This window comes from Centruroides sculpturatus, unplaced genomic scaffold (genome assembly GCF_000671375.1).
Source record: "Centruroides sculpturatus isolate CEXI.00-Female unplaced genomic scaffold, Cexi_2.0 scaffold436, whole genome shotgun sequence".
Classification (NCBI taxonomy): domain Eukaryota; kingdom Metazoa; phylum Arthropoda; class Arachnida; order Scorpiones; family Buthidae; genus Centruroides; species Centruroides sculpturatus.
The window spans coordinates 468,885-529,832 of NW_019384550.1; the positions used below are offsets into that span (position 1 = coordinate 468,885).

General features: G+C 30.9%; 1 protein-coding gene across 1 annotated transcript; it reads left to right on the top strand.

Annotated features, from left to right (window-relative positions):
* The first annotated feature begins 34,554 nt into the window (after nucleotides 1-34,554).
* LOC111623637 (transcription factor Sox-17-alpha-like) lies at nucleotides 34,555-51,960 on the top strand. The gene is made up of 2 exons (XM_023366300.1): nucleotides 34,555-34,960; nucleotides 50,545-51,960. Exons 1-2 carry the CDS (start codon nucleotides 34,657-34,659, stop codon nucleotides 51,648-51,650), a joined length of 1,410 nt encoding a protein of 469 aa, XP_023222068.1. The 5' UTR covers nucleotides 34,555-34,656; the 3' UTR covers nucleotides 51,651-51,960.
* Nucleotides 51,961-60,948: the final 8,988 nt, after the last annotated feature.

The following is a 60,948-nucleotide window of genomic DNA, read 5'->3' on the forward strand; positions in this document are numbered from 1 at the left end:
ATTCTTATCTACCTGCCATCTTTTGGCGCAAACCTAGCTTACAATCAGACACGTGAAATAAGAATTCGATAGAAAAATTTCCAACACCGAATCCTCTTTATCAAAGACTAAATAGTCAATCAATGTCGGATGATTCTCATCAAGAATGTTCCTAAAATCCCTTTGAATATATATACTTTTAATAATTAACTAATTTATATTAATAATAATCGATTAAAGGATCGTTTTTAAAAGCAATTTTTAAACCATTTCCATTATATTTGGCACAGAAATCCAAGTTGAACACGCGCTTACAATAGTACAAGGTTACAGCCATTATAGTAAGTCTGTACTGAAAAAACATGTTTTATTTTGATTTAATTTACAACTAATTTGTCTATAATTTAAAATTTCGTGAGTTAATTAATTAAAAATTAAGTTAAGGCCGCATACAATATGTTACTGAGCTTCGTTATTCTAAGAAAAGGCACTTTAAAGTACAGTTTCTTAGAATAATCAGAGGAATGATATTCTATCAAGCCTGGGTAATTTAGTATAAATCTGGTAAGTTATAACACACTTATCACTATCATTATTACTACTTTTTAAAGCATTTAATCAATTTTACGATAAGTTCTGTTGAAATTTATAATGATGTAACGATTACGAAGGTAAAAAAAATATAGACTGTATATATAGGCCTATATATATATATTTAATAAACTAAACTTCAAAATTACACAAGATAATTCCTTGTTTATTAACCAGTTTCGATGTATAACATATTTAATGTATGACCTTTATCGTCTCTCATCCGTAATATAACTAATTTTTTTTTTAAATTATTAATTTGCATATGAATTTTAAATATATAAATATATATATTAAGTATTTTACTATACAAATTTTAATAAAGTAAGCTTGTTTATATATTAAGTTGGGACGGTAGCTTAATTAAACGTCATCATTTGTTAATGGGCGAGTAATCTTTAGGTGTAAACAAGAGAATTTGTAAAGCAGGAAGTGGTGTCATTTGTATACGGACAACCCTAGTGTTGTATTGTCATTCAGATTGGTAGAATGGTGCGGACTTGTTCTCCAAGGTAATATCTCATTAAGGTCAAGCGTTGCGGATGAGTGATTTGTAGATGAGATCTGATGAAATTGTCGTTCAATTCCGGTCACGAGATATGCGAAACACCTCATTCAGAGTCGATCTGCTATCGAATTTATCTTAAGTATTATATCCTAAATGTATGCAAGGAAGATCACCCTTTTATACGAGTGGAGAATTATATACTTTTCAATTATAATATCGGAAAGAAACGTAATTAAGTTTAATATATGAAGTATATTCTAACATAATTTGTTAGGACTTTTAACTATTTTATTGTTGGAAATCTAAAAAGAAACATTATTAACGAGACAATTTTTAAAGGCACAACCCTTAAACTTCCCTCCTTTATCAATAGACGAAGAAATCATTGAAGAGAGTTGTAAATTCGTGCAGAGGAATATAAAAAATTGTACATTAAATGCATTGAGATACACTCTTAGCCTAAATCTTTTGTGATGGTTCTTATGGACTTTCACAAGAGTGTCTTTTGACCCGCTTTTAAGTTCACCTCCACCTCCCTTAGAACGGATCAGCAGTGACCCGCATCCCTCATCTTCCACACCTGGTTACTTTCTGTCACACCTCGAACCCCACCCCAAGTGACACTTTATGACCCACAGAAATAGGTGCCAAAATTGTTTTTCTTTCCACTGAAATTCAATAAGCCGCAGAATTTACTCCCTTTTTTCTTTCATGTCAATAAATTTAAATGATTTACTCCGGAGCATTTCAAAGCTTCTCTGTGCTAAATCAGGCATAAAAATTGTAAGAAATAACAATTTAATAAACGATTGGCAGATCTTTTAAATAAAAATCTTACATTTTAAGATTTTAAGGATGGAAAATTTACATTTTCCTTGAAATTTTCTTCATTTTTCTGTCTAGATTTTGATGAGTAAAACTGTAAAACATTGGAGTTCTGTACGACTTCTTTGCTGCTTTAATTAAAATACAATATATAATTGATAAAATTGATAAATCAGCAAGAAAATAGTCTAAAATATAATTAAAAAAACGGCGAAAAAATAAAGAAATTCGAGTAATTTGAGATCAAATTGAACGTGTAATCTTCTATAAAAAGTAAACTCTGACCACGGATGTTATACGAGGATATTGTTAACAAATTAAAAGTCAAATAATTGCTGATTAATTAGAGATAATAGGAAGATTAAGAAAAAAAGTAGAAAAAAGCAAAAATTCCCACTCATCTGCAAACGTTGTAAACATTCAACCAAGCAATAAATTGTTAAAGAATTACGCCTTTACAACTCTTTATTGTTTAAGAGGTGTAAATGAAGTGTTATGTTAAGCCTGGCTGACCATTCCAAATGATTGTCAGAGGAAAACATTTGGAAATTGGCAAAAGAACAGGATATTTACAATGGCTATTTTTCCAGTAAGCAGTGGTGTATGACGCGCTAAATAAGATAAAAGTTAATATCTTCTCGCTTTCTTTAAATTATATAAAATAAAAATAGATTTATATATAAAAAAATATATTTTCTTTTGGACTATACATATAATTGAGTCCATCTTCATTTGTCCCTTCACACAGAAGGGACAAATATATATAATTGCCTCTGGAAAGCAGAGGCAATTATATGTATAGTCGAAAAGGAAATATATTTTTCTCTATGTGAATTCGTCCTGGCAAATTTTTTAACAGTTAGATTTCATTTAATCCAAATTTTAACAGCATTAAAACAATTAAATGAAGTGACAGAGAATTCTAGTGTAAAAAGTTAAACAGATTCCTTGAGAAATATGCACGACTCTTTCAATTCTAATCATTAGTTTAAGAATATTATTAACAATTCTGATTTCAACAGCATCAACATAACGAAGTTTTTCTAAATTAAAACTAATTAAAATTATTTACGGACAACAATGTCACAGGAACGATTAACAAATCTGACATTTTTATCTATTGAGCACGAAATATGTGAAAAATTANATGACGTATAACACTTCCGTTATTTTAAGCCAAATTTTTTTTTTATATTTATATTTAATAGAAAACGACAGTAAACGTGTTTAAGCGCGCGACACTACGCGAGGCGAAGCGCCGAGCTTATAACGTAACTTTAGCAAATTTATAGAGAAGAATCTAATATGAATTTCATAAAAATCTATAGAAAAAGATATTTATCATTATGACACGAGGAGAAGTTAAAAGATGTTTTTCGTCTCTCGCATGCAACAAACGTGACAACATAAAATATTTCAATGTAATCGAATATACTTGGAAGACATTCGATGCGGCGCGTGTAAATTTATCACCCCTTTATTTATTTATTTTTTATATTAATAAAGTCTTCGATTTTAATATTATTAATGCCGATTTATATAAGGCACATTGTAAGTACTTCTATTTACTTGAGAGATTAAATATATTACATTTCAGATACTTTAAAGGCGGAGGAAATGAAGTGTCGGTAGGTTGAATAAAATCATGTAGAATATCTTTACCATGATTTACAGTTGAAAAATCGACTTTATGTCTAGTAGAAGGAGTGTTTTAGATTGATTTAAGTCAGTGTCGAGCTCGACTCGCCCCTTTTTTTTTCTAATGATATTCATGTTGGAGACAGTCCAGTTGCGAACTTCCTCCCCACACGAACGACCCGAGGACACGCTGTTTGTCACTTGTATTGTTTCTGTCATTGCATGAATGCTAGAATTTTATGCTCTAGCATGAACTTGTTCTCCAATTGTAGTTTTTTGTGCTTTTCGAACTAATTCGTTGGGTAGCGAATTAAATTGTCATTAATATCGCTGCCAAACTACACTCACCTATCATACACCACTCCATTATATAGGCATTGATCTAATACAGGTTTTTACATTGTTTTATGTATTAAAAAAATATATTATTATTATTATTATTATTCTATTCAATTATATGTTTATGACTCACACGTAAACAGGAAACGGCGCGTGGTATATATTTAAATAGATTTAAAAAGGGGATAATGAATGACACTACATCTATATACTTAAAAAAAAAAAATTATTTTCCTTAAAATATTTATACATTAAACATCATTATAATTAATATTTAAGATTATTTTTCCTTTAAATTTAAATATAATTTAATTAAATCGACGTAAATTGCTACTCGAAATGAGAAAATGATTGCTAGAAACCATCGATTTGTAGGGGTGTAATGGCAAATTAATATCTTAGATTTAGTTTTCCTGTGTATAAAGTCTGCTTCTATTGAAAAATATCTGTTGGTAGACGGGGAGAATGGATAGAAATCACTAGTTTTGCTGACAGGATCTGTGTTATTTGTATCGATCGTCATTTAGCTAAGCTAATGGCTCAGAAAATGAAGACATTGGCGTTTACGAAAGTCAATTCAATAGCTGAAGGCCAGAAGGTCATCATTATAGACTTCGCAATAATGAGTAGTTAGAGAATATTTCTTTGTGCTGTCCTACTTGTTAAAAAGTAATTTATTTTCCGGCAAGTCCTGCTGGACCAGCTTACATTAGGAGAGCTGGACAGTTTGTCAAGGATGGGAAAACATACGATGTGGAACATTTAGAATTGTATTTACAAGGATATTTTAATACGTTTCTTTAAATATACCGTTTTATACAGATTAATTATTAATATTTCAACAGAACGGGATTCAAATTTTATAGATTTATACGTATCTAACCTATAGGAGCACCCCTTTCAACAGTTCTTCGTTATCCACCTTACAAACCTTATAGGTTTTTTTTTAAATAAATTAAAACCATTTTCGTGGTATTCTAGAACAGAAATATGCTACAGAATATGGTCTGTAATACCAGAGAGAGTGACCGAGTTCTTAAAATTGTATAGAAAAAAGTTAACGCGGTTACGATCTCGGTGATTAATGTTTACAGATTAAGAACTTTAAACGGGTTAATTTAACCTGGATTAACATTAATAGGGTTTACAATAGAATTTATCTATAAAATCAACAGAATTTATCTAATAAAATCTATCTAATGACTAAGTTCGAGTAAGAATAGCTGAACAGAGACTACGTGTGTGGAATTTTATGGATTCGCACCTTCATCCTTCTTTTATTTTATTAATTATTAAATAATCGAAGCAATAAAGTAATAAATTTTGATATAAATTATAATATATATACATTATCCTAGGCGTTAATGTAAAATTTAAACACGTTTTGCTGTAAATCAGAATTAACTGCACTGATTCATATAGACAATATGTGATGAGATTGCATGGAAATAATTACATTGTATTGTTTTACTCCACTATTCTGACCTAATTTTAATTATTAATTTTTAATTAAATATGAAATCAAGAAGCGGAATTTATTATTTAAATTGATTAAATTTATTTTTCTTTATTTTCCTCTCATAAATTCATTTAAATATTTTTTTTATATATATATAATTATTTTTTAAGGCGGAAATTAGGAAATTCTTAGAAAATTAATCCATGAATTGGGCGGAAAACAATTGGCTAAATTTTTATAATTTTTCATCTTAATATCATTTGGGGCTATCGGTTCATGTCTTTTCGTTAATTAACAATGAGTTTACGTGTAAAAATATTAATTAAACGTATTAAAATTATACAATTTTAATACTTTTAAATAGTATTAAGTGCCACCGTCTCTATAAAATAGCCTATATAAATATGTTGTTTTGCAACGAATGAATTTGCATCCAAAGTAGATTGGACACGTTTTTATAGTCGCTAATGGTCTTGTCCTTCTGGTACCCTATCTTACTTAGTCTGTTGTTTAATCTGAGATTTACTTCTAAAGATAAAAATGAAATTTTCTCTAGCGAATACTTAACACTCTTATCCTTAAGTAGGTCGTGCTGTGCCTACGTAGAAGTCAAAAATAAGAACACTTTTGAGTCGAAATTAAAATTGAAAACGTATTTTTTAAGATTGTTTCATGCCCTTGCAATCTCATAGTTTTAGTTAGGAATGAAAGACAAGAAAAAAGAAAAAGGAAATTTAATTAATAATAAATTAATTGTATAAGTTCATCGTCATTTTTCTCTCCACATTGAAATTACAAGTAGAAAAAAATAAGCTTAGAGCCCTTTAGAAGTCCAGGAGCTTAAGAAAAATACTTTACGCTTACGTCCGTAGAGGGCTATTGACCGAAAAACTACCACACTTGGTCAAGAAACGATCGTGACTAGTCACTTTCTAACGTGACTGGGTCACGTTTACCAAATTACATCCTAACATTTTTTGTTTTTCTTCTTCTTATAAATCCGTAACAAACACTTAATTATGTTTTCTAACGAAGACAAACATTTAGCTTAGATTTATACGCTTTAATTTAGTTTAACAAAAGTGCTTATGGATCCATTTAAATTTTTTTTAAAGCCTGTTCCGAAGGAGGGTCGAACCTAATGACTAAACAGTCTTCGGGGTCGACCACCAGGGGCGCTCTTATCGGCACGTCAACGTCTGATGTGACAAGGAACAAATCACGATAGGATTTCCACTTGGTAGATTTTTATTAATTGTCAAATTATTACTGGTCATTTTAAGCTGTAATGTCAATTATATGTATGACTTTTTAAATATTTTTTTTAACAATTTAAAACGGCCAACACCCTTGCCTTATTACTAAGATCACGTGTTTTGTTATGTAAACAATATTCGCGCTTAAGTAAATTTTAAAATAATAATATTATAATAATAATTATGGCAAAAGGAACGCCCAAACACGACACGACCTCTCTGTCTCTCTCTCTTTCTCTCTCTCCATCCTTTTCTAAGTATACAGGACCATTTTTTTGACTTCCCTTTGTGCAATTTAATGTCTCATAAGATGGCTCGACATGCAATTTCCGCTAATTATTCCTCCTGCATATAATACCATATAATCAACCTGAGGTTACATAAAGAATCATTTGTGAGGCTAATTTTAAATATACATTTCCCTTTGACGAACTTCCGCCATGTTTGAGTGGTAAAATTTCGTAAAAATTTACAAATTTCGGTATTATTTTTGCTTAATTATCGAAATTATTCTCTGTCGAGACGATGAACCGTGTGCTTGATTACAAGCTTAAAACAGTAAAAAAATTCAAGTGTATTACTTATAAAGTAAGGAATAAAAGATAGAAAAAGGTACGAGTGAGTCTTGAGAAATTCCTCTATGGATAAGGAATAAATTATAGAAAAATAAACGAAGACAAATGTATCTACAAACGATGTATTCTGTACCTAGCTCGAGTATGTAGAAATGTTGTTGTTACCCAAGAGCGAGTCCATTTGTTAACAATTTTGACAGTATAACAAACACTCTCCGAGCCACCTGTTTGCATTTGTTTTTTCAAAAAAATATTTGTTACATCTTTTAAAAAATTGAACTGTAGTGTTATTTATTTGATAAAAATTCAATTTTTTCCTTCCCTTTTTTTATTTTATAGTTTAAAGTACAATATTTTCTAAACTAATTGCGAAACATTCGTCAAAAATCCTGACAAGATACGGTATGTATATAACTGATATCGTTGGTGAGATCGAACATATCCAGATGATTTTAATAAGATAAAATCATTTTATCATTTTACAGTTGTACAGATTGTGAAATTTTCCTTATAAAGATTATTGTATAATATAAATAACTAATGTTATGGTACAAGATTTTTCGTTTTTTTTTTACAAAGGATATGATTGATTTCGTCATAATACAATTGAAGTGACAATATAATATATATATATATAAAATAAGGGAATATACCCCTTTATAATTTACTTTATGGAATTTACAGACATCACTACAACCCATTATGTCTAATATTATCGATGACACGAGAGTAGGAAATCGAAATAATAGTATTTAAACTGAAAGATTAAATACTTGAAGCACGTTGCAGACTTTCAGGAGGAATTTCTTTTTTTTAAAAAAACCTTTTAATTCAGAAAAAAAATTATTTAAAAATTATCTAAGTATTATAAATTAAAAATTTTGTATATTTTTTAAATCTCTACAATGTATTTTTAATGGTTAAAAATGAAAAGTATTGTTACTCATTATCCAATGGGATGATGTAACCCATGGGCATTCGTGATTCTATTATTTGCAACGATCGTTTACCTCTGTTAGAGTGTGTTTACATACTTAAACGCTTTTGATATACATTTTTAAATAAAATATACGAGATATTTTTTTTAATATTTAGCTTTTAGGTGAAGGAAAAATGTTACCAGGAAGTGCTCGAGATCTTATAAGTAGAATCTTTTTAGATAATGACCATTTGGAGATGTAATTATTAGATCTTTATGATTTATGACGTTTCGTGATATAAACACACTATTATATAATGTAAGTAAGGAAAAAATGTTTACGTATGTTCGACGAATTCTTCTACAACAAAACGTAATAAAATTACACAGATAATTCTAAGGAAAATCCCGTATAAAATTTTAAGAACGTATACGGTAAATAAAAAAAAATTATTTTGTGCGGTTTACGTAGAGATTTCTCCTCCGTTAATGCTATTGAAATGACGTCAGAGACTCCCACACCCGTATCTGACGTCGGATTAAACAATTACTCTTGGAAAAGACAAATTGCTTATGGATGTAAGCGCTTGAATTATTCCTTTCAGTTTGAAGTTTCGAGGTTCTAAAAGAAAATGTTAAACAATTTAAAAATTAATAAATGTGTAGTTTGTTATCAGAGTGCGCTCGGTGCTCAATTTCCAGCATTTATTCATATCAAAACGTGACCCGAACACCCACATAGAATGCGAACGAGATTTGAAGTCAGTTAACAAGACAAATACCTGACTATGTTGAACGAAAGCGATATAGTCATAGTAATTTCTCATTTCTGACACGTGGGGGAAATCTGCCGAGTGCTAAGTGTTCTCCACCATCGGATCTTAGTTTATAGAAGAGGGGAGCCTACGTTTTGACCCGAATGTGTCAAGCAATCAGAGGTCGCGGAAGTGATGGAGCCGGCGATACTGTCCGCCATCACTAATTGTAGTCGTAGAAAACACGGGAGGAAAGCAAAGTGATTAATTGTTCCAACCCTTTTAGATTGTGTAATTAAAGCATTTTAATTTTTATTTATTATTATTTTTTATTTATTTATTTTTTTCTCGTTGCAAAGCGATCCGAGTAATCAAAGAACTCGTGATGCCACAACCGATCCAATTACTGGTCGTGACTAACGGAATGAAACTATTTTCAAAATTTTTAACCTGAAAATAAGCACCAAATTGACTAATGTGAAGAAAGGGAGGGAAGGAACGGTGCAAAGTTCCCTTCCCCCCTTTTAACCAAATGACGAGGTCAAAGTGCAATCTCTTTAATTTTTCATTGATTGCCGACTAAAGTACAGACGGACGTAACCTGTCTGAGTTTCTCATATCAATTTCAGTCTTAGCATGTCGTTTGGTTAGAAACAAGATCTAATTGAAGGAAGTGAGCACCGATGAAATTTTAGAAGAACAGTTTAAAGTTTAAAGCCAGAGGAAGTTATTTTAGAATGAAAAACGAGCATAAGAATCCAAGATTTCTGTCAGAGCGTTGTCAAAATACTACAAACAACACACCGTATCGGAACTACTACATCGAAACGGGACACGTTTCCACACCCTTCCCCTTTAAAAAAAAATCCTCCACACAGATTTAAGAAATAAACGTATCCAGAATTAATTTAAACACGAAAAAAGTTGTTATAGATTCTCGAGATGTTTAAGTCACTCTGTCGTACTCTTAACAAAAGTATTCGATCTTACAATGCATTCCACGCCACTAAGTCGACGAAACAATAAAAACAAGCTTTCTTCTAGCTACTCGTTGAGGCAGAGTGCCAACAAAAAAGTAGGAATCACATACCGCATCCTAAAGAGCAAAAGGGAGATTTATGATGCGCAGCTGACTTTATATACTGTTGTTTCCAGTAGCAACTTCGAATTTTTCGGTATAAGTTCACAAGAAGATTGTATTTTTTTTAAAATAATTTTTTCTCTCTCGTGTGTGTGTGTCTGTCTGTTCTTTATTTTTTTTTTTCCAACTGGAAGTGGGACGTGTGATTCCGTTTAGTCACGATTTGTGTCAGACTCGCGATAGGCGGCAGTCAGGGCGGAGTTGGGAAGGACCGGAAGTAGAGCAACTTTATACAGATTATTTCTTACCTAGATTAAGGTGTGCGTATGTTTTCGACTTATGTTACATCGCATTTTGTACTAGTTTATTGATAAATGTGTAATATTTCGGAGTGAAAAAAACAAATCTAATTTTTCCTTCTTTATTAATTTACAATTTAATATTTAAATTAGATATAATCCAGTTTAATGTGTAACACCTGTATTAAAGTAGAGTAGACTTAAGTGTTTCGGTATTGAATAGATAAAAATTGAAGTAATTTAAACATAGATTTTCAAATATTTTTCTTATCTTTATTGCGATATAAAAACAAATGATGACAGAATGACAGACCGTAAATGACAGCAAAGTCGATGTAGATTTTATAAACGATAATAAGAACAAACTAACCTAAATTTTAAGGTTATTTTTTTATATTTAAAAATATCCTTACACTATACGTCACTATATAAGTGACTTATAGCTTCTTAGTGTATATTTATACGTATATATAAACTCTTAATTTATTTTTATAGCTAAGAAATATGTAAATTAAAAGATATTTTATAATGATATATATATATATATATTTCCCTCTTTTATCAACTTAAAAATGTAGATAGTGGGTGTGTAGAATGCGAGACAGGTAAGATCCGAGATGATGTTGGAAATGATGGATGAGTCGTACTTTCGCCAAATCGCTGTCTATTAAATCATTTTTACCTATTAAATGACCCGATACATTATCCAAACCCTCTGTTTAGATATAATTAGTAAAATGTCCAATTTATGTATATAACAATGTGACGTAACCTAATAAATAGTCAAGAAGAAACGTGATGTGCCTTTAACTAAACTTTAAATATTAAAATAGGGAGCAGGATTTTTATTAAAATTCAATTTTATTTTTATTTTCTGTTTTGATTTTTAAGCTAATTGAATAACAAATTTATTATATGGCCTTAAGATAATTTTTTTTCCCATTATTTTAAAACGAAACTTACTTTGATCTAACGTTGCGAGTCGTGAAAAATTTGTATTTTCATTTATCATTATCACCCCAATGGCAAGAGGGAAGCAGATGACATCTTTCAGATACTTCTACAGTGTTTATCTATAAGCATGTGTAGCATAATATTATCTTTCTGACAGGCGAGTTTAGAAAAAAAAAAAAATTTTAAAACTCTAGTAGACAGTAAGCTGAAGCATCGGTCCTTCACCCCATTTGGCCACACGACTATAGAACGAGGAACAAACGTTGTGGAGGTAATCCCGATACTATCCTAGAATGGGGTCAAGATTAATTAATAGTTCATTAACCACTAATAAAAATCCACAAATGGAGACGAGAGTTAGTCGATAAATGTCTTTCGAGTCGTTTCTTCATCACAGTTTGAATAATTTTTTATGGATAATGGTTTAACCTCTAGAGATTTCTTTTTTGTAAAATATTTTAATGGTGTTTTAAAGTTTCCCCCTCCCCAAAGAAATACTTTCTCCGATACAGTATAGTATGCAGGTACTGTACAATATGAATAGAGCGATAACATCGGGTCATTAGAAAAGCACTCTAACACCTAGACTGCTAAGGTCAGAGAAATTATTCTTGTGGAACTAATGGATCAGAAAAAATAAGATGCCATAAGCTTTCTCCATAACTTAAACGAACTCTGAGAATCATCAGAGAGCATCCATTGTTCCTGGATCATTATCAAAGTTTTTACGTTTTCTCTAATTAAATATATAATTTTTAATCGAATTTTCTAATTTAATTCAATGTTACTCGATTAAATTAATTACTAATAGACTCTATTTTGATTTAAAAATTCGAGTAATTGATTAATGAAGGAGAAGATCATCGATCGCATCATCATCATCATCATCATCCGGATTCTTTTCAGAAATGTTTAATTATTACCTCGTTAATGTCTTCACTAGTCGTGATGATAGAGGTAAGGGTGTATCAATATATATATATATATATATTTTGGCATAAAACAACGTGATAACTCGAAAAAAATCTTCATATCACGAATGGCAAATGTTAAATAATGCTTTTGTAATCATAAATCAAAGTTAACCTCATTACTATGATATATTTCGTAAAGAAGCGAGGAAGGTACAAGCTTTATGACATCACAACAACGCTTCCTTCCTATAAAAATATTTGTCAAAAAATAAAGTTGAAAGATCTTGTCGAAAATAACTAGTTTCGTTCGGACATAGAACAGCTTTCGTCTCTTTTATATATACTAAGCTTCATGTAGTAGTCGTTGCACGTTTTACGAGTGGAAGGTCAAAGGTTAATAAGTTAGTCATCTAGAATCGGTGGCCAGTTCAATACCTTCTGTTCCCTCATTCACGTGACGTGTCCCTAAAACGTTCATTGGCCGTTCGATTGCGGAAGTCAAATTATTATATCACGTTGATGTTTGGCGTGAGAAGGGCAGAGCTGTGAGTGCTCACGCGAATCTCGACAACCTCTAATTGTCCCTGATAGCGCCACAATTGAAAGAATCGTGAGCAATTATCACTCCGAGCACATTCGTGTTCTATAAGAGCCTCCGGCTTCTTATACACCCCGCGGATATTTGATTGAATTTGTCACCAAGGTGGGGCCGATTTGGTATGCACCTGCTTCCCCCTTACTAAATTCACCAACGTGTCCAGTTTTTATAATCGTTCTCGAGTCGGTTTTAAGCTCTTGATTGATTACCACATTAATTTAATTAGCGAATTTACTACGCTTCGTCGGGGGGAGGGGGGTTAGATAACGTCAACGTTCACACTCCTTACTCCAGGCTAGATAAATATAAATTTAATGGAAAATTTATGAATTAGAACACGTTTCGAGTGAGACTTTTATCTTTTATTTCTCATCCACTAAAATGGACGAAAAAATATTTAATTTTAAGTTAACCACGTTTAGATGCCGGCTGCTTAAGATGCATCTAATTTGTATTCAGCAGCTCTGGAGGCAATAGTTACGCGAAGAAATGATGAGTAAAATGGCGCAGTACAAGCAGTTAAATATCTATAATACAGACCTGCCAGAGTGCTGACATGTTGAATGTTCAGTCTGATGGAACTACCTAGTGGTTAGCTGCAAAGTAACAAGGTGCAGTTGACATGTCTGACAACATTGCTCCCAGCTAGAGTGAAACTTCAACTCTTCCTAAGAGTTATAAACACAAATACATGTTATATTACTTCATATTAACGTATAAATAATATTCTTTCATTTATTTTTAAACATATAAAAGTATATATAACTCCTATATTAATCTTAGCTTCCATGTAAAGGATGACGTTTAAAAGAATATATATTCTTTTAAACAATTAAATTATACTTTTTAATTAGTTTTAATCGTTTTAAATAACGATAAATCATGTAAATTTTGTAGTAAATTAAAATGTTTTATGTTTTTTTTAAGTTATAAAACCTGTTATTTTATACAAACAAAAAGTACATTTCCGGTTAATTTGCACGACTTTATATATGATAAATAAAGACGTACAATTTAACCAACATTCAGATTTTTACCCCTCACGGTTCACGTTATGAGTTGATGTCGTGATTAAACTACTAACTCACTCCTTCATCAAGATGGCTACTACGAAATTGGAAAAGTACACCTTTCAGTCACGATACCATTTTTCAGCATCAACATATTTTCTAAGCTGTGTAGAAATTAATGGGATGATACGAAGAGAGAAAAGTAGAAAAATACGAAATATTAATTCACCCTCTTAATAATAATTAATAATAACTTTTACACACGACTCCCCTCCCTCCCTCCCTCTATATGTTAGGATTTAAAATTTAAGAATTGTTACGTAGTTTTTCGTCCGTATCCGAGCCAATTACGTACGACATTTTTCGATTCTTCGAAAGAAATGAGTGTCATGCAATCAGTATCGACATTATTCATAGGCACCCATCCACAGCTCGAAGAGGGAGGATGGATGAGGTGCAACACAGATCCCGGACATGTTAAAACACTGTCTAGAATTAATGAAGTGCACAGAGGTCAGTGCGGATAGCGGGGGTTTGTGTCAGTGACCCGTGGGTCATTTGTTTTATTTGCGGTGCTGAAAAGCTCTTATCCTCTCTATCTGTAACCATCTTCGGATTCACTTATCATTTATGAAGAGAATTAGTGATGGAAGATGCAAATTAAAAACGTAATAAATACGTTTCCCCCCCTTTTTTTTTATCTCTCAGACATACAGGACGTACTCATTAGAAGTGTATACTCATCTACCTACTCGTGTTGCAAAAAAATATTCTTTGTAGCAGTTTATGTGGGTGTAATGTAAATATATATATATATATTTTTAATGAAAAATGTTGAAGAATCTTCCAAAATCGCCTCATAACACCANCGTAAAAAGTAAATAATAAAGATATATTAACGAGTTTTTTGCGTGTTAAAAGAATTCTGACGCGTCGCTTCGAGTCGCGTGTAATCGCGCGCTTCGAATATAAGCCGTATGTATTATTACATTAATTAAGTCACGAGTAAATACTCTAATTATTTTCGAATGACGTATAACACTTCCGTTATTTTAAGCCAAATTTTTTTTTTATATTTATATTTAATAGAAAACGACAGTAAACGTGTTTAAGCGCGCGACACTACGCGAGGCGAAGCGCCGAGCTTATAACGTAACTTTAGCAAATTTATAGAGAAGAATCTAATATGAATTTCATAAAAATCTATAGAAAAAGATATTTATCATTATGACACGAGGAGAAGTTAAAAGATGTTTTTCGTCTCTCGCATGCAACAAACGTGACAACATAAAATATTTCAATGTAATCGAATATACTTGGAAGACATTCGATGCGGCGCGTGTAAATTTATCACCCCTTTATTTATTTATTTTTTATATTAATAAAGTCTTCGATTTTAATATTATTAATGCCGATTTATATAAGGCACATTGTAAGTACTTCTATTTACTTGAGAGATTAAATATATTACATTTCAGATACTTTAAAGGCGGAGGAAATGAAGTGTCGGTAGGTTGAATAAAATCATGTAGAATATCTTTACCATGATTTACAGTTGAAAAATCGACTTTATGTCTAGTAGAAGGAGTGTTTTAGATTGATTTAAGTCAGTGTCGAGCTCGACTCGCCCCTTTTTTTTTCTAATGATATTCATGTTGGAGACAGTCCAGTTGCGAACTTCCTCCCCACACGAACGACCCGAGGACACGCTGTTTGTCACTTGTATTGTTTCTGTCATTGCATGAATGCTAGAATTTTATGCTCTAGCATGAACTTGTTCTCCAATTGTAGTTTTTTGTGCTTTTCGAACTAATTCGTTGGGTAGCGAATTAAATTGTCATTAATATCGCTGCCAAACTACACTCACCTATCATACACCACTCCATTATATAGGCATTGATCTAATACAGGTTTTTACATTGTTTTATGTATTAAAAAAATATATTATTATTATTATTATTATTCTATTCAATTATATGTTTATGACTCACACGTAAACAGGAAACGGCGCGTGGTATATATTTAAATAGATTTAAAAAGGGGATAATGAATGACACTACATCTATATACTTAAAAAAAAAAAATTATTTTCCTTAAAATATTTATACATTAAACATCATTATAATTAATATTTAAGATTATTTTTCCTTTAAATTTAAATATAATTTAATTAAATCGACGTAAATTGCTACTCGAAATGAGAAAATGATTGCTAGAAACCATCGATTTGTAGGGGTGTAATGGCAAATTAATATCTTAGATTTAGTTTTCCTGTGTATAAAGTCTGCTTCTATTGAAAAATATCTGTTGGTAGACGGGGAGAATGGATAGAAATCACTAGTTTTGCTGACAGGATCTGTGTTATTTGTATCGATCGTCATTTAGCTAAGCTAATGGCTCAGAAAATGAAGACATTGGCGTTTACGAAAGTCAATTCAATAGCTGAAGGCCAGAAGGTCATCATTATAGACTTCGCAATAATGAGTAGTTAGAGAATATTTCTTTGTGCTGTCCTACTTGTTAAAAAGTAATTTATTTTCCGGCAAGTCCTGCTGGACCAGCTTACATTAGGAGAGCTGGACAGTTTGTCAAGGATGGGAAAACATACGATGTGGAACATTTAGAATTGTATTTACAAGGATATTTTAATACGTTTCTTTAAATATACCGTTTTATACAGATTAATTATTAATATTTCAACAGAACGGGATTCAAATTTTATAGATTTATACGTATCTAACCTATAGGAGCACCCCTTTCAACAGTTCTTCGTTATCCACCTTACAAACCTTATAGGTTTTTTTTTAAATAAATTAAAACCATTTTCGTGGTATTCTAGAACAGAAATATGCTACAGAATATGGTCTGTAATACCAGAGAGAGTGACCGAGTTCTTAAAATTGTATAGAAAAAAGTTAACGCGGTTACGATCTCGGTGATTAATGTTTACAGATTAAGAACTTTAAACGGGTTAATTTAACCTGGATTAACATTAATAGGGTTTACAATAGAATTTATCTATAAAATCAACAGAATTTATCTAATAAAATCTATCTAATGACTAAGTTCGAGTAAGAATAGCTGAACAGAGACTACGTGTGTGGAATTTTATGGATTCGCACCTTCATCCTTCTTTTATTTTATTAATTATTAAATAATTGAAGCAATAAAGTAATAAGAGTAAAACTGTAAAACATTGGAGTTCTGTACGACTTCTTTGCTGCTTTAATTAAAATACAATATATAATTGATAAAATTGATAAATCAGCAAGAAAATAGTCTAAAATATAATTAAAAAAACGGCGAAAAAATAAAGAAATTCGAGTAATTTGAGATCAAATTGAACGTGTAATCTTCTATAAAAAGTAAACTCTGACCACGGATGTTATACGAGGATATTGTTAACAAATTAAAAGTCAAATAATTGCTGATTAATTAGAGATAATAGGAAGATTAAGAAAAAAAGTAGAAAAAAGCAAAAATTCCCACTCATCTGCAAACGTTGTAAACATTCAACCAAGCAATAAATTGTTAAAGAATTACGCCTTTACAACTCTTTATTGTTTAAGAGGTGTAAATGAAGTGTTATGTTAAGCCTGGCTGACCATTCCAAATGATTGTCAGAGGAAAACATTTGGAAATTGGCAAAAGAACAGGATATTTACAATGGCTATTTTTCCAGTAAGCAGTGGTGTATGACGCGCTAAATAAGATAAAAGTTAATATCTTCTCGCTTTCTTTAAATTATATAAAATAAAAATAGATTTATATATAAAAAAATATATTTTCTTTTGGACTATACATATAATTGAGTCCATCTTCATTTGTCCCTTCACACAGAAGGGACAAATATATATAATTGCCTCTGGAAAGCAGAGGCAATTATATGTATAGTCGAAAAGGAAATATATTTTTCTCTATGTGAATTCGTCCTGGCAAATTTTTTAACAGTTAGATTTCATTTAATCCAAATTTTAACAGCATTAAAACAATTAAATGAAGTGACAGAGAATTCTAGTGTAAAAAGTTAAACAGATTCCTTGAGAAATATGCACGACTCTTTCAATTCTAATCATTAGTTTAAGAATATTATTAACAATTCTGATTTCAACAGCATCAACATAACGAAGTTTTTCTAAATTAAAACTAATTAAAATTATTTACGGACAACAATGTCACAGGAACGATTAACAAATCTGACATTTTTATCTATTGAGCACGAAATATGTGAAAAATTAAATTGCGATGATTTNTATAAAATAAGGGAATATACCCCTTTATAATTTACTTTATGGAATTTACAGACATCACTACAACCCATTATGTCTAATATTATCGATGACACGAGAGTAGGAAATCGAAATAATAGTATTTAAACTGAAAGATTAAATACTTGAAGCACGTTGCAGACTTTCAGGAGGAATTTCTTTTTTTTAAAAAAACCTTTTAATTCAGAAAAAAAATTATTTAAAAATTATCTAAGTATTATAAATTAAAAATTTTGTATATTTTTTAAATCTCTACAATGTATTTTTAATGGTTAAAAATGAAAAGTATTGTTACTCATTATCCAATGGGATGATGTAACCCATGGGCATTCGTGATTCTATTATTTGCAACGATCGTTTACCTCTGTTAGAGTGTGTTTACATACTTAAACGCTTTTGATATACATTTTTAAATAAAATATACGAGATATTTTTTTTAATATTTAGCTTTTAGGTGAAGGAAAAATGTTACCAGGAAGTGCTCGAGATCTTATAAGTAGAATCTTTTTAGATAATGACCATTTGGAGATGTAATTATTAGATCTTTATGATTTATGACGTTTCGTGATATAAACACACTATTATATAATGTAAGTAAGGAAAAAATGTTTACGTATGTTCGACGAATTCTTCTACAACAAAACGTAATAAAATTACACAGATAATTCTAAGGAAAATCCCGTATAAAATTTTAAGAACGTATACGGTAAATAAAAAAAAATTATTTTGTGCGGTTTACGTAGAGATTTCTCCTCCGTTAATGCTATTGAAATGACGTCAGAGACTCCCACACCCGTATCTGACGTCGGATTAAACAATTACTCTTGGAAAAGACAAATTGCTTATGGATGTAAGCGCTTGAATTATTCCTTTCAGTTTGAAGTTTCGAGGTTCTAAAAGAAAATGTTAAACAATTTAAAAATTAATAAATGTGTAGTTTGTTATCAGAGTGCGCTCGGTGCTCAATTTCCAGCATTTATTCATATCAAAACGTGACCCGAACACCCACATAGAATGCGAACGAGATTTGAAGTCAGTTAACAAGACAAATACCTGACTATGTTGAACGAAAGCGATATAGTCATAGTAATTTCTCATTTCTGACACGTGGGGGAAATCTGCCGAGTGCTAAGTGTTCTCCACCATCGGATCTTAGTTTATAGAAGAGGGGAGCCTACGTTTTGACCCGAATGTGTCAAGCAATCAGAGGTCGCGGAAGTGATGGAGCCGGCGATACTGTCCGCCATCACTAATTGTAGTCGTAGAAAACACGGGAGGAAAGCAAAGTGATTAATTGTTCCAACCCTTTTAGATTGTGTAATTAAAGCATTTTAATTTTTATTTATTATTATTTTTTATTTATTTATTTTTTTCTCGTTGCAAAGCGATCCGAGTAATCAAAGAACTCGTGATGCCACAACCGATCCAATTACTGGTCGTGACTAACGGAATGAAACTATTTTCAAAATTTCTAACCTGAAAATAAGCACCAAATTGACTAATGTGAAGAAAGGGAGGGAAGGAACGGTGCAAAGTTCCCTTCCCCCCTTTTAACCAAATGACGAGGTCAAAGTGCAATCTCTTTAATTTTTCATTGATTGCCGACTAAAGTACAGACGGACGTAACCTGTCTGAGTTTCTCATATCAATTTCAGTCTTAGCATGTCGTTTGGTTAGAAACAAGATCTAATTGAAGGAAGTGAGCACCGATGAAATTTTAGAAGAACAGTTTAAAGTTTAAAGCCAGAGGAAGTTATTTTAGAATGAAAAACGAGCATAAGAATCCAAGATTTCTGTCAGAGCGTTGTCAAAATACTACAAACAACACACCGTATCGGAACTACTACATCGAAACGGGACACGTTTCCACACCCTTCCCCTTTAAAAAAAAATCCTCCACACAGATTTAAGAAATAAACGTATCCAGAATTAATTTAAACACGAAAAAAGTTGTTATAGATTCTCGAGATGTTTAAGTCACTCTGTCGTACTCTTAACAAAAGTATTCGATCTTACAATGCATTCCACGCCACTAAGTCGACGAAACAATAAAAACAAGCTTTCTTCTAGCTACTCGTTGAGGCAGAGTGCCAACAAAAAAGTAGGAATCACATACCGCATCCTAAAGAGCAAAAGGGAGATTTATGATGCGCAGCTGACTTTATATACTGTTGTTTCCAGTAGCAACTTCGAATTTTTCGGTATAAGTTCACAAGAAGATTGTATTTTTTTTAAAATAATTTTTTCTCTCTCGTGTGTGTGTGTCTGTCTGTTCTTTATTTTTTTTTTTCCAACTGGAAGTGGGACGTGTGATTCCGTTTAGTCACGATTTGTGTCAGACTCGCGATAGGCGGCAGTCAGGGCGGAGTTGGGAAGGACCGGAAGTAGAGCAACTTTATACAGATTATTTCTTACCTAGATTAAGGTGTGCGTATGTTTTCGACTTATGTTACATCGCATTTTGTACTAGTTTATTGATAAATGTGTAATATTTCGGAGTGAAAAAAACAAATCTAATTTTTCCTTCTTTATTAATTTACAATTTAATATTTAAATTAGATATAATCCAGTTTAATGTGTAACACCTGTATTAAAGTAGAGTAGACTTAAGTGTTTCGGTATTGAATAGATAAAAATTGAAGTAATTTAAACATAGATTTTCAAATATTTTTCTTATCTTTATTGCGATATAAAAACAAATGATGACAGAATGACAGACCGTAAATGACAGCAAAGTCGATGTAGATTTTATAAACGATAATAAGAACAAACTAACCTAAATTTTAAGGTTATTTTTTTATATTTAAAAATATCCTTACACTATACGTCACTATATAAGTGACTTATAGCTTCTTAGTGTATATTTATACGTATATATAAACTCTTAATTTATTTTTATAGCTAAGAAATATGTAAATTAAAGATATTTTATAATGATATATATATATATATTTCCCTCTTTTATCAACTTAAAAATGTAGATAGTGGGTGTGTAGAATGCGAGACAGGTAAGATCCGAGATGATGTTGGAAATGATGGATGAGTCGTACTTTCGCCAAATCGCTGTCTATTAAATCATTTTTACCTATTAAATGACCCGATACATTATCCAAACCCTCTGTTTAGATATAATTAGTAAAATGTCCAATTTATGTATATAACAATGTGACGTAACCTAATAAATAGTCAAGAAGAAACGTGATGTGCCTTTAACTAAACTTTAAATATTAAAATAGGGAGCAGGATTTTTATTAAAATTCAATTTTATTTTTATTTTCTGTTTTGATTTTTAAGCTAATTGAATAACAAATTTATTATATGGCCTTAAGATAATTTTTTTTCCCATTATTTTAAAACGAAACTTACTTTGATCTAACGTTGCGAGTCGTGAAAAATTTGTATTTTCATTTATCATTATCACCCCAATGGCAAGAGGGAAGCAGATGACATCTTTCAGATACTTCTACAGTGTTTATCTATAAGCATGTGTAGCATAATATTATCTTTCTGACAGGCGAGTTTAGAAAAAAAAAAAAATTTTAAAACTCTAGTAGACAGTAAGCTGAAGCATCGGTCCTTCACCCCATTTGGCCACACGACTATAGAACGAGGAACAAACGTTGTGGAGGTAATCCCGATACTATCCTAGAATGGGGTCAAGATTAATTAATAGTTCATTAACCACTAATAAAAATCCACAAATGGAGACGAGAGTTAGTCGATAAATGTCTTTCGAGTCGTTTCTTCATCACAGTTTGAATAATTTTTTATGGATAATGGTTTAACCTCTAGAGATTTCTTTTTTGTAAAATATTTTAATGGTGTTTTAAAGTTTCCCCCTCCCCAAAGAAATACTTTCTCCGATACAGTATAGTATGCAGGTACTGTACAATATGAATAGAGCGATAACATCGGGTCATTAGAAAAGCACTCTAACACCTAGACTGCTAAGGTCAGAGAAATTATTCTTGTGGAACTAATGGATCAGAAAAAATAAGATGCCATAAGCTTTCTCCATAACTTAAACGAACTCTGAGAATCATCAGAGAGCATCCATTGTTCCTGGATCATTATCAAAGTTTTTACGTTTTCTCTAATTAAATATATAATTTTTAATCGAATTTTCTAGTTTAATTCAATGTTACTCGATTAAATTAATTACTAATAGACTCTATTTTGATTTAAAAATTCGAGTAATTGATTAATGAAGGAGAAGATCATCGATCGCATCATCATCATCATCATCATCCGGATTCTTTTCAGAAATGTTTAATTATTACCTCGTTAATGTCTTCACTAGTCGTGATGATAGAGGTAAGGGTGTATCAATATATATATATATATATATTTTGGCATAAAACAACGTGATAACTCGAAAAAAATCTTCATATCACGAATGGCAAATGTTAAATAATGCTTTTGTAATCATAAATCAAAGTTAACCTCATTACTATGATATATTTCGTAAAGAAGCGAGGAAGGTACAAGCTTTATGACATCACAACAACGCTTCCTTCCTATAAAAATATTTGTCAAAAAATAAAGTTGAAAGATCTTGTCGAAAATAACTAGTTTCGTTCGGACATAGAACAGCTTTCGTCTCTTTTATATATACTAAGCTTCATGTAGTAGTCGTTGCACGTTTTACGAGTGGAAGGTCAAAGGTTAATAAGTTAGTCATCTAGAATCGGTGGCCAGTTCAATACCTTCTGTTCCCTCATTCACGTGACGTGTCCCTAAAACGTTCATTGGCCGTTCGATTGCGGAAGTCAAATTATTATATCACGTTGATGTTTGGCGTGAGAAGGGCAGAGCTGTGAGTGCTCACGCGAATCTCGACAACCTCTAATTGTCCCTGATAGCGCCACAATTGAAAGAATCGTGAGCAATTATCACTCCGAGCACATTCGTGTTCTATAAGAGCCTCCGGCTTCTTATACACCCCGCGGATATTTGATTGAATTTGTCACCAAGGTGGGGCCGATTTGGTATGCACCTGCTTCCCCCTTACTAAATTCACCAACGTGTCCAGTTTTTATAATCGTTCTCGAGTCGGTTTTAAGCTCTTGATTGATTACCACATTAATTTAATTAGCGAATTTACTACGCTTCGTCGGGGGGAGGGGGGTTAGATAACGTCAACGTTCACACTCCTTACTCCAGGCTAGATAAATATAAATTTAATGGAAAATTTATGAATTAGAACACGTTTCGAGTGAGACTTTTATCTTTTATTTCTCATCCACTAAAATGGACGAAAAAATATTTAATTTTAAGTTAACCACGTTTAGATGCCGGCTGCTTAAGATGCATCTAATTTGTATTCAGCAGCTCTGGAGGCAATAGTTACGCGAAGAAATGATGAGTAAAATGGCGCAGTACAAGCAGTTAAATATCTATAATACAGACCTGCCAGAGTGCTGACATGTTGAATGTTCAGTCTGATGGAACTACCTAGTGGTTAGCTGCAAAGTAACAAGGTGCAGTTGACATGTCTGACAACATTGCTCCCAGCTAGAGTGAAACTTCAACTCTTCCTAAGAGTTATAAACACAAATACATGTTATATTACTTCATATTAACGTATAAATAATATTCTTTCATTTATTTTTAAACATATAAAAGTATATATAACTCCTATATTAATCTTAGCTTCCATGTAAAGGATGACGTTTAAAAGAATATATATTCTTTTAAACAATTAAATTATACTTTTTAATTAGTTTTAATCGTTTTAAATAACGATAAATCATGTAAATTTTGTAGTAAATTAAAATGTTTTATGTTTTTTTTAAGTTATAAAACCTGTTATTTTATACAAACAAAAAGTACATTTCCGGTTAATTTGCACGACTTTATATATGATAAATAAAGACGTACAATTTAACCAACATTCAGATTTTTACCCCTCACGGTTCACGTTATGAGTTGATGTCGTGATTAAACTACTAACTCACTCCTTCATCAAGATGGCTACTACGAAATTGGAAAAGTACACCTTTCAGTCACGATACCATTTTTCAGCATCAACATATTTTCTAAGCTGTGTAGAAATTAATGGGATGATACGAAGAGAGAAAAGTAGAAAAATACGAAATATTAATTCACCCTCTTAATAATAATTAATAATAACTTTTACACACGACTCCCCTCCCTCCCTCCCTCTATATGTTAGGATTTAAAATTTAAGAATTGTTACGTAGTTTTTCGTCCGTATCCGAGCCAATTACGTACGACATTTTTCGATTCTTCGAAAGAAATGAGTGTCATGCAATCAGTATCGACATTATTCATAGGCACCCATCCACAGCTCGAAGAGGGAGGATGGATGAGGTGCAACACAGATCCCGGACATGTTAAAACACTGTCTAGAATTAATGAAGTGCACAGAGGTCAGTGCGGATAGCGGGGGTTTGTGTCAGTGACCCGTGGGTCATTTGTTTTATTTGCGGTGCTGAAAAGCTCTTATCCTCTCTATCTGTAACCATCTTCGGATTCACTTATCATTTATGAAGAGAATTAGTGATGGAAGATGCAAATTAAAAACGTAATAAATACGTTTCCCCCCCTTTTTTTTTATCTCTCAGACATACAGGACGTACTCATTAGAAGTGTATACTCATCTACCTACTCGTGTTGCAAAAAAATATTCTTTGTAGCAGTTTATGTGGGTGTAATGTAAATATATATATATATATTTTTAATGAAAAATGTTGAAGAATCTTCCAAAATCGCCTCATAACACCACTGTAAATTGGTATTTTATTTAGATTTTTACGCTTGAAAATCCATCTACTCTTATGGAATAATGAAATATATATATATCCAATCTCGTATATATGAAATTTTTTATAAAAATAAACATTTATAATGTATAAAGAAACAATGGTTAGAAATGAAATATAGCACCAAAAAATTCATTTGATCGGTTAAACGTTATTAAATAAGGAAAAAACAGTTAATTTATTGTGGAATTTTTCTTTAAAATAATGATTAAAATTACCAATAATTCATTTTTATACTCTTTTACTGAATTTTGACCGAAATCAATTGAAACTTTAACAATTTCTGCAATTCGATAGGATGAAAATAAAAAAAAATAATAATAAGATCTATTGGGAGGATTGAACTTAGGACTATTGGTTTCCTCGACCAATTACTATACTTCAACGTATTTTTCGCATTCTTCGCTTACTATTTACCTAAATAATCACTTAAGATTTATTAGTCTAGTAAAATATAAGCTGAGAAATTACAATGCCATATAAGAAAGATCAGTCTACTGATAGAAACGTCCACTCACCGTTAAGAAAATTCATCTTTTACAGGAGTTTTTGGAGCAAGAAAAAAATCTTTCTGTTGATTTTTAGGAAGAGAAACTCTTTTTCTATCCTATAAAATAGTTTTCTGAGCCAAAATATTATTAAAAATAAAATAATTAAGTAGAAAAGTTTATATATATTCACAGGAGTAACGCGCTGATATGTGATTTGCATAAACGTCGAGTCGAGCGTATAGATTATCGCTTATACTATAAAATACACCTAGAAAAAACAATTTAATTTAATCTCGTTGGCATTTTTCTTGAAAATTTTGGTAAAATAATTCGTTATAATTGGTTCTGCGGGGATGGAAAATATCATATAACGCGCTGACCTCCCTTACTATTTCATACTTTTCTAACTATGATGAAGAGTTGTTGTCGCTCTTATCTTAGCCAAAATTAAATTTGGACACGTATTTAGTCCACTAGTTTATTAAATTTTATACTACATCAATACAGGAACTCTTTAAAACATGTTCTAAAACTTGATACTAGACAATACGTCTACAAATTGAGATCTAAGTTAGATATGGAAATTTTAATATTTAAAAAGAAAAAAAAAATCTTTTTAATGCTTCCATTATTTAGGAAAATTCAATTAAATTTGCATAATTTTCCTTATTATATAACTCGTGTTTCTTTGTCGATCTGAAAGTTATTTATCCTATTTTTTTTTTTAATGATAAACATCAGCTAGATACCTTATTGTGTGTCAAGAGCTAGAGGGTCAATCCCCTCTATTACCATGATGATACGGAATAAATTTACTAGACGTTTATCATGCTTCCTACTTTAATTCCAAACTTAATAATTAATGGTTTATTTACATATTGATGCAAATCACAGGCTAGGTAGACTGTTGAGTTATACAAAAAAACATACAAAGTTATGTTTAAATCTTAATGATAAATGATTCTTTAAATATAAAATCATTTACACTAGTTTTTCTTGATACTATCGATTATTTTTTAAAGCCGAAAACTGATTTATAAATGTGGCTTCTACTTTAAAATATGACAAGATTTACCAACAATTCAACCTCAAATATTATCTGCAAGAAGGTAAAGATAACACGATGCAGGTCTAAAGTTACCAGCAACACCCTCTCTGTATCAAACAGCTTTAGACAGTCGGTGGGCGAGCCTCAAATTTCTAACTTGGATTGTGGGACAACAGTGGGTTCCACGCCCAAAGATGGCGACTCATGACTATTCCGTTGGTCAGCTACAATGAAATTTTTGGTGTCAAACCTGTAATTTTAAATTTCGCACATTAATCTCTAAAAATTGAGCGTATAGAACGATACGTATAAGAGACCTCATCTCCCACACCCCAATACCACACAACATTACCACACCTCCCTTACCTGTGATTGACATCTACAACAACTGAGATTATTGTCATTAAAAGATTTCCCGTGTTCTCCACACTTAAAATCAATCGCTAAACATTAAAATATTCTTGTAAAATTTATCGTAAATTTAGATAAAACATAATATATTTTTATCAATTTAATTGATAAAGTAGTTTAAATGGATAGTTTATTGAAGCAATCTAAGTATTTGTAAGTACAGATTTTAAGGATTTCTCCTTGTTCAAACACTTTATAAACGATAATAATCACCCCCCTTTTTGATAAAGATTAAAGAATTTAAGCTTCTACGTTGATCTAGTATACAAAATATTTGTTTAGTTACAAGCTTATCAATCATAAGCTGGATATATTCAAGGTCTAGTCGATGTTTAAAATGCTTAATTTTGAAACAAGAGATATAATAATTGCTAATTGCTACAAATTATCATACTTTTTATCAATTCTTATCTACCTCTTTACGTCAATATTAGTTCATTGGTTTGCTTTTATTTCATGTTATTTGATAAAATATCCTCATTTTTCATTAAAAATTCTACTGTTTTTTTAATACTTAAAGTCGAGATAATTTATAAATAAACAATACTTTCGTAAGCTGTATTATGTAATTTTCTATTATTAATACTAGTAATTGTTTTTAAATGTGGGTTTTTATTAGAAAAATTGTTTATATTAATTTATTTAAATTTATTTCATTTAAAAGCTTGATATTTTTTAATGATTTGAAGTAATTTTCTTGAATTTTAAACGTAAATTTTAACACTTATAATTCGTATGAAGTGGAGAGTTGACTCCATTAACGATGTGTTAATTAGTTTAGTTTTGTATTATTTTTAAGGTAAAATATTTATAGAAAATTCTATTTTTTTTATACTTTTTCTGGATTATTTAGGATATTTTCTCGGGTCAAAGCTTAAATTAACATTTGTATAACTTATATAAAGCGTAAGAGTTAAAGTAATTTCCATTAAGAATACGCTAATCTGTTTAGTTTTTCTCTTATAACATCTGATTTTAGTATTAAAATATTTAGATTTTTATAGAAATTTCAAGTGATTTTAGATTATTTTCTCGAATTTAAAGCATAAATTAACATTTTAAAAGCATAAAAATTAAAGTTGTGTCCATTAAGAATACACTAATCTGTTTAGTTTTGCTTTCTTAAAAGCAGGGAAATTTTTTTTTTTTTAATTTAAAGTAATTTTAGGGTATTTTCTGGGATTTAAACACAAATTAACACCTGTAGGACCTTGTGTAAGGAGTAAGGATTAAAGCTGTCTCCATTAAGAATACGTTAATCCTTAGTAAATTACCTGACATGTTATTTTCTTGGATATTAATGAAAAGTAATTCGAACCAAATTAAAATGTATCCGTGTAAGAAAATGTCTTGTATTCAATTAACTGTAATTCTTTATTCTAAACATAGTCACAACAGAAATTTAAATATCTTTTCTTTGATAGAATTTCTATAAGAGATCTTATTGCCTACACAAAGATATGATTGCATTCAATTATTTATACAACTGAAAGTGTTTATTGCAACATTTAAATGAAGTTAGATTATCGTAATGATAAGTACACGTGGAAAGAAATTTTCTTTATTAATCTATTAAATTTTATCAAATTAAAAAATTAAATTTTGGGGGGGAGATTAAAAATGACTATAAATACAGGAGAAATTAACTTTAAAAACACTAGAAAGAAGGAGGAAACACGGCTTATATTCTCATAAAATTAAGAGGATATTATTATAAAATACATCTTATACCCTAAAATTAAGATAATAAGCGAATTATCAAGTATTTTATGTTACCTTTTCTCTATTTCCTACGTAGAGTTCCGTTCTCATCCTTCGAATTTTAGGGACTAAGTATTAAATTATTATGCTTAATTCGTCTGTGAATGGCCCGGAAAACATGCCAAATTTTATTACAGTTGTTGCCCTATTAGACTAGACACCAGACAGATGTGTGTAGGGACTGTTTAATTATAACCACTCGGTACAAAGATGACGCTCTCTCATAGGCTATTAAAGTACTATCTCGCCATTTTGAACGATAATATAACATTATTACATAAGTTAATACAATATATATCAATCTTTAATGATGATAATATACACTATATAATCTTATTTTATGTAAATTTGACGTTTGTAAGTAGGGAAATTCGATAGGAAACGTGTTTAAGCATCCTCATCTGTGATAATGCAGTATTAGAATTAAGACGAGGAACTGGTGGATGGTGTTTCGATTATTTAAATTAATTTAGTGAAAAATAATAATAATAATAATAATTCTTTAATTATTTTAATCAAAATAAATGTTAATTTTAAAGTGAAATCAATTTAATTATCCGAAAAATTTGCTGAGATATCATCTAATCATATCGTATTTTGATATGAAGAATTAATATCAGAAAGTTGATTTTTAATCAATTTTTCAGGTTTAACTCGTATTAAATCAAGTAGAATCAATAAAAATATATAGATTAATTAGATATAATTAATAAAATTTAAGCAAAAATAAATAAGACATTAAAAAAGGGGTTGGAAATGAAATAAGTGCAAGAAATCGAAACTTGATCCATTCAATCGCCTTTGAGGGCCTTAATTAATTATTTTATTAATATTTTTGGCTAAGGAACCTGTCTAATGAAGCTTAGCCTAATAGATCTAGTACTGTGCTTAGATAAAACGCACCTTTACGCGTAGGCACACGAGCCTATATTTTCAATAACATCATCTAAACACAAAAGGCTATTAAGTTAATACTAATAATACAGCCTTTTTATATTACGTAGGCACAAAAGCCTAGCTTATCAATGAATCTTCTAGGCATAACAGCCTATCTTTTCAATAGAAAAATCAAACACAAGAGCTTATCAGGTAGCCTACTTCATGCTTTATACAGGCACATGAGCCTATCTCATTAGAATTTCCTGTTTATAAATAAAAAAAATTTAATATAAAATTTATAAATTTAACCTTAGAATCGTATAATTTTTTATAAAATTTATCATTACACTCATAAATCACTTCTATTTTCACAAATTAATCATCATATGTCTTGTATATCTGATAAATATATTGAAAGTTATATAACTAAAATGTATAAAAATTAGATTAGATTAATAACTGCAATTAAATCACTGATTTAGCATTAAAATTTTAATGTTGATTAATTAAAAAAATTATTATTTATGGTTAGAGGAGTACTAACACTGTTAGTACCCCTCTATTCATAAATAACATTAGGCACTATATGTCTTATGTAGGCATTACAGCCTAGTTTATCAATGCAGCATTTGGGTATAAGGACACACTAGTGCTTTATGGGGTCATAAGCAATCCCATTGTAATGACTTTAAATTTATTCCTTGAAAATTGAGGATTAGAAGGTGAGATCCACGAGGAGTCTAATAATCCTGTCCTAATACCAATCGTTTTTTACATAATATTTAAAGACCAAGAGTTAAAGACAAGAATTTTTAAAATATTCTTTACAACGATGCATCAGGATTAGGAGGGGACACACAATTTAGGGCCTGAAACTAGGCGTGTATAACTTAGGCCCCTCATGCTTTTAAATTTATAATTTGAGGCAGGAGAAAGGTCTCTCTCTCTTATGTAAATATAAATATATAGAAATATTCTTATATAAATTATAAAATTAAGTATAATTTTATATATTTATAGGAGTATCATTAAATAAAAATAGTTCAATTAGCATATATTTAGAATTATTTAATAGATTGGTAGCGGTATTTAGGCTATTGATAGATAGTTTTACATTGTCGTAGATAAGGAATACTTAAGATTTAAGTAGTTATGTGATAAGTTGTATAAGCGGTAGAAGCCAAATGCCTCCTCCATTTCCTTTTCTATCAGTACAACGTGTCCAATTGAAAATAATAAGGAACCCCTCGACGCCAACAGCTATACAATTTGATGGTGCCAATGTGTCACTTCTCTTAAATCGACAGAACCAAACCTACTGTGAAAGAACTGGCAAAAAAGGGCGCTTAAAACAGGCAGAAACTCCTAATTTTTTAAAAAAAATTTTGAGAATTCTACGAATTATTTTTCTTTTTAAAAAATAGTAAGAATTCCAAGGATTTTTGCTTATTGATTTCAAGTTTTCAAAGAGATTAATGAAGGAACATCCTGAAATTTTATTGAACATTATAGCCAATCACAAGAGCCAAAAAATCTTTAAAAAATATGCCAAAAAACACAATAAACTCTCCAAATTTCAGAAAATTATACATAACAAGACATTTCAAAGCAATAAAAGTGTGAATAAGTGTAATTCCCTGGCTCAACTTTAACCATTATCTAAGCTGACGTTCGACGTATTGTTTTTAATATCGATAAAAATCGATAATAGAATAAAATTACTCGAGTGTAAACTTTAAAAAAATGTAATTTTTTAAACTAAAATTATGTAATAAATAAAAATTTTATTACAATTTTAATTTATGTCGGTTAAAAAAAAAAACAAAAGAATATTTATTAATGCGTGAACGTTAGCAAATTGTATCGATACTTTTCGAACCTTTTAAAGACAAATTCTATTCTTTAAATTGAAAAAAAAGTAATAAAAATAAATAAATAATGAAGTCGTGGAATTACATAATAGAAGAGAAAAACTCGATTTGATATAAATGAAACCAGCAAATAATTATTCTACGAATCAACTCATTCGTTACAAACAATGCGTGTTTGATCGGAAGAGAAACTGGCAAAGGGTCCTTAAAAATGACAAAAAAATACATAATGATAGCTTTGATTTGATCTAATCACAATACATAAATGATAAATAGCCAATCGTACACAGCGTAAAAAAGGGAGAAAAATGCATTTTGACTGGAAAAAATCCGGGCGTTGTCTACCTTTCTTTATAACACAGTTACACAAAGAGAAATTAATAAATAAATAAGGAAAAATCTTTACCAGATATCTCACTAATTTAATAATAAATAAATTAGTTCCATTAAAAACAGTATTCTGCAGGTGTGATGATGGAGAAGAATATGTTGACAATTGCCGAAAAGTCAAAAGGACCGCTAACGATCTGTTAACAGGTCGTTTGTCGAATAGCAATTAGAGCGGTGGGCTTTATCTACACCTCTCATCTGCAATCTTAATAGCTTCTAATTAATAATTCTAAATCGGTTCACACTTAATGGACGTCTTAAGATAGTTTTACGATTTTCTATACTAATTCGAGGTCAGAAAATAAAAGATTTTTGAGTGGTTTTTCGCCGAAAGAATCCATTAACTTTCCTTTATTCTTTCGCATCTTTTAATCCTTCTAACGAAAGTTTCATTAATTTATAAGCCCTTCTAGCTATATTTACTTTGTTTTCACAAATAATATTTCCATTTCTTAACCTAAATTATCGCTTTTTACTGATGTTTATCTATTTTAAAAAGCGTAATCTGTTTCGACGAAAGAAGCAACAGACAGATTTCGAAAGATCCTTCTCATTCGCCTGAAAAAATAAGATAATTAACAGAAAAATTCACCGAATATCCCTATGTTTTGACTTTGTCCTGTGTACAACTCATATCGTGTTGCCTGTAGTTTAATGTGACGTAGTGTTATATAACCGATATGACAAAGTCCTCTGTCTATACTTGAAGTCGTAAACAGTGTCTCCTTAAGAAATGAGCTACAGAAGGTAAGAAAACAAACGAAACGAGAAAAATATATAAATTTCGACATTAAAGATATAATTCTTATCAAATTAACTCGCCTACGATAAGCTAAGTTTCTTAATAACTCCAACAAATCAAGCAATCGATCACTGGGGGTGAAGGCAACGTGGATTCTTTGGGAGTGTCTTTTTATCTTCCTTTAAGAGTCAAAAGGGGTGAGTTTTTGGACACGTAACCAAGAATTTAGAACGTTTAGTTGTTATTAATGGCATATCGACAGAGGTTAGGTTAATTAAAGCATTGCGGAAACAACGTGTTACTATCTGATGACCTCTTACGTACGGCCGACTTGAAACAGTGCATTGAGGATTCTGCACTAGTAATAGCACTAAATTTCTTGTAGAGAATCGCTCATTAGACACTACCGGTTGTTTTTTTAGTTGCTAAGGTGAGTAAAGTTGGCGTGTTTGTCTGCAAATGCACGCGATGTCACCTGACAGTTGGGAGGGGTCAGTGACAGGCAACTACAGCACCTTTTAACTTTGTATATAGCTTTCTTCACAGGTCCCAGATCTTTACTAGGCTGTGACAAGATCTAAGAGGTATATCTCTTTGTCTATATTTAAAAACCGAGCATGGGTCAAATCTATTTTTTTTCCACAAAAAAAAGGGGATTATTTTTCACTTTCGTCGAATTTTTCCTGTTTTCGTATGTTACAATTAAGTATTAATTATTAAAATCGATGCTCTTCGAAGTGGTTGCTAAAGGTGCGGTCGTTTGTGTCATTCGATGTTGAAAGAATTGACAGTATTCTATCCCCGTAGAGAAATTAGAAAGACGTCAAAATTATGTTTAACTTGTAGAATTAATCAAGAAATAATATTAAAAATCACTCTTCTTTCTCTAACACCATGCAAAAGTATGAAGCTTGAACGTGCTTCATGCTTCCACCCCTTACTAAACACGTTCCCGCTTTAGCATTTTTTTTTGAATTTATAAAATAAAAAAACGAATTAAAATATAATTTAAAAATAAATCTCGTATCAAATTATAAAAAAGTATATTTATTATCGTTAAAATTAATCATATTTATATATACAATTAGTTGTAATTTGAAGACAATGTAAGCGGCGCGTTACAGCTTGGTCACGAGAAATTTGATACTTTCTTCACTAATTTTATAAATAAGAGAATATATTTTAAGAATTTTAAGAAATGAAAAGATTATATTTTAGTTTAATAATTAAAATTTTTATAAATTTGAAGATTTAACGACCCTACTTAACGAGAGAATGACACTGATAAGTGGAACATGTTTGTTGGTACAATCAATGAAACGTGTCTTGTAAGAGGATGCTCTGATACTGATTGATACAATCCTTATAAACTTCGAAGGTGTAAAACATCAATGGTGCACAAAATGATTATAAAGAAACGTGTTGGTGGGGGGGAAGTATCGCTTGATTGATTAGAATAGAAATCGATTCCATTCATTTGTACCATAACACTATTCATCCTTTAATTTTTTTTAAAGCTATTTTTCTTCTGTTAGTAAACTACAAGCCTTCTCTAACTATTTAAATAATTAGATTATAATTTTTTTTGTATATTTTTTGTTTGGTTTCCGGTTAGGTGATATGCCTAGCAATTTTATAGAAAGTCTGTTTAACAGGCAGCTGTGAAAGTGTGTGGCTCCTAATGGCCAAATGCTGTGATTTCCCGTCTAACAGCTGCTTAGCAGACCGATTTTTGTTCGACCGTTTCGTATCGAAAAGGGTCCAAAAACCGATTAAAGATAAGGAAATGTTATATAAATGTATAAAAAAAATATACGTTTAAAAGTGGAGTAGAGAAGAAATTTCGAGTATTGTTGACTCATTATCATGTGTGTTTGTGTGTGTGATGTGTGTATGATTTTCAATTTTACTCCCTTAAACAATGGAGTTTTATGGAAATTTGTATACTCATCCAATTACTTTAAATGTAAATAAAACAGGCGGAAAAAATACATTTTTATGTTGTATTTAATAAGAATAAAAGTATAAGAATTTATCATAAAAATTATGGAAACAAAACGTTGAAATAAAATTCGGTTGAGAACTCGGCGGTGACGTCAGAGCCGGGAACGAAACAGAACGTGAAATAGCCGCGTGTAACCGGTTGCTATTGGTCGTAAGAGGGGTGGACTGTTTACCCGTCATCCCTTGCGTCGCAGCAGGTCATGAGTGCCTGCGGAGAGCAGATAGAGAAGAGTACTGTGATCTGGCTGCCAGCCAGTTGGCATATAGGCTGTCTGATAGGCAAGGCACTGCTGGCTGGGACTGTCCATGCTGTTAACTATGGCAAGCTACGGCGATCCAGACATAGTCTCAAACGAACGCCTTAGCATGTATTGTTATGGCGAATGGCAAGAATGCTATTCAACAAACTTGGGTGACCACGAGACAGTCCGTCAACCCGAATCTCCCATGACATCCCCAATCGAAACGCAAAATCAGACCAAAAGTGGAAGTAAGGAAACGAGGATCCGTCGACCCATGAACGCATTTATGGTATGGGCTAAAGTTGAAAGAAAACGTTTAGCAGACGAAAATCCCGATTTGCATAACGCGGATCTCAGTAAAATGCTAGGTGAGTCTGACTTAAATAAGTTTATATTTAGATCGTAGGCTCCAGTAGATATACTTTAACGTTTTAAATTTATGTTGCTAGGAGGTTTTATATATTTAAAACGATTTAAATTATTCGGGATAATATCACTGACAGTATGTGACAACTGATTAACCCATATACTAATTCAACGTCTGAGACTATTCTTATTTTAGATCGCAACTTAATACAAGGCAAGAACGCGTAAAATCAACTTTTCTAAAATATTCTTATTCTTCTAAAATAACTTTTAAGGAATTTCATTTCATTTTACTTCCATTTTTTTCAACTAAAGTTTCGCTCCGATGCTTAGCTTAAATGACTTTTACCAATCGATTCCGTGGAAATTCTTTAGGATCGATTGTAATCGACACGTGCTCTGAGAGTACCTCGCATTGCAATCGAACGTTCCCACTTTCCAATTTTATTTGTTTAAAACAATATTTTCGTATATTTTTCTCTGGAAAATTCTTTATTCCCGTGTCTAGAATTAGGGTTAAGGACTGTTGTAAAACCCGGGGTGGAGATATTTATAGAAGAGCTGTCTTGGCTGTTCCCTTCGGGTCCACATGATCGTGTCTTCTTCAGTCTGACAATTTTTTCTTTTTATTTATTTATTTATTTTTTTAAGTCAAAGCAATCGGGGGGAAACCTTGACACGAGCGACCTACAAAACTTATTCAGGTCGAACTATTCTTTTATATAGTGTCCGAATGAGTGTCTTGAAAATAAGAATTCGTCACGGATCTTACTTACAGGGGAGGGATGTTGAATTACCTTCCAAATATTGTCATTTTTACATGTCTCTATTCAATTTATAACATCAAATGACAGGGATTTTTTGCTGAATTTTCCTCACTTTGTCCATCCGTCTGAATTGTTGACAGAATCATGTCTTTGAACACCAATGCAATCGCTACCTGCTGAGATGCTAATGAAAGCAATGGCGCAATTTCGCGTTTAAAACAAATGTTAGTGTAGTAAAATTTCTAAGAATAGTTTATCTAATGATAACTTTTTTTTTTTTTTTATGAAAAGAAGTAACTAAAATAAAGAGAAATTTTTAGAAATTTTAATTTAAATGTTTTTTGCTAGAATTTGGACTAGTTCTGAGTAAATTCTAATCTTAATTTACGTCGGTCATTCGTTTGTTGTTCAAGAGAATTTTTCCGTTCAAGAAAAGGGGGTAATGCGCGGTCCAGCGATTGCGTCATTGCACGAGAGCGACCCAAATTTCAACAGGTATCTAACTGTTAACATAATTCAAGCTACTTTAGAGAAGGAACAGCAGATGGAAAAGTAAACTCGCTCTCGAAATAAAATTGAGCTTCCAATTTTCGTTAAGAAATCATTATCTGCCCTTGCAAAATTTCACTTTGGCTTAAGAAAAAAAGCATACTCTTAACACAAGCCATTTTCTTCTATGGCTTCTAACGTCACCTTCTTAAAATAACTTAAAAGAAAAAATATATATATATAATTAAAATTAAAATCTTGCCTTTCTTTCCTAATTAAACTAACTATAATTACTTAATTAAGTAAAACGGAATTTATGAAATCCTTCGTTGTAAATTGATGACTAAGCAGGTTGAAGTGTTGCTAATGGCTCTAAGATTAGGACCGCGAGTTACGACACTTCCTATGAATAGTCAAAGGCAGGTGCATGATTATTAACTTTCTGATTTATTTAATAAAGAGTCGACTTCTTAAATCTAACAAACAATTCAATTATCAAAGGGTTAAGAATTGACCCATTGGACGAGTTTCCATTAAACGTGATCCTAACGAAGTGTATATTAATTATAAACCGGCGAACGGTGGGTACTGTCTGTAGATAATTATAATAACTAAACTCCAATTATGATCAAGATTTGTTGTTCGTTTGCTCCCGGTGGTGATCTTTGACCTTTCAGCGCGAACCGAATCATGATCGAGTCTCATCATTCATAGTAAAGATACTTACAAGTTGTGGTAACCCGTTCTAAAAAGAACCAAGGAAAAACTATCTATAATCCAAATGGGATAGAAACTAAAATTCTTTAACCTTACCTTGACACACGACGGACAGAAAAGGAGGGTGTTCCACGTTACAAACACCTGTCCATGGCGACAGGTGTTTACGTAGAACGTGGCGCACGTGCTCATCTACCACCTGGGCCAGGTATCATCGACTAACGACCACACAAGGCGGAGAGAATGGATTTGATGTAGATTAATTGGGATAGCTTCTATCGGCTGCTTCAGCTTCCATGACTGACCTTTGACATTGACTTCTGTTAGGTCACATCGTGGAATGCGGGTTACTCGGTTGCCAGAAATGGCATATAAACACGAAAACAGTTATTTTCATAATTTCAGCAAACATTCCTCATTACGGAAATAAGAAACACGTGGCAGGAAAATTACGAGAGAACAAACAGGGGGTTTACCTCTCGAACGGGAAAAACTGTGTAAAAATAAAGCGAAAAAAGTCATTCAAACTCGTTTTTTTTTTCTGATTAGATCCTCATTACATCCTTTAAATCCAATCGAAATCGCTTTGTCGGCCATTATTGTCTCGGTTCATCACGTTAAACAACAATTTGTTCGCTTTGTCACTGCTTAAAAAGTCGAAAAAAACTGGTTCTGGATTCGTCTCCGACACATAAATTCTCATTCTTATCTAACTCAAATTCCCATTTAACCAATTGTAAACACTGAAAACAACAATGCAATTAAATATTCCAACTTTTTAAATATAAAATTCTTGAATATATACAAGTTGAAGATATCTTAAGATACTACTTGTCTTTATTTTCTTATCTGACGGATTACAAGTAACGAAATTGAATGGAATCCTTTCAATTTTTATCTACACCTTTCATAAAAAGCAAACAAATATATATATATATAATATTGATAAAGTGTATAGTTCAAGTTTTAATTTAATACACGCTCCACTCCACCCTTGATTTTGAAAGATTATCGAAGAGAAATATATATATATATATATATTAGTATATTACATTTAACTAATTTAATAATTGAGTTTTAATATATGTTATGTATATAAAACATCATCCAAGCGTATCCTCTGTGGGAACACATATATGCATATTTTTAATTACTTGTATTTTCCTGTTCCAAATACTAAATGTATGTCATGTAGATCCGTTTTAGAATCTCACTTTCTCCAAGCGTTATCTGTTCGGTGACGGGATGGAGTTCCACGCGTCGATGAACACACCCAGAACATGTCCGAAAAACACTTTCTACTTTCTGAATGTTTCCATTTTTCCTTCATTAAAATTCTGTTTAATGAGAGGGAATGGGAAGGTTTTTTTTATTAAAGATTGTGGGATTAAAAAGTTCTTTGATTCTCTGTCGGAATTTGTGATTTTTTTCTGTGAGCGTGCTTTGTTGAAATTTACAATTTTTCTGTTAGTAATTGACATTTGTGATTTTTCTGTGAGCGTGCTTTGTTGAAATTTACATTTTTTTTCTTAGAAATTGACATTTGTGATTTTTCTGTGAGCGTGCTTTGTTGAAATTTACATTTTTTTTCTTAGAAATTGACATTTGTGATTTTTCTGTGAGCGTGCTTTGTTGAAATTTACAATTTTTTTGTTAGAAATTGACATTTGTGATTTTTCTGTGAGCGTGCTTTGTTGAAATTTACAATTTTTTTGTTAGAAATTGACATTTGTGATTTTTCTGTGAGCGTGCTCTGTTGAAATTTACAATTTTTTTTTATTAGAAATTGATAAAATTTGTGATATTTTACCGGATTTAAGGTATAAAACTTGCATTTTTGTTTTGAGAGTGAAGAACTGAAAGTTGCAATGAAATACATGACGTTTTTCTAGAGTAAAATATATAATTTCATTATAAATTTACATTTTCTGGAATTGTAATTATGAAATTTTCTATTTCTTGAAATTCAAACAATGATATATATAAATAAGTAATAAGAAATTCTAAATAAGAGAAATGTATGCTTTTTTTTGAGATTGAGTCTATTAAATTTACACTTTTCACGAAGTATAGCTATGAAATTATGCGTTATAAAGGAGGGAAGCTGATGAAATTTATGACTTCTTCGAATGAAAATTAATAAGCAGATCAATGCAATTTCCTTTTTAAAACAGAGTTTAATTCAATTCGTGCAATTTTTATAAAAAGAAAACTGCTATAAATTCTTTTTACTTCAAAAAAATTTCATGAAATTTTATATGTTTAAACGGTAGGAACGTGTTAACTATCAAGACGACAATCACTCTTCCTACTTTCAAATGTAAAAATCTAGTAAACAGAATCAAGTTGCATTCTATTATTATCGAGGGAGGTCTATCAAAAAACCGACAACAACAGCCAAGAGAAAAGGAAAAAAAAAGTTTACCACTTTCTAAGCAAGGAAGCAATTATTTATTTGTAGGTGGGAATGCTCGTCGGCTACTTTCACTTCCTCTACTGGGCATTATACTATTGTACATATTAAAGAACCAGTTGGAGACTCCACCCGGTTCATCCAGTTTGCTCCATCCTCTAATTTTGCAACGGTGCGAATGCCAGAGCATAGGGAGAAAAAAGGAACCGAAAAAGACTTCTGTTTAACGTGACGTCATTTGGGTCAAACATACGAACGTACGAAAAGTCCAACAGATGTTAGACACAGTCACGCTTCTGGAAAACTGGTACTCTCTCCCACTATTCTAGGAGATGAGCAACTTGCAACATCGTCCTTGTCACCTGTACAAAATTCGGAAGCATATTATGCTTTATTACTAACAATTAAACGTCATTTAAAGCTAATAATTGTATATAAACACACATAAACGTGCTGAATTTCCTGTTTTTTTAAGCAATCACACGTCTGGAATCTTATCCTTAGAAATCATTGAAATTTTTAAGTATCAGACTTAGTGTGGTTTGTGGATTATTATTTAGCTAAGACCTCGATTTCTTACCGTTAAAATAAGCGTATACGAAACGAGTTTAGGGCGTCTATCCCATGAACGTGCTGACCTGAATTTCGTTCCGCTTGTCCTCCCCAACCTAACCCTATCTCCACCCACAGCCTACTGATTGACTTACCAAGGTTCGTCGTCCGTTTCTTAGTTGGTAATTTAACGAAAAATCTCGTCATGGCCTCCAGCTCGGTTTGGCCATCTTCGTGTAATTACATATGAGGCCTACGTAGATCTGCTATCTCGACTCAGTTCAATGTTGCACTAAAGATGAAAATCGTTTGTATGAGTCGAAGAACCAGGATGTTTCCACTTAGAGAGAGAGAGACAGTTCGATATGTAAACTTAGCTTAATTTCTTAGTCTTTAAATAGGAAAACACTGAATTTTTTAAAGCTAAAACTATAAATTTAATATCTAATATCTTATACAAACTCGCTCGACCTGTCTTATTAGAATAAACTAAACTGGAACTTCGCACCAGTTGATGATTCGTTTTTATCAACTAGTTTACAATCAAAGTCGTCAAGATATATTAATGGGATCCAGAAAAATGGATTAAGTATCTTATAAATATAATAATTACGTATAAATGTGCCCTATAAAGTCATAATTCACGCGTATCGATACCCAGAGATGTATATACTGTTGCCATTAGCCTACATGTGAAAAAGTGAAGCTACTATAAGTTACGTTGCTCCGAACGGGAAGCAGCTATGCAGACAACGTCCTGTCATCTTGAGGTCAAACCTATGTTTAGTGTGAAGACGATAACATCAACTAACAGAGACAAAAAGAGGAGAGTCACCTGCTTCACTTGGAAAAGATTTTTATGAAGATTTCAATATGGAGTTGCAATAAGTAGGCATTGCTTTTTTTTTCCGAATCTTTCAGATAAAATTTCACAGTTTGACATCTGCTTACGTTTGTTATCTTATCCTCAAAACATATCCAAGCTAATCGCTCGAGGTTAATAGATCCTATGTCGTTTAAGCATTTCCTGTCCAGCTTGTATAACATGGAGCATTTATCAAGTCTTTGATGTTATTTGATCCATTTATGTTGTGCTGGATCCCCTACCGAGATAATAGGCTGATTGGAATAGTTTCTCCTCATCCAAAAGCCATATAAAAGCAAAAATTTCTGTAACACGAGAACGACAATATCGACAAGAATCGCCGCTCAGATAATGAAAGAAGGTGCTCTCAAACACTTAAAAATTATTCGTATTTTACTTATAAAACCGTATATCAGACTCCATATACTTAGGCTTTCTGCAAAATGCGACGAAAGGGGTGGAAGCTTCGGAGTTACGTCATATTTTAAGCGATTTTTTGGCAAATTTAGAATACAATAAACAGTAAAAGAATGCTTTAAATAGTCAAAGACAGTGTTATAATTTAGTTCGGTATACTTCTTTATGAAGACAGCATATCTCAGGTGTTATAGTGGACACATAATTTATAACGTTAGTGGAGGATTTCAGATAAGTATTGGAGCCTAGTTTATCGTTTCCTGTCTGAATGATATATGAATCTCACTTCCCCACCTTATGAGGCTCCTTTCAAACACATCCTCATTTGTTAAAACTCTATTTTTTTATTTTTTTATTTTTTTCTTTACTATAAATTTTTTTCAAATATTTAATTATTTTTCTATTAATTCTACTGGCAATTCTACTCAGTAGTCAACCACGAAGGCGTATAGATCCTACGATAAATTTGGGTTATTTTTTTAAACAAATATTTCGCGTTGTTTCGCTTAAAAATCTATATAAAAAATAATTATAATATAGAATAAAAATTTTATTATTAATATATAATTATAAGGTAGCTTAGACAGAAGGTAAATTAATCTGGGTGTGATCACTTAGACAAATAAGGTCAAATTAACGAAGGTAAACGTTATTTTTAACGGTCGAACACGTTTAAAATGGATAGGATATTATCAAATTTTAATACATAATAGAAATAACTCTCTAACTATTTTTATAAATGGTACATTTCATCATTCTATGCAAATCTCCCAATGCACTCTCACTCTATGCGCTATATAATTATTGCTTAGAAACAAGTTGAATGTAGACTAATTCCATTATCAGATGAAATATTTTTCCCGGGAGTTTTGATCTAGTAATTTATTGCATAAACTCGAGCAATTCAAGCTTAATTAAAGTATTAATAAAATTATAATTACGTATCAAACTGCACACAGAAGTTTGGGGAGGGAGGGGGAAGAATATATTTTTTTTTCTTTGTTAAAATTCTGTAAAGTAACTAAATATTTCCTTCAGACAAACTCCATTGGACTGTAATCTAGCCAACTGGTAGTGGCAGAAAGCCAAATAATTGTGGTTAACTTGCAGCACTAGCAAACTTTCGATACATGTACAATCTCCCTTTAACGTTATTCCTTCCAATGACTCATTATTCAATTGCTCAGAAAAAAAATAAGTAAAAAAAAAACAAGTTCTATATCAATACTTAGATATTTATTGCTAAATAATCTGCAAATATTTTTTTTTTTACATTAAATGTCGATCGTTTGGANCTGGAACTTTGCCACTTGGCACCAACAGAATACTTTTTATCCAAGTATCTCGCGAAAATTCGTGCCAGAGATTCTTTGATTAACAAATAAAAAAAAAAAAACGTAATGTATTACATTATATACGACATTACATTCAAAACATTACAATTACATTCAAAAATATTTATTTATTTATTTATTTTATAAAAGTAATGGCTTAAAGGTTAATTTTTAGGATTTAAATTATTATATTTTACATTCGAATGGCTTCTATTTTAAATAAATTAAGTGATTTTTTAGGGGGAAATTAAAATTTAAGACGATTACTTTCGAATTCTTAACAGCTTGAGAATTTTTTATATGTGTTTTGCTTAAAATACGACGATTTACACACGAAAAACATAAAAAAAACTTACCTTTAAAAGGACACTTTGCTGTCCTTTTATTGAATTATAGAAGATATCCGGACATCTTTGGAAGCCTCAGAAAATTATATTTATTTCCTGTATCGTCGATATATCATTCTGTCATAGAAAAATGAAAGAAATGCCTTTAGTTAATACTCTCAGGTGCAATAAATCTATTTTTCTTTCAAAACTGTAAAGTTTTAAATCCGAAAAAGTTGTAACTGAAGAAAATAGAACTGTTGGCATGAAAAAAAAACATGGTTTTGAGATGTTTCTCGCCTTTCTGGCGGCTACAATCTATAGTAGAAAGGCGAGAATATCTCAAAATGACAACTTTCTGCCAACAAATCTATTTTCTACGAACAATTTTTTTTTTTTAAAAAAAACCTTAATTGGCTGTATTATTTTAACTTTTAAACTTTAAAATAATTAATATACATTGTTTTTTTGTCAGGTTTAAGAGAAAAATTTATAATTTTCAGGTGTAATTTTGTTATTTTTATAAAAAAATGTTATATTAAGAAAGCTTAGAATGTATATATATCGACTTATAAGTGTGTTTATCTTAAGCTAGAACACTCTCATCCTAGGCCACTGTATAATAGAAAGATGTAAGTAGAAGTTGGCTCTCCTGTTATAATAGTTTTATTTTAATTATATATTAAATATCGTGTAAGGTGAATGATATTATAACGAGTAACTAACGCAGTATGGAAGTAAATGAGCTATAGATGTAATAAGGTGCGAGCATAGATAAACTGGATCGCTAATGTTTACCATTGACATGAAAAATCTTTCCTTTGCCTGTTTAGTAGAGGTTACTGTATGATTTAGCACCTGTGATTAATGTACTGCCAGCAGTTGTGTCACCGGAACGAATGAAGTCAAGAAGAATGTTTAGATGAAAAAACAACGGATGATTTTTCTGAATTAGTTCGCACTTTAGTTCATTTTAGTTACAACAGAAATTTCCAATGAAGAGCCTACACTAAACATATCCATCTAGAAAAGACAATAAATAAAGTAAATTGTTTTTTCTCACATTTATCAACAAGATATATTTATTTTCTACGGATCAATCATACTACTTCTTCTTCTTCTCCCCCTTCTTCCTATACAAGAGGGTGAACTCACAACAAGTTGACATCTTAAATTGAGTGAAAGGCTACTTTTCTAAGCGGCTCTAGACCAGGATTTTACAAAAATAAATTGATTTACAATATAGAAAATTTTATAAGGCCTCACATTTAATATATAGAAAAAAATTTTTCTTGATTAGATTGACGTTTTGTTTATCTTTATAAGAGAATTTTAGAAGAAAATATCGATTTTAAATATAGATAAAATGCTTCTATATATTAAAAGTAAGGCCCTATAAAATTTTCTATAGTTTAAATTAATTTTTTGGAGGATAAATTCTCGTAAAAATAAGTAGAAAGTAACCTGCGTATATAAAATTAAAGCCTATTTAGAGTACGTATAAATTAGCCTTTCTATGTAAAAGTAAAACCTATAAAAGGCTCTATATAGGAATAATTAGTAGGTTATATTAAATTGTAAAGGCCCCATATGTCTAGAGAGAATAAGGATGTTACGAAACACGAAAATCATTAAGTTTGAGTGACTTCAACGTTGTGTAAAAGTAAATTAATTTTAATAAGAGATTACTCGATTAAAAATAAATTTTTTAAAAATATTTTAAACGTGTCCTTATCCACTCTGCAATATCGTTTTTTTTTTATTTTTTTAACAGGTCAAATGGATCTTTTTTAAAAAACAAAGTCGTCCATTTCTTGTCGAGAATTCTTTGGCATGTTTTCAACAACTCGCGAAGTTTACATCAATTTTTTTCGATTATTTTCAAGCGACTCGAAGTAAAAAAAATTGTTTTACGTTTTAAGGTTGAAAGTAAACAACAAACGGATGAAAAATCATTTTATTTTATATAACTCCAGGGATTTTAAACCAAACTTCATCTACTCTTAATTACAGTCTCAGTTATTTTTAACGGTCGAACACGTTTAAAATGGATAGGATATTATCAAATTTTAATACATAATAGAAATAACTCTCTAACTATTTTTATAAATGGTACATTTCATCATTCTATGCAAATCTCCCAATGCACTCTCACTCTATGCGCTATATAATTATTGCTTAGAAACAAGTTGAATGTAGACTAATTCCATTATCAGATGAAATATTTTTCCCGGGAGTTTTGATCTAGTAATTTATTGCATAAACTCGAGCAATTCAAGCTTAATTAAAGTATTAATAAAATTATAATTACGTATCAAACTGCACACAGAAGTTTGGGGAGGGAGGGGGAAGAATATATTTTTTTTTCTTTGTTAAAATTCTGTAAAGTAACTAAATATTTCCTTCAGACAAACTCCATTGGACTGTAATCTAGCCAACTGGTAGTGGCAGAAAGCCAAATAATTGTGGTTAACTTGCAGCACTAGCAAACTTTCGATACATGTACAATCTCCCTTTAACGTTATTCCTTCCAATGACTCATTATTCAATTGCTCAGAAAAAAAATAAGTAAAAAAAAAACAAGTTCTATATCAATACTTAGATATTTATTGCTAAATAATCTGCAAATATTTTTTTTTTTACATTAAATGTCGATCGTTTGGATAACAATTTACTCAACTTTACAATACTTAGAATATATTTCTCTACAGTAGCGAGGCTTCTGTACATTCAAAATTTGTATTTAAAATAATATATTATAATTTTTAAGCTTTAAAATATTATTTTTTAGAATAATTTTATACATTTTTTTGTGGTTTTAAACTTCTTAAACCGCTAACTCTACACAGTTACAACATTCAAAAATATTTATTTATTTATTTATTTTATAAAAGTAATGGCTTAAAGGTTAATTTTTAGGATTTAAATTATTATATTTTACATTCGAATGGCTTCTATTTTAAATAAATTAAGTGATTTTTTAGGGGGAAATTAAAATTTAAGACGATTACTTTCGAATTCTTAACAGCTTGAGAATTTTTTATATGTGTTTTGCTTAAAATACGACGATTTACACACGAAAAACATAAAAAAAACTTACCTTTAAAAGGACACTTTGCTGTCCTTTTATTGAATTATAGAAGATATCCGGACATCTTTGGAAGCCTCAGAAAATTATATTTATTTCCTGTATCGTCGATATATCATTCTGTCATAGAAAAATGAAAGNATTTAATTTTATAATTTTCTGTATACAAGCGATCGAATTGGTAACGAGATCGAATGAGGAACAGAACGTTAACCCTTTGGTGGAGTCTAGAGAGAGAGAGAGAGGAAATTAGGTCAAACAGGCATTAGAAGGAATAAGAAAAACGGAGGAAATAATTAACTAAATATATCTACGTTACATAAATTAAAATTAATTTTAAAAAATTCTGTTTTTTCAAGCCTTAAAAAGGGGGTTTTAACTTATATACGTGTATTAAACGGCGGTTTAGTGTTCATAATGACGACGTGTCGCCACCTGGTGTGTGGGATGAGAATTAGGAAGTAGGACAGGTAACTCACTTCCCACGATCCACAGACAGAAATGCCAATTCTGGTGACATCCGACTGAAAGTCGGTGAATTAGAGCACGGAATCGGGTATATTTTCGGGTTGCAGTTTTTCAATATCGAGTTTGGTTCCTATCCTGGTAACAAACAATAATGTTTTTATCCATTAAAAAATAAATAAATAAAATAAAAGAACTGGTTAGTTCAGCATCTATAAATTATTATTAAAATCTATTGTGTATATATGATAGAAAAGGTAAAATAGAATCGAGTTAGAACAAAGGAATATAATAATCAGAATAAGTAAAATGACTTGGATGCAGTCATGTTGAACTTAATGGTTAAGATCTGAGGAAAGAAATTGATATTTTGAAATAAATTATAAAAGGAAAGAAGAGGAATTACGTCACAATACTCGTTATTTGATTAGAACATGTTTGCTTTCGCGGAGAGTTTTGCTTATCGTTTTAAAATTGTGTGGTTTCCTCTCTCTTCTCTCCCATCTCTTCGGTTATAAAGTCAAGTTCTTCCTGTCTTAACAGATTACTTTCTCATCCTGCATATAATTTCCACTTTCTCAATCAAGTTGATACTTTCTTCTCCAAAGATTCGCACTTTACTTTCCTCTTTTAAAGTAGAATACTTTTGCACGTTTTCAGGAAACTTATCTGATTATTTTGGTTATTTGCTTCAATGATTTCAGTTTTCTTCCTATAGAGTATAGATGAACACATTTTCTCTCTCTCTTTAGGAAGAGGAAACTAATTCTTTCATCCTTTACACTCCTTAATCACACACACACACACACACACACACCAGTTGATCTCTCGACTTTTGCACAGTGGATGCGTGTTTTTACTTCTCACCTTAATTAAATTATTCTTGGAGTAATTAATTCCCGAATTTAAAATTTAGACAGTTAAATAAACTGGGCCAAACTTAAAAAATAGATTTAATAGTTAATCGAGCCCAATTATTAAGCAGAAAGAAAGTAAAATTGGCAAGCTAACTTCCTGCGTCAGCGGCTAGACACCAACTTAGGTTATTGGAACGTATCTTTTTATAATGCTAGATCGAAAAAAAAGAGACAAGTACAGCTTACTCAATCTCCTCTACAACGCACCCTTTTTTAGCGATTTTTCTAGAATGTAGAAAAGTGCGTATCCATCTCATATTTAACGAATTCTAAGTGGCAAAGAAGAAGAACTTTCAAGAATAGATTGGCATAAAATCAAAATATTGTCGGAAGCGATATAATGTAAGGTCACGACTCTAGACTTAGGTAAGGTAGAGAAAACGTGCCACGCTTTTCATCGCTTGCTCATTTGGTGTAAGGCAACCTTGACCCACCATCCGTTGGTTTGCCACCGAGCGGCATAATTGAAAAGGACCGAGTGCCCCGAGCCAACTTCTGTCACCTCTATCTTGTTATTAACACTTAAAACACGGCAAATCTTCGGACCAGTTGATTACAGAGGGATACGTAGGACTTTAAAGGACTCATTTACGCCATCATCGATCAGGATTCTTCGCTGTTTTCTTGTCACAACAGTCAACCGAGATTCAATGATCGTTGTGTTTAAGTAGTATTGAAAGCGTGAAGATGTTTAATAGCCGGTTGCTAGGACATAGACGGGGGTTTAGTCACGTTTTCTGTTGATTGAAGTTGGCAGGGTTGTGGTTTTAACATTACGAGATGAAAATCATAAACAGTTTCTGAAAATCTCTATAAACATTTGCACACAAATATTGAATAAAGTCCCTGCAGAAATTCCATTTTCGAGTTCGTTGGACTCGTGAGAAACATTGTTCTTTTTTTTTTTTTGCAGGTGTGCTCCTGTCGATTGTTTGCTCACTTTCATCTTTATTTAATCTGCTTTAATTTTCATGTTATTTATTTATTTATTTTAAAGTTAAGATGGATGCCTCCTCCTGTCGTTTCATAGTTACTTTCTAACTGTTTAAATATGACTAAATTAAAGTCAAAATTTAAGTAACTTGATGATATTTTCACTTAAATTTACTGCATTTTCTACACTATTAATCAGAAAAATAAATCCTAAATATATTCTGTGTTAAAATTTTACTGTAATAATTCTTTAATTTTTTTTTCTTTCTTTAAAATAATAATTAAACGTTTCATTTACAGCTTTAAACTCGAATTCGAGTAAAATGGCGCCTTACAAACCAGTATTTAATCTATACTAAAACGTTGAATAGAAGTAAACCCGCGCATACTAATTGACTATAAATTTCCTAAAGAAACTCGTTTAGTAATAAATTTAAACACAAAATATCGATATTTTCTATATAAATTAGTTACTAATTACGAAACGGATAGGTAATATACCGAATTTTCCAAGTCTATAAGGCATGGCCATTGTATTTTATTTTCGGCAATATACCCATAAAAATCGTTAAGAAATGAAGAATTTACATACGAAATGAACTTATTCAAGTAATAACAACGATCAACGATCAAATTAGATAGCCCGATATCCTTAGAATTAACATTTCCAAGAAAGTAAACTACGTCACGTGCGAACCGACCATCCTCTTGTATAGATTGCGTGTCTTCAGCTTGGCGGAAGATGAAAGAATGCTTCTAACGCATAATTGATGATTCTAAGAATCTATACAGTTTGTTACATTCGTTAAATATTAATAAAAATTAATGCAAAGAATTCTATGCATTAATATTGTCTCACATCTTTTAAAAAGAAAAAAAAATGACTTTATTTTTACAAGACTTATTCAATTGTAAACGAACGTTTTGTATCGTAAATTATAACATGTATAGGTTATTAAATATGATATATTATTAAATAACACACCTATTGTTTCTATAATATATTTATATATTTTCTTTTCTTTTTTTTAAAGATTGTTTAACATCTTTAACAAAATTTTCCTCTAAGCTTGGTTAGTTTTCTATCCTTGAGTAATTCTCACTCTTAATAATGTCTTAATATTAATTTTGTTTTTTATGTATCAAAAATGTCGCAATATGACGTCACAGGTCCTTGTGACGTTTCGCAACCTTCGACAAAGACCAGTTCTCCGGACTTATGCTCAACTTAAACGATATAATCATAGTTAATACACGGTTTGCGACTGAATCAAGGTCTGAATTTTTCAACTTTTCCTCTAATTTCACGTTTATATATCACATTTTTATCGCCTGAATTTTTTTATTTTTAACTTAGAAGAATGTTTATTTCATTCCAGAATAGGGTTTAAATTAATTAAAATTTATGCTACTACAGTGAAAGAATAGGAGCCATGAACTGTTGACGAGAGATATAAATCACGATAATAAAAAAAAATTCGTTTTATCTTATCAAATTTTTAAAAAAAATTATCAAAGATTATCTATTTAGGTAATGACGTATTTTGAATATTAGAAGATATAATCCACCTATAAAATAATTTTTTTTTTAATGCTAAAATTCCGAATTTTATCCTACTCCCCCTCCTCTTTTAAACAGGGCCAAACATTAAGACAAATTGACAATTTTATGTCCTGGTTAAATATTCTCTTGCATTAATATTCTTTCTAGTTTTACAGGTTAAAGTTCAACTTGTCAGATAATCAGAAGTGAAATTGTAACGAGAAAACTAATCAAGGTTATTATATTAAATCCGGTTTTTTATAAGTCGACTTATTTTCTCTGCCAAGAAAATCGTGCTTCTCGCGTTTTTGATCGCCCACGATTGATAAATTGCAAAAATTTGCAACCGAAATATATAAATTTCCATGCGACATAAACACGCAAGATGTATTTTACTTATATTATTGTATAAACTATTTTAAAAAGATGTATATATAGGCCTATATATACAAGTAATTTCATGTTTATCGATAAATATTTGGGAATTATTTATTTGGTATAATATGCTATTCATTTTTTTGTGTGTTTTTGTAGCCTACGTCACAAATCTACTTATCTAAATCCATAAATAAAACAAAGATATATTCCTCGGGGCATAGAACAATTTATTATAAGGATGAGATACATATATATTATTTTCAATTTACTTGTCGTTTTTATGCTTTATTTGTTAATGTAAACTGTTTGTTTAATTATCAATTTATATATATATATATGGTATTTTATCAGGTTTTCATGCCACTTTCTGTGTAATTTTCAGGTAGAAAATGGCGGAGTTTAACACCCCAAGAACGTCGACCGTACGTGGAGGAGGCCGAACGACTTCGTGTCCAGCACATGCAAGACTATCCCAATTATAAATACAGGCCAAGACGAAGGAAGAATGGTAAGAGGGGATCTAGGAAGAATGCCAACATTCCTTCATCGTCTCCTCCACCCACTCTTCAGCCAATGGTGTTTCCGGCAGAGAGCTGTCAATTCGCCCAACCATCCAAAGTGGACTTTAGTCGTCTTTCATATATGGACGGCGTGCAAACACCCGATTCGTCACCACACGGTAGCCCCTGTTCGGAAGCGACAAGAATCCAACGGTGCCCGGAATATGGCGTGGTAAATGGCGGAAGTACAAGTGATTTGAGCGGTTCCTCCAATCTAAGTGTCGATTCGATCCGATCCTTACCTACACCAGAAATGTCACCTATAGAACCCGAACAGGAAGGATTTTCATTCACCAAAGAGACGGAGGTTTATAGAACAGCAGGAGAGAACCCGTTCAATCAACTGGTATCGAAATTCAGCGATTCGTCAAACTTTCTTAAAAACGTCCGTCCACCCTTTCGTCTCAGGACTAATCATACAGTGCAAATCGATAACAATGCTTCTCCCACACTGCGTGCTTTAGTCACTTCGTCCAACATGAACCTGGAAGGACCTCAATATTCCAGATGTCCTCCGAGTTACGAACAAACCTACGGCCAAAACTACATGAAATCGTCACCGGAGAGGGCCAATTGTGAATACCAAGCGTATTCGAGCCGTCAGGTCCCTCAAGGATACATGAATTATTCGTCGATAAATGTTTCTGGCGACATTTATTACGGGGAAACGGACATTTTGGAAGACGTCGATAGAAGTGAATTCGAACAATACTTGAAGCAACCCAATCTTTCCGTCCAACAATACTACAATGCATCCGATTATCATAATGAAACTCCCGTTCTCTCGGATACAGAATTTCGCTGCGATAATCGCTATTATCTACCAGGAAACACAACTACAAATTATTCTATCAAACCTAAAACAGAGTGTGAAACGGGTTCTGCGTTGATCGATGCACTTGCCGAAACTCGTCAAATCATGCATTAGTCTTAAACGTAAATTATTTTTTGTTGGTGTACAGGAATTTAAAAAAAAAAAAAAAATTATATATTCGCTGCCTAGTCACAAAGGTAAAGAACCATTTCACCTTTTCAAATTTTTTTAAAAAAATAAACGAAAAAAAAACCATGCAAGAACATGTGTATATAGAACTTCTGTACAGCGTGCTGTTCTTTCTGACATATTTTTTTATACGAATCTACCAGAAAGTGTCTTCGGGCCTTCAGCAAAGGGGACTTCAAACATAAATTTATTTCTTTTTTCAGTGCCTTAAAAGGGAGGAGTAATAAAAAAAAAACACCAGAATATATATATATATAAATAGCCTATACATATATATTTGCCAGAGTTGACCTTATGTGCCTTTGGGGGTTCTCAACACGTTTTTAATGTCGGAAAAAAAATCAGATCTTTTCGTTTATTTTCTTGGTATAATATATCTTTACGGTTCCACATGGTATGGGTGCATGTGCCTGATACACGTGAGACAGTTTATGTAATGTGGGAATATATTAAAATATTAATTTGACTGTTATCACATACATCTCCTGTTGTGTTTATTGATGACTTTCCTTCAACCACATTATCTTACATAAAAAAAAATATATTGTATATTAAAAAAATTGCTTAAAAATCAATTGTTTATATTAATTTTAGTAATTAAAATTATAATTTATGAAAAAAAAATATATATATATAAAACAAAAATTAAATTCAGCGTGTTGTAAATCTCATTCTTCTTTCTCTCAGAGTGGGGTGGAAGTTCACAGAATTGTAGAAGGGGGTCGAAAGTTTAAATCTATTCTCAATAAGCCAATAAAATAGTAGTAATGGATGATAAAATAATGATATTAGAAATATTTTTGGACAGTTNCGTGTTGTAAATCTCATTCTTCTTTCTCTCAGAGTGGGGTGGAAGTTCACAGAATTGTAGAAGGGGGTCGAAAGTTTAAATCTATTCTCAATAAGCCAATAAAATAGTAGTAATGGATGATAAAATAATGATATTAGAAATATTTTTGGACAGTTTAAAGATTCTTTTCCCGAAATCAAAGATATATTAGTGTCATCTGTCATTTAACAGTTGACGGGCGACGCCATCCAGTCTAATGACGTCAGGGATCGTGAATGAAATCAAAGTGGTCTCAATGAGAAATTACTGTACGTTAGAGCATACCATATGAGACCAATGTTTGAATTATAAACTATCTCCATCAATTGACACAGATTATAGGACATAATCAATGTGTTGACAGACTACTGGGTGCGTGTCATGTCCGTGTCAAAACAATCAAGATTAAATAATATATATATATAAAAAAAATAATAATAATTTTACTATAATTATACCTAGAAAGGTTATATAACAGAATTTATCTCTTAGTAATTTTACACGCTGTTGTAAGATCAATATTATGTTTTAAATATTCAAATAGACGTGATGCAACACATTCGAACGCCTTAACGTTTAAATAAATAGGCGTGTGCCTTTTTATAGAAGATTTTCATGGTTAAAAATCATAAATTTAATTGAAATATATTCGATTTTCTTAACGTAAATAAAGAGATAAACATATATTAAACGTTTGTTTACTTCATAAAATCATTACAAAAATTAAAGAAACAAGCGAAAAAAACGTTAAAATTACAACGAATTTTAAAACAAACTCAATTTTTAATAAAATATATATAAAAATCGGGTACTTCAATAAAGTTTTTATAACACGTTACCGTCATAAATTAGCGTAACGTTATTTTAATGTCAATAATAAATGCTTAGATTATATACAGAAATTTGGTAAAATTAGACCTATTTTATTTCATTTCTCAGTTCTTCCTTTGTTCTTTTGGAGGTCATTTTCATCATGATTCTGTATCGACGCCAGAATCTCTTTAAAAGAACGAAGGTTCCATCTTAGAAGGTCATATATAGGGATGTCATACAGGAAACGATACTTTCTATTGAACTCTTGGACATAATTAATCAATAATTTAACATCTTAAAAAAAATTATACACGTTTTTTTTTATATAATTAAATTTTTTTTAAAGATTAAATTTCGTAGATATATATATATTATATATATATATATATTTTTTTTTATATTNACATATTATATATATATATATTTTTTTTTTCTGATCTTAAAAAAATTCGAACGAAATTGCTAACAATACCTTATTATTACCCGGATGTGCGAAGAAGTGTCCATGGTTATTGGCAGACCTACTTTTATAGATAGTCCTTGAACCGAACATTTATTGAAGATAAATGAGTTTCGGCTTTGGATTTTCCGTTTATATTGCGTGGCACGTCCGGTTATCCCTATGGAAAATACAAAGAAAGAATTCAAATTTCATTAAAAAAAAATAATAATAATAAATAAAACTTTAAATTAATGTTATTCAATTACTGAAATTTTATTACGTGATATTTTTTAATAGAATTTTTATATAATTTTCCTTATTATTGCGCTTTGAATCCGGTTGGATGAGCCGCATAATATAATATAAGGATTTGAATTTTATGGGGAAAAAATTAGTAAATTTATCTTACAATTTAATATTATTAAAACTTAATTTAAAATATAATTTTTATACTGTTTATTTTCTTTATTTTCTTTTATAATGCGCGCCACATCCGGTTATCCCTATGTAATACAAAGAGACATTAAAATAATAAAATTAAATTGAATATTAAATCGTAAATTTAATTATTTAATATGTAATTTTTAACTTTTTCTGTCTTTATTCCTTCTTTTTTTAAACAGAAAATTATTAAGAAAAAATAGAATTTTGGTAGGAAATCAAACCCGAACTCAGTTCTTACGTATGTGTATCGACACACATCACTGAAAATAGTCGCCGTTTGCTAATTTTATAAAGAAAGAAAAGTAGAAGTTCGAATTAAACAAAAATAATAAATGTAAAATCGAAATTATTAATTAAAAGTGCACATTTTTCTTGTTAATGAACATGTAAATGAATGTATACATCATGTTTTCAAGTGACTCAACACACGTCACTTGAAAACTAGAAAAAAAAGGAATATTTGATATTATTTTTGACCGAAAATCTTCAATATTTTCACGTTTATGTGTTGTTTAACACGGCAAAGAAACAAATCATCACTCTTGTCAGTAAAAAAAAAGAAGAGCAAAAACATCAATCGAATAATCCCTCTTGTATTAAGAACCTAATTTATTATAGAAATTATGAATAGGACGAAGATAAATCGCGTATTTTTATATATACAAAAACTTAATTAGTTAGTCGTCGTCGTCAAAAAAGAAAGACAGCTGACATATATAATTATATTCGCTGGCTTCGTGACACAAAGCGTGCACCTGCCTGGCAATGTGGGACACAAGACACTCGCTCCATCTGACGTGTAATTGTATATATAATTAGGATTGAATCGCGAGTCAACTCGGTAACAAGAGAGGCCATTTTTCAGTCTGTAGAACACAGTGGTAGTCTTTCCCTCTGTTCGCACGAAAAAGATCACTTCTGGAACTTTGCCACTTGGCACCAACAGAATACTTTTTATCCAAGTATCTCGCGAAAATTCGTGCCAGAGATTCTTTGATTAACAAATAAAAAAAAAAACTGGCTGTTGTTTTAATATATATATACTTTTATAATAAATTCTTCCTCCTGTAAACAGAAGGAAAAGTAAAATAACTGTATTATTTTCTTGGCAGCATTAACACTTCCTCATCGAACACTCTCATAATTATCCTTATTATCATTATTTCTTTTTTAAAAAATTACGTTTTCTAACTCAATTATAATGTTACAAACACGAGTATAACGAGGAAAATAGTGTTTTTTAATATTATACGTAACCTAATTTTTCTTATAAAGAATTATAAAATTGCTAGGACACGAAATCTTTCACGTTATATAAGTACTAAGTGCGTTATAAATGTATTGAGGTATATCTTTTGATATATACTAATCATACGCATAGTAAGACACGCGCTTACTCCAGGGCAACATGATCTAATATTACATATTTATATTTATAATTAAACGTTACGAGTTATAGAATATATTTAAAATGGTAGATCGACATACAAACGTTCGCTTTGAAAATAATTTCTAGCAAGTTTTCGGTACGAAATAATGCTTTTATCTACTTGATTATAAACGATAATACCACGATTTATTATATATTTATATATGATTTAATTTATTTTTTTATTTTATGCGTTAAAATTTGTTTTATTTCAGATTTAATTATACTTAACAGCAGAAGGTCTAGACTTATTGCTTATTATTGTGCTTATTGTATCTTTTGGCTTCCATTCAAAGTCAACTTAAAAGTCTCGTCACAGAATATACTATCTTTGATACAGATCTGAAAGTACCAAATTTTGCACAATCAGGTTATGGTCGAAAGTTCTTTCTCAACTATAAAAATATAGCAGAAAATATTCGTCAGTTTGAGAGGTTTTTTTTTACTAATTATTCTATATTTTAACAGTGTAATTTATTATAATTTAATAAATAAGCATACACCTAATCTAAAAATAAATTTTTTAGTAATATTTTTATGAAATTCTTTCCACAATGCTCCAAAGAAGATCACTTTTTCGAGTACAACAGTCGACCCCCTATAACACTGTTGATTATTCCGTTTTATATGAATTCCATGTCGTACGAGTCACTTAGATTTTACAAATACGTTTGCCGGGCTGTGAACGGCTCACGTATTTGTAAATTCTAAGTGACTCGTACAACGTGGAATTCATATAAAACGGAAAAATCAACAGTGTTATGGGGGTCGACTGTATATAATTTAACTCTCATTTCCGCGCGTTTAGAATATGCATAATTTGCATATTCGATTTACATCTGGCAACGCGATCTATTATTTAAACAGATGGTGGCGCTATCTGGTTAAAAATTCATACACTAATTAAATTTTAATTATTATTAATTTTAATCTTTTTATTTTATCACTTAATTCAGTTAAAAGAATTTTTTAAATGTATATTTACAAATTAAAAATGGATATNTCTAGAGTAAGAAATTTTTTAACAATTTTAAGGAGGAATTTACGTTTTTTTTTATTATTAAAACGTATAATAATTTGATAAATAAAGCTCGAAAGCAATCTAAAAGTAAATTTAAATCGTTTCTTAGTAAGAATTTTATGAACTTCTCTCGACAACTCTTCAAATGAGCCGCACAATTTGAAATTTAGCACACGAATGTTATATAGAAATAGAAAACTTGGCTATTCAATTATATAAAATTATTAGATTTAAAATGATTATTATTAGTGTAGAAAAAAAAGAAGTATGTAATGGTTTGCTTCACGTTTAACTGAAGGCCAAAAAATAAAGATGTCATGATGTATATATAATATCATTCGTGATAACAGAATCACTTTTAAGGCTAGTAATCTGCATTAAGAGACGTACTTTTTCACTTTTATAATGTATTATTTGTATCTAGAAATAAATTTCTTTTATTTTTTTTATAAATTATTTCATTCGTTAATCGCATGAAAACTTTTTAAAAATATGATTAATGTGGCACGAGTGAAGACGTCGATGAATTCCGAAGACGATAAAATATAATCATTAATAAAATAAAGCCAGAGAAGTAGGAAAAAAATGACATTAATCTGTAGATTTGCATCACTTAATGTCAGCTAAACGAAGAATTTGACTTTTCACAACTCATCAGCTGACCGGCGACGTGTTGAAAGGTAGAGTCAATGAAAGGAGCAGGTAATGACAGGTGTGAAAACTCTCCTCCCACACAACTTCCCAGGTAGTAGATTGACCACCTGCTTACTGCACGCTATGAGGGTCAAAGTGGACAGGGTCAGGTCGTCAGTTAGAAAAGAAATTATCTGGGTCCAAGGAATGAGTTATGAAGTATCTAATGACATGCTGGAGAGAAATGGACCGTCTGTAAATCGCCCTTACTTATTAAATTGTAATGAAAGGTTAGTTGGGGGAATGGAATGTAGCTTTCACTTTGGCGTAGTAGAAAGTGTATTGCTATTCTTGACACGGTTTCCGATTGCGTTGGAGTCATTGAAACGGTTGGAAATAAATTGATCCTCTAAAATACTTTCTAACAACGACGAAATCTGGCCTCAATATGACTGCACTCACGATGTCCTAAATACTCGGGTTAATGGAAGTGAGCCTTATGATGTGTTCCTACTGTGGACTTATCTATTACTAAGAAAAATCGCCGCTTTAATTATAATTCTAAAGTATCTTTTGATAATCTAAATTCTGCTTCTTCATATCTTAACGTTCTCTTAATATAAATCTTATAAAAATTTATCTTTAAACTTAACATCACGATTATTTTAACTCATTCATTTTCAATGTGTTTACGCTTATCCCATAACAATTTATGTAAGAAAATTGATGGAAAATGCACGAAATTTTCCATTTAGTTTTATAAAATAAATATTTATAATAATAATGATCTATTTTAAAAATGTCGTCTCAAGTTTTAAGGTAAATGTCAAGGATCGAGTAATGTTAGAAAGAAGCAGTTTATCGAATTTTTTATTATAAAATTTATAACAGGCATTTATTATAATTAAAAATAGAGAAAATATTTAAAAAAATAAATTATAAAATATTACTTTATATAAGAAATTCATCTGTAGATCGTACGAAACTGTTGTATTTTTATCTTCATATATCCTGCTGAAATGGCATTTAGTTTTTAATTTATGAATATTTATTTATTCTTGATTGTTTTCTATCTTTTGACGTAGCAAAGAGTGGTTTCTGTGTCAAAAAATCAACCAATCAACGATACGAATTGCTTTCCATTCACTCATTTAACAGGAATATTCTGGTGCCAAATGTAAAAATCCAGCAACGAGTTGCTTGACTTTCCAGGCAACTTTTGGTGGCACCATCTGTTATCATATTTTATTTTAAAAAAAATTTATATTTTTAACTATTATAAAATGACAAAAAGCTTAATTCTGAGGGTAGGGATGAGTTTTATAAAAAATTGTAAATGCTAATAACGAGTAAAATAATAATTAAGTTCGATCTACCGAAGATAGACACTACCCCCTATATCTACTCATCCCTTCGACCTTTAATTACCAAAATTTAACTGTATCGATCCCTTTAACAAATAAATCTCCTTTCAAAATTTCAGAAATTTTTCACAAAAAGAACACAAGTTATTAAGCTACAAACAGGGCGAACAAAATCGTGCTCCCCCACATACACTAGCATCCATACGTTCAGAAAAACCGCCAAATTTTTTGTATTTNTTCCGTATCTTCGTGGTGGTCCAACATTTCTCCTTAATCGAGTTAACAAATAAATCTCCTTTCAAAATTTCAGAAATTTTTCACAAAAAGAACACAAGTTATTAAGCTACAAACAGGGCGAACAAAATCGTGCTCCCCCACATACACTAGCATCCATACGTTCAGAAAAACCGCCAAATTTTTTGTATTTCTCGACGTTTCAAGCTCCACTGAGTCTAAAAAATGTAAGAATCTGGGATGGGGGTTATATTTTTTAATAATTTAACCACATTAAATTCGTAAATTTTTAAATATTTATCCATCCCCTTTTTTTAGGAATTAAAAATTTCATTACTTATACTTTTATTTCTTTCTGGAATAAAATGAAAGATTTTTGATATATTCATTTGGGAGAGAATTTAATATCCAGTAGAAACTATCGCAAATATTTTAATAGGGAGAAGATTGAACAAGGAAACAAAGGAATTACAAAACAGGAAAAGATCTCAAGGCAATGGAGAGAGAGAGAGAGAAAATATTTGCTATTTTCTCATTTATATTCTTGATTAGTTTTCCAATGATTAATTCAAGAATTTCAAAGAGAAAAATATATGATGATTAGATGAAATCAATGACTGCAGGAATTCATTAAATTTTATTAAATTCTGATGCGAATATCAAAATGACATGTGGAGAATTATCATGTCAATCTAATAAAAGTTTCTTTTATTGAATTTTTAATAAAATATATTCTTAAATCAATATACCAAATAAGTATTTTTTTTAAAAAATAAAATTCCACGTGTCATTTACGATGTAAAAATTTCTATTCTGTTTAATTATAATTAAATTATTATAATGAAGAGTGAAAAACTAGAATTTTTTACCATTTATTTTATTTTTTAAGTTGATTCGAAGTATTATAAAATATTCAAGGAATTATGACACATAGAAGAAGAAAAAGCATCAAAATTCATATAACGAGAAGATATTTTAGTAAATTTTAATTCAAATTTACTTAGAATATATTCTAAAATTAATAGGAAATCAAATTTTATGGGCTCACGATCTTTAACAGCCCAAAACATATCTAAGGTTTTCAAAGATGGAGACCGTGTTGACGCACAGACATATTAAATAGTTTTTTTTTTCAATGTTTCAAATATTTCTTAAAATATTTTAATATAAAAAACGTAAAAGTTACTTCTGTTTTTTTTTTGTAACAAAGCAAAATAGCTGCTTTTATATTAATTAAGTAGGGATAGGAACATCACTTTCCATCCTTCACCCATGCAGACCGTCCCCATTGAGGGTCAAGACACCATAATTGTAGCTAACCATACAGTCTTAATGTGTTGATTTCAGGCTGATCAACAATCGAATCTGGATCATTTTTGTAGAAGGGTCATACGCTTTCACGTCATCGCTCAGGAAATTTTGTTTACATTCTAACTTGCAATTTATTCAAACTGTAAAAAACTACTAACTCATTCATAATTCATTATATGATTGTATCGGGGCATAATTCTTCATACCTCAACCATACACAACTGACCCAATTACAGTTTAGATTCGTAAATGAGATCAATCATTTATCTTGTATTGCATTACGTCAAAAAATTCTGAACGATAATTGATTAATTAAGCACCAATACATTGTAAGGAACGTAATTAGTCATATTTTTCCCATTGTGGAAGATCTGATCCACAGTAGAGTCGATAAAGTTAGGTTTATTTGTTTTTGGCAAAACGACACATGGGTGATCTGCCGAGAGGGATGCCTCCCGAGAGGACTTTTACGAAAAACTGGACCTATTTAGGTGTTACAAACGTGAATAAAACCTGGAAAACGATAAGAACGGTTTTTGGAAGGGAAGATCTTGTTAGTAATTTGTTGGTGAAGTTGAATAAACTGAACTAGCAAGAATATAAACGGAAGACGCCAAAACTTCTATACGTCTTTATTCAACGAAGAGCTACAGACAAGACATTAGAAAAAAGTAACAAGAAATTAAAGGGTCATAGGTAACGA

Coding starts and splice junctions, on each gene's coding strand:
- LOC111623637 (XM_023366300.1), top strand. CDS start 34,657: ATGCTGTTAACTATGGCAAGCTACGGCGATCCAGACATAGTCTCAAAC. Junction 34,961..50,544: donor GGATCTCAGTAAAATGCTAG/GTGAGTCTGACT, acceptor TGTAATTTTCAG/GTAGAAAATGGCGGAGTTTA.